Genomic DNA, 72,089 nt, shown 5'->3' with positions numbered 1-72,089 from the left:
GAGAGAAGCCGCCGCGGCTGCATGTATAAGATCTGACATTATGTACGGTTGTGTTAATTTGAGCAGGGTGCATGATAAGTGCACCCACAGGCCAGGCAGCATGAGAAGAGGACAAACTTAACTGGGCTGAGGGGTTTTATTCTGAGTATTTGTCAGAATGTGACTCCGACTTTTTTCAATTCAGATTTTGAACATACAAACTTTATCAAATGTGTTTTGTATGCACTAGCCTACTTAAAGCTGCAGTATGTAAGGTTTTTTTTTTGGCTTCATTTGGTCAAAAATCCATAATCACTTTTGAGCATATTGTGATAATGTGTTCTGATAGGACAGTGCACTTTTACATCTTCAGGTGTGGTGAAGCAACAGTCTTAAGTCCCAAACATACTCACTGAGGTCCGTTTTTGAGTTTGCGCGGATCTCCGGGACTGCGCAGGGTCTGCCCAACTTAATGGTTTCAGAGGAAGAGTGAGAATAGACGCGATAGTCACATGTAAACCTAAGAGAAACATATCCAAGGTGGAGAAAATAATACGTGCATCCATGTCATCAGAAAACTCTCCAATAACACAAATTAATGTCCCTACATTTGTCACTAGTCTCTATTGAGAAAAAAAAGTTGCCAAGAGCTCCACAGTTGTGCTGTTCATGGGGATACCGGTAAAGGGAGATAGGTTTCAAAGTAGGGAGAAGATGGGGGAGGGTGGTTGTTTCTATACAAGCCTCATGATTCTACATACTGCAACTTTAAAGGGGACATATCATGCTAAATCCACTTTGTTAGCCCTTAAATGCATTTTGTTGTATATTTAGAGTGCTTAGAAGTACAGAAAAGTTCAAATTAGTCTCTTCAGGTGCTCCGTAGATATCTTTATCTTCTGTTTTGGTCATATTTTTCAATCTGTTTCGATTTTTCGATTCTCCATTACGTTTTTTGAACAATAACGTCACAGTATTTGCAGCGGAACTGCCAAATTAGGACATCGACTCCAGGCCCAACACTTCGAGCAATCCGCCATTTTTATTTCTCGCTTTTATTTTGTAGTCCAAGCTCCAGGATGCCGAAGTTACGAGAGGATAAGTCAAAATGTTTGGTTGTTAGATGTAGTAACCCACACGCTTCATTACACCGTCTCCCAGAATCAGAACCTTTTCGAAGTGCCTGGTTGAGTTTTATTTTTCACGGAAATGTACCCACATCTGTGGGTAAGGTCATTTTTGTGTGCGCGAAGCACTTTAAGGATGACTGCTTCAGCAACCTCTGCCAGTATAAAGAAGGATTTGCCAAAAGACTTTGTCTGATTGAGGGTTCAATTCCTTCTATTTTTGGAGACGACGAACAGAGCACTTCAGTAAGCTGTAAATAACGCTAAAAAGTGTGATGATAAGACGTCCCTGTCATTGTTTTGTTAGCATTAGCAGTTGCACCGTCTTCATATGTTAGCGCTGTGTGCTCGTTTTAGATCCTTGATGATATGGCCTACGTGATTTAATTTAAGTCTAAAGTTTTCATTAGTCATTTCATTTTGCCGTTTTTGTCTCCGAAAACACTGTATTAACATGTATTTAGTGACGTTAGCTTGGCGCTAGCGTTAGCTCGGTGCTTGTGTTAGCTCACTTGTTAGGGTTCTGCAGGTTCATCATCTTCATTTTCATCTCGCTCCACCGGGTCTGACTCTGGCTCGAACATGTAAGGCTGGATGGACAAGTCTTCTGTTGTTGACATTTTGTAAATAACGTGTGAATAAACATTTTCTGCGCCGCTAGACAATCATATCTCTTCTATCAACATAAATGGCCGAACAGGGTGGAGTTGAACCGAGTGTCACCTCTGCAACCTGGAGAGGGGGCGGGGTATGAAGTGTCTCATTTGCATTTAAAGAGACCGCACCAAAACGAGTTGCTCTCAGAAGCACATCAGAAAAGGGTAGAAAAGGGGCCTGTGGAGCTATAATAATGAGGAATTCAGACCAAAGCATTGCAGTTCCGCTTCATGTAGACCACAACTGTATGGTTTATATGTAAAAAGGAAGGATTTAAAAGCATGATATGTCCCCTTTAATTCGACAAGGACAGCTGGAGACTGTCGCGACGCATTGATGTAATGACAAATATTCTCTTGCAGTTTCTGCTCCAATTTATACAGAAAGTGTTCTATCGGGTGGAGGTGAGGAAACTAAATAAAAATAAAACAAATTACTCCAAAAACACACAAACAAAATCATAGAAAAATGTCAATTTTTTGTTCATACAAATACTGTGTGTAGTTCATGACAAAAAATGAATGTATGGCTGCTTCTGACTCACCACAGTCAGAGGGGAGCTTGTATTGCTCACTCTGAGGCTGAGCAGCAGAAAAAAAAAACCTTTCATTTCATTCATTTAATAACATGGCAGCAGTGTTGTCCATGCCATCAGCGAGAGGAAAAATGGGTTTTCTCTCTGTTGTTCATTTTGTGTCTGAATGACACATTCGCCGATGTTTCATAATGTTATTTTGTAAATGAAACTTGTGTAAGCAAAGAAAATGAGTATTAAAGATTAATCTCCTATCCAAATGTTTCAGTGAGTTTTGGAACACAAACTAAGCGTACGCACACTGACACGTGAAGACAGAAATCGGAGGCTGTCTGTGGCAATCAAAGCACATTCACATTTCTATCTTATCACCAGATTGCCATGGAAACCAGCGCTGTATGTGTGGGGGAAAAAAGGCAGAAACCTTTGATGTGAGTGACCGTCGCTGGTTCCCTGTGAGTCGGCGAGGAAGAGAAAACTGAAAGGGGGGATGAAAGAAAGAGAAGGATGAAAAACAAGGTTTACAGGGATTTGTACAAAGTGTGTTTTCACCTGTTGTATTCATCGTCCTCATTGTGTCTGCTGAAATTTTCAGATGATGTTTTGAAAAATTGTATTGCACTTTTTTTTATTTTTTTTTACTAAACAGTGACTTTGTCCTTTTAAAAATTGTAGCTTCCAACAATTTCTTACCCGAGTCCAGGTTGCGCGGGGAAGATCCTCAGCAGAGAAGCCCAGAAGATGGCAAGCAGTCTTCACATGCTATATTTTCCCACAGGGACTCTGCACTGGGCTTGCCACTCTTTGCTTCCAGCTATTGAGAGAATCCTGGTTAGTTAGTATTTAATCTGCTTAAATCCAGAGTGGGATTTGTTAAAGTCACTGGAGAAGTGTCTGAAAAGTTGCTAATTATAGCCACACGTGTAGAGAACAGCTACAGCTGATCAAACATATGCTCTCACATCACAACCTTTATATAAGATCATTCTCAGAGCGCAAATAAAATAGATAAATAGATAAATAAAAATAGTTAATGTGATGTTAAAATGGACATGATTAAAAATACAAAGAAGAAGCAGTATTTAGGGCACGGGTGTCAAACTCAGGGGCCAAATAGTTTATTTTAAGTAGTTTGATATAAAGTGGGTCGCAGAAAACTATCAATTACAACAATAATTTGATTTTGTGACAAATTTTTATTCAATTTTGGGAAATGACAAATAATTTCAGGAGAATTGAGTCCTTCTAACAATTTCAGATTTGAAATGACTGCAGTCACGTGATAAAAGGATTGGAAACTTTCGATCCTCCAAATATTGTGGAGTTTCATTGAATTAGTGTATTTAGAAAGGCTGATATATCTACAACTGAATTATTAGGTGATTTACACAATATATATATATTTTTTTTTTTTTCTGAATTGGATGGTCTAAAGCATAGACTGTAAAAAAAGAATGGATGAGACAAGCTCCCCTGTGGAGTGAAGCTAGCTTTTATTTTTAGAGCTCCCCCTGCTGATTGGCTGCTGTATAGGTTATAAACCCTGCCTCCTCAATGATAACAGATGGGATGTGGGTCAAACTGTAAAGTTAATAAAAATTTACAAACCTCAACTCTGCTGTGGTGATTATTTATCATCACCCTACATTGTGTTTAAGTGCTCATTTTTCTATAAAGTTGGTTTTAAATAAGTTATTTGAGGTTATAAAAAGGGGTTTTACGTCATATATGATGATGATTGAATCGCAGTACTTTTTTTAACCAGCAGAGGGCGCTATCCGGAAGTGTTGGCAGCGGGCGGAGTCTGCTAATACTTTCTTTCTGGCTGCCTTCTACTCTTAAATATGTTAATAAATGATTCACTACCCCTTTAGCACCGAAAGAATATCTATAATATTACTTGAATATCTGTAAAAGTCACGTTTTTCTATTAGCTCTGTCTGCTAGCATAACTTTTCTTCTTCACTGCAAGATATCTGCATGCCAACCGACCACTGGGTTACCAACGCCCTCTGCTGGTCCAAACAAATATGACGTAAATCAGTGCAATGACGGTTTTTTTTTTAAAGTCCAATTGTTAAGGCACAAAATACATTTTCAGTTACACTTTTAAAAGAAAAAAGAACAATTATGCAGTTTTGCATTGTTTATTATAGAACCAGAATTTAAATTAATAGGCTTCATTTTCATTTGTATAATTCCTTTATTTATTTAATTCAAGATTTATTTTTAGTTAAATTGCATTGTTTTGAATAGTTTATCAAGGAATTATTTTGACAATGAAAAATAAAAGGAAAATAATACAGTATTTTCTAAATAAAATTTGTCTACAGTCCCATTTTGTAAATGAAAAAATTGTGAGAGAATCGTATCGTGAACCCAGTATCGTGAATCGAATCGTATCGGGAGTTGAGTGAATCGTTACATCCCTAGTTGTAATATATGGTGGTTTTGTACAAACCTCTATTATCTGAACAAGCCTTTGGTAGAATTTCCAGAGGAAAAGACACTTGTTCTTGGCGTAGCTGGGCTGCGTAAGTCATCAGGGCAGTACGCTAAATGGACAGGGCATGTTACCAGGGCTCCTCCCACCGGTGCCTACTGCGCAGCCTATGGCTCCAAATGACGTAAAATTTACAAATTTAAGCTCCGTATTTTGGCTTCAAGAATGTTGAGTGGGAACAGCTACAGTGCATGCCCACTGGTCTAAAGGACCAGATTTGGCCCCCGGGCCTCAAGTTTGACACATGTGATTTAGGGTGTGTAGTTTTATTCAGTATCCCAGGTCTGTATATGAGAATGCAAGAAATATAACAATTCAGCATTTTATTGTGGAAACAAAAATATCTGAACTGTTCATTTTTTATTTGTTTCTGTTCACATTGAGCCTCGATCCCCTGACTGCACATCCCCTGCTCTCAATGAGTGTGTATATCTGCCCCTGTGTTTAAGACAAAGTCAACAGAGTTGTTGAAAAGTTATTTCTCCTACATGTCGTCAGCGTTTAGGAGGTGAGGTTGTGATCTGAAGTCACAGTGTGTACTGTCCAGACCATCTGCTGTCAGAGCACTTGTCACACACACACACACACACACACACACACACACACACACACACACACACACACACACACACACACACACACACACACACACACACACACACACACACACACACACACACACACACACACACACACAGGGGCCTCTCCTCACTTCCTCTAGTCCTCTTGTTATCACTCCAGCTGGTGGTTTCACTGAGGGCTTTGTAACGCGCAGGCGGAGTGAGAAGAGGACGAGCGGATGAACAAAACATCACAGGAATACTTTCACCTTTTTTTAAAAAAAAAAAAAAAAAAAAAAAAAAAAGCAAAACTCTCTGACGCACTTGTAGTGAAAAAAAAAAAAAAAAAAAAACCCCACAGTGATATTGATGAATGAGTGCAGTGGATATTTGCTGTCATGGTCCCATCTCACTCAGGACTACACAGTGTTTCTGAATCACGTGGAGGGGAATCTGCCTCCTACAGAAATGCTGTGTGGAGCTAAATGTGTCTTTAATCTGACACACTCTGTTTGACAGCCCTTTAACCACCTACTTTTCTCATGCTGAACATAAAACTAACGTGTCATTGGTTTCCATCGTCTGTGGGAGCCTGTACACCCTGCATGCTTCACCACTCTAGAATGAAAAAGAATGAAAAGACACAACAAGACAACAAACATGCCCAACAATGACCCAAAGGTTCAAAAACCGACTTTTAAAGGGGAAGTATTATGAAAAAAATCACTTAATAATGGTTTTGCTGTACATCCCTTCAGCCTCATTCAGAGGGCCAATGTTGAAAAAGTTCTGTTTGCTCCCTCGCTCGTTATTCCACATTTTGTAAAAAGTCAGCTCTAAACGGGCAAGTAGGATTTTCCCCCCTTCTTGACGTCACCTAGCGGAAACTCCTCTTCCTGAGAATCCTGGCTCCGCCTACCCTATAAGAATGTGAGCTGCTCCCTGTCAAACTAGCTCACAGCTAAAACAAACACTGCGGTTTAATTATTTAATTATACTACATACACAATATGTGTCCTCTGCATTTAACCCCTCCCTGAGGAGCAGTGGGCAGCAAAGGTGTAAAACCCAGGGAGCAGTTCCATTTTTAGTATCTGTTATATCGCCTAGTATCACCTTTAACAAGATCTGACGTGTTTGTGACGCAGCGGTTGGACAAAACAAATGATTATCACCTTAGATGCACTATTCCTGTGGTTAATAGAGATGAGGAGGAGAAGAAAGTGACATAGCTGCTTAACACACCAGTGAGTGTTTGAAGCAGCTGAATGACTCAACTACTGCTGCTGTGATAAACACACAGCCTGAAGCGCTGTGACAAACTCATATTCACAATAGCCGCTTAAATATCCATGTGTTTTACAGTAATGTAATGTTTTTTTGGCTGAAAACAATAACAACATTGTGTAGATAACAAAAAGAAAATCACTTTGGTGATCACTGATCTGTCTTCCAAGAGCGAGTCATGAAGTCTGCGTCTATAGACCCGCCTACTCATGAATATGCATAAGTAGGCCCCCAAAACAACCCGTTTTTAGAACTGCTCAGAAAGTCCCTTTTCAGAGAGCTAAAACTCTGGAAAACAGGCGAGTTTGGGAAAATAAATCTCAAAAACTATGTTGTTGGGGTTCTTAGAACAAATTGAAATGGGTGAAAAATAGCATAATACCCCCCCTTTAAGAAAATACTAAAAACAGAAATACAAAAAACTCAAAACAAAACCTTAGATCTTGTCAGATTCTGTACTCCTGAATGCTTGTGTAGAATCATTATTGGGGGACTAGACATACACACACAGACACAGCATTGTAAAAGAAGTTGACGAGAGGTGAGACACTAGCTGCGTTTCCATTACACTTAGAAATGCGCAAATCTAAATAGTGCAATACAAACTGGTAATGGAAACACCTGAATTTAGAAAAATCACTCAAATATTGCTAAAAAGTTTTCATGCTTTTAGATGTTTTGATATTGAAATGTGTCGCAAAAGTGCTATGGAAGCACATTTTCCGCAAATACACGACACAGAGCGTGACGTACCTGGCACAGATCCAACCATTTCTTTGCATTATACTTTAAAATTATTACTGCCACATTATATGTGAAACAACAAAGGGAAAGGCAGTGTTCTAAGGAATGTTAATCTTTCTTGTGTCTCGTCTTTAGACCGTGGTCAGAAGACACAAGGGGGTCTAACTTCACTTCGGGGGCCGAAGCTATCGTTAGCTTCGGGCTTAACTCCCTTGTTTCACCGCAGCAGTCATTGAGTATGACATAAGACTCGTCGTTTCTTTTGCCAATCATTCAAAACAGAATACAGCTTATAATCGATCTTCTCCGGTCACACACGCTACCTCACTCCGCACACTGGTCGAGTGCCAAGCGCATTCATTCGCAGTTAAAAGGCCATGCACCCACACACACACTCTGACAACAGGAGGTCTGAGCGTTCGTCTTTCTGCAGCGTAGTCTCACAAGGCTCCAACGTTCAATGGAAACATGTTCAAAGCGCAATTATACTTTGTCAAAATTTAGAAATATTGCTTTTATTTAGCAAAAATCTCTAAAGGAAACCCAGCTAATGATTGTTGGAACAGGAACCAGAGGAGATCAAAGACCAAGAAAGTCATGCTGTTGGTTATCACAGGACCACCAAATGGTGAAGAAGTAGGGGGGACTCTGAACTGTAGGTGGAAAAGCACCGCAAGAACAAGTAGTCTGAGAGAAAGATGTCTGACATCCGGATCAGTCTGCTGTGAAGAAAGCAGAGAACCTCGATCGAGCTTGGAGCTTAACATGTATAAGGGTTATTGATTTTGTCAATAAATCTAGTCATCTGCGTGAGGTGAAGAAAGAACGAAATTGAGTGATGTCCAGGTCATTAAAAGTTCTATTCAGAAAATCTGGAATGGATGTGTAGTCTTTCTGAATGCAAGTTTTCCTTTAGTAGGTTACTCAACCATCAACAACAGAATCAACTCTTGGGGAAAAGTGTTCTTAGCGTGCTCTCTAGCACTGATCGTGTAAAAACACAGTGGCGCGACAATGGTGCATGTCCCAATGTATTTAATGAAGTGTGAAATGCAGGCTGGAAAAGTGCATGTGCACGTGCACACTGGGAAAATGCAGTAACGGGAAGATCCAGATGGGAAGATCTTCAGCTGCTGCTCGGAGGAGACGGAGAGAGAAGCGATGAAGTGTGTAAACAAGTGATCCGCCTTCTTACTTTAAGCTATCAAGTTTGTATCACATTTGTTGGCCAAAAAACACAGAAATACTTTGGTTTGAATAAATTGGCTTGGTTTCCTGAGCAGACGTTGCGTTTTGTTCTGTGAGAGTCTCCTTGTTTAACTACGGCTCTCTTGAAGCATCCTGAATTAAGTCCTCTGACGTGTCCCACGCTCTCTAGTCTCCCACTGTTTCTCCCGACCATCAAGAGGCCGGCTCTCTGCCCAAGTATGCACTTAGTCGATATGGTGCTCTGAGCTAATTGAAGTCAATGACACATGCTGAAGGCACGTGAACAAATCTGGTCTCCATGGAAACGCACGTCCATCCAGGAGCCTGCAGTGCAGCGTCGGCATGGCAAGACGATCGCATTTAAAGCTCTTTGCTGAGGAGACGCACACGCACACACACACACTTCAACATTTCTCTCCAAACTGTGTTTTCCATGTTTGGGCTTCGATCCTGTCTCTGTTTGAAAGTGTTCACTCTTCATAATGTCGTCTCGATTGGTTTCTGCAGAGCTTTAGAAGCCTTTATCTTTCTACTGCTCCTTCAGAAAATAACATATCTGATCTTTGGAGATGTTGTGGGCAGAGAATGCAAGAAAAGGGGTTGCCATGGAAACAGTAGCCATCAAGTTACCACTACGCCGCTTACCCATGGAGAGCAGACAGGCTGTGTTGAACTTCTATGATAGATCCGATTCGCTTCCTCCTCCTGTATGTGACTGAGACTAGGGGGCGGGGCTAGTGGGTGGACAGCTGGATGTCAAATGATGACATCAGAGTATCTTATACATGCCTTTATATACAGTATACCGTTCCCCTAAAGAATGCCTAGAAAATCATACTGAACATCAATGAGGTTGTTATTCAGCCCTTTGGAGGACAAAGAAGACCCAATATACAGTATCTGTAGAGGGGACAGTGAACTTTATATCCGTGTTATCAAACTTTTGATAACTTTGATCACTGTAAAGTTTTATAAGCTGGAAAACTGAAATAATAGTTTTTTTTCCCTCACCAATTGTGTCTCGCATTTTAAAGATGCTAAAAAAAAAAAAAAAATAATAATAATAATTGAAAACATTGACATTAAAGTTTTATCTTATTCTTCGTCAACTTAACTTATCCCCTTTTGTCTTGTTGTATTTTGTCCTTTCTCGTCTTGTCTCACTGTTTCTTAACTTTTTTATACTTGGCTTATCTTGACCATTCTTGTCACGACCATATCTTGTCCTTTCATTTCTTGTCTTGACATACCATACCCTTTCATCTCTTGTCGCAACTTTTCCTTTCTCATCTAGTTTCATTGTTTCTTAACTCTTCCAGTCTTGTATCTTTAACATTCTTGTCTCAGCCTACCGTACCTTGTCTTTTTTATTCTAGTATTGTCTTGTCAGGACTTATCATTTCTTCTCTTGTCCATTTTTCTCATAATTCTAAAACGGGATAAAGACAACTGTTCTCCAAAGATTGTTAGTACTTGTCATTTCTCATCTTGTCATATCTCATCCATTCCTCTCATATTTTTTCGCGTCCGTGAACTTTTCTAGTTTTGTCGTATCTTTTTCTTTCTGGTCTTGGCTCATCTTGTCCTTTCTCGTCTTGTCCCATCTTGTCCTTCTTGGTTTGTCTTGCTCTTTTGTTCTCTCATAGCTAAATTTTATTTAGTTGGTCTAAATTCTAAAACAATAGAACAAAAGACAACTGTTCTCCACAGGTTATCTACATTTATGTCTACATTTGGAGTCCCCAAATTGACATTTTTGACTTTGATTTGAATTCAAACTTCAGTAGACGGTGGATAAATATAATCCTCACATGGTAATTAACCATTATCTGATGATGTGTATTTAATTGGCTGTATTCATTCAGCATCATAATAAGCTTCAATTGGGCTCAACTGTAATTGTATTTATTATTGGCTCTGGAGCGACTACAAATCAACCCAACGGACGAATAAGGGTTGAATTACAAAAGGACAAGGTATAAAACAGCATTGAATGATGTATTGGTTTTATTCAATGGAGTGCAGTAGTTACAATGCTCTGTGTTGTCAGAGACTTTAACACTGTGGAACTGTGAAGTGCTATGAATACACATTTAAGGCACTGTACAAGGACAGCCAAGAAAACAGTATCCCATCAGAGAGGATTCCTGCAGAGGGAAGGAGCTCTAACACGGTTTGGAGGGGAATGTGTGGTCGAGCAGCAGCAGGAGGTGAAAATGTAAAACCATGTTAGAAAGAAACACTGTGGGCCGCTGCGCCAACACGAGCTACCATTAACGCTGCAGGAGGGGAGACTGCAACAGACACAGCAGTGCCGAATTCCCTGTACACACCCACACGCGCACAGTGAGAGCCATCATCAATCAGTTATGATAATGCACCATCACGCAGGAACACATTCTGTTTGTGTGTCTGGGTGAAAAAGAAAATCTGCTGGGTTTTGGAGGGAATTGCATTAAATCAACATTGAGAATAACCATGCATGCTTCAAGGCTGCCTTCAGACCAGGACAGTCCAGGACTCACTCAAAAGGGCAGAAAAAAGCTTGGTTTGCATTCAGAGGTTAAAGCTCCAGAGCTGCTGGTTTTAATGGGTGGAGTTTAAGATTCTTGCCAGAAGAAAAAATAGATTTAAATATACAAATCGTCTCGAGATTCGCGCCAACCACAATGTGTGTAACATAAACAATAATGCAAAAATGATTAGTAACATAATCAATAATGTTGACTCCAAAAATTTGAGTCGACACGTCATTTAATGTTGTAAATTCATGATAAAATCAAACCGGCGGGCGCCTTCTGCTTTATTTTTGCTCCAGTCCCATACATGAACAGCTGGGAACAGTGTCGCTTCACCATTTACATTGTGAAGAATTGCACGTCAGAAGAAGAACCTAAAGTCTCAAAAGTTTGGCACTATTTCACTTAAAACTTATGCTTGTATTTATTAAGAACAACAAATGAATTCATACATATTTTGTACAGTCACTTTTTTATGCCATTTAGAATATTTTTATATTATGTACATTATATAAAAAAATTTTTTATTAGAATGAATTTGGTAAAACTGTAATAAAACATGTGACCACTAGGGGGCACATGTAAAAATCTAAAAAATATATGTGAAAATTGTGGATCTATTTATATATTTTTGAGACAAATCTCTCCCCATACGAGCCACGTCACTTCCTGCAGCTAAGTCAAGCAAAATGGCTGCGGCCGTGACTCCCTGGTTTTTTCTCCTCTTGGCTACTCTACAAGGACTTTTAAATAAAATTACACAATTAAACCTCTAATATTATATATGACCTTGGATAGAGCTTTCAAAGTATGCGTTCACACCAGCCCTCCTTAGTTTACTTTAATCACTCAAGAGTTGATTTTCCTGGAGAGTTTGGGTGGTTTGCTCAGCTCAGATAGTCATTGGATAATTATTACAGAAACAACAATCAAGCCTCTAATGGTGTCGATGTGGTCTCTACTGTAGGGGTGGCCAAGTTGGGTCCTAGAGAGCTCCTGTCCTGCATGTTTCAGATCAAACTTTAGTGTCAAACTCAAGGCCTGAGGGCCAAATCGTACCTTTAAAGCATCCAATTTGGCCCACAGGAGATAGTAAAAATGCAGTTATTTTTAATTGCAAATAGTGGAAAGAACTTTCCCCCCCCACAAATCTTGCAGTTTTGCACAAATAAATCCTCTAAATTACATAAAAATAGGTTACAAAAATCACAATGTTTTGAAGTGAAGATCCGGCAGTGACTGATAATAAAAACTATTTTGTAATTGATGTTGTCTCTGGTCTTTGGAGAGAGCAGACGTGTTTTCATTCGCTTCGATAACACGACCTTGGCTACAGCTGGCTACAGCTGAACAGCCTGAAAAATTGGGCCCAAGACTGAAGAAAAATGGTGAAAAAACCGCAGGGAGGCCCTTCAGAACCCAATTCGGGTTTGGAAGAGGTCAAGGAGATGATACGCGAGGGTCTACGAAACCTATCTGCCGAGATAAAGTCATTGGAAAAGACGCTGGAAAACTCACTGGAAAACCTACAAAGCGAAGCAAAGGTACTGAAAGAAAAGAATGAAAGAAATGCTGAAGAGATAAAATTGTTGAACGCCAGGGTTGAACAGCTGGAACAAAAGGAAAGAGAGAAAGATGTCATCATCACAGGCCTAAAGATAAAACCCAGGAGTTACGCGAGTGACGAAGAAACAAAATCGATTGAACAACAGGTCATTGACTACCTGGAGTCGAAGGACATTGTCCTGAACCCTGACAACATCAACTCCTGCCATCTCCTGCCAAAGAAAAATGATAACAGAGCTGTAAAAATAACCTTCGCGAATATGAAATTCAAAGGAGAACTACTGAAGCAAGGAAATAAACTGAAGGGAACGAAGGTGTACATCAATGAAAACCTGACGAAACAAAATGCAAGCATTGCATGGAAGGCATGCCAAATAAAAAAAGGAGGAAAAATTGTGAGGACGTGGACAAGAAACTGCAGGATTTATATCACACCACTGGGAGAAGAGAACGGAAAACCAATCCTCATCAAAACGATGGAAGACTTGGGAAAATATGAAGGATCCACCTAAACAACAACATTACTGATGGTAATCATGGATATGGACCCAGATCTATATAAACACTGGAAACAAAACTCAGACTGTGATTATTTTACGTAGACTGAATTAAATGTGGAAACCAAGAGTAAAAAAGGTCTGTCATTTATTAATTTCAATTGCTAGGTGGTGGGGTGATTAAGGATTACATTAAATTTAAATTCAAAGTGTTTATTGTCATATGTGCAGTTAGAAACACGTTTTCATGTACAATGAAATTACTACCTTGCTTATGAACTAAGATATAATACAATGAAATTACTACCTTGCTTATGAACTAAGACATAATAATGTGTTTATACAAGTTAAATCTAACAGTGGAAAATACAACACTGCCAATAGAACTAACAACAGCTGGATTAACCTTGATGTAGAGACAAAACAAGCTGCAAACTTGTGTGTCCAAAAGAGACATTCCCGAGTGGTGACATTATGGATGAAAAGGGAAAAACCTTCCAAACACCTTCGAAAGAGGAACTATTCTTGAACTGGAAGAATGCTAACAACGTCTGGCAGGGAGCAAGGCCAACACGAACAACGATAGAGAGGAGGAGGAATAAAAACAAGACAACACTGACTACAGATGAGAATACACAAAAAAGGACTGTTCAGAACAACTCAAGAATGTTTGACCAGAGAGACATGTAAACCCATGTAAATTTGCGATGGTAAAACAGGGGACGGGACCCAGATAAGCAAACTGCTTCTCTCGTCTCCTTTTTCGGCATGTACAAAAAAAAAAAAAAAAAATGTAAAAAAAAAAAAAGTGAACGTAACCATGTCGGAAATAAACTGAATAAATAATATATAAATAAAAAAATAAATGTTAACATTGTTCTTTTCCCCAAACTGGTTTATATTTGGCCAATGAACTAAAATGACTTTGACATCCCTGTTTTTTATGCTCCCCTGGTCCAACACAGCTGATTATAAAGGGGAGCTTGTTATCAGGCTTCCTGTCGAGCTGCATGATGTGGTGGAAGTGACTAATACATTTTGTTTGCTTTTTTTTGTGCGGTTAAAATGTAGATTTTTTACCGAACCGCGGCAGGTTGTGTGTTGTTTTTTTTAAGCCGTACATGACCTGTAGTTTCAAAAGCAGTGATTGTTTTCTAAGGAGGCACAGCTTTAGTGTGAGACAAAAGGTGAACACTGACTTATAATGAGAGAAAAGCAACAGGAGAGGACAGGTGTTTAATGTGTGATGTCTGTACATAAATATAGAATGATGCTCCTGTCTCTCACCCCTGTGAACTTCCCCATCACTGGAGAACACATTGCATTCATATTCTAAACACACACACACACACACACACACACACACACACACACACACACACACACACACACACACACACACACACACACACACACACACACACACACACACACACGGGAGCGTGAGGAGCCTGGAAGGAAGGAGGGTTCGGATGTGACACGTTTCACAATGAAATCATTAACCTTGAGCAGAGCGGCACGTACTAAACGTTGCACAAAAACACTAAATACCCACACTTAAGTGTGAGACGAGACAAACGCGGTTGTCCTGTGATGTTGAACGCAGCAGCACTGATCACAACTGGTGACCAAATGCTGGTAAACCCATTCTCCTCCCTCATTAAACCAAAAGAGATGAGGCAATCGCTTCAAATATAAACAAATCATGTCAAAAACAGCTGAATTTTCACTTTTCTCATGAAAATACAGGCACAGAGTCATTATATAGACAATTTACTTGCTCCAAACTCACATATTCAATGAATATCCCTAATATACTGTATGTGAGGGATTGCAATTTCTCTTTCCTTATTATGATCGATAGATAGATAGATAGATAGATAGATAGATAGATAGATAGATAGATAGATAGATAGATAGACAGATAGACAGACAGACAGACAGACAGACAGACAGACAGACAGACAAAAGCATATCTATCTGACTTGTATTCCATATTATAAAACAGACAATATATACTGTACATGAATGCAGCAAACTTTAACAACATCAGAACCAGGGTTGGGGTCAATTACAATTTTGAATTACAATTATCCATGTTCTATTACAATTTAATTGCGATTATTTTTCATCCCCTGAAAGTCAATTACATTCTCAATTTCAAGAGTCTAAATAACCCCATAACACTTGTTTTTCCTCCTGTGTTAATTTTCTTTTAGCATCTCTTTATGATAACGGTTCAGTTTTCACCCATGCCTTAAAATCATCTTCAAAATACACTGAAAACAATTATCTCTCAACTGTTACATGCTTTCCCAGTTTAGCATTTAATTAAATTAGAATTTCCCTGCATATTACAATTACAAAGTCAATTTTTTCTGAATTCAATTACAAATACAACAGCAACAGATTATCAAATACGCGGTTACGACTGCAATTGACCCCAACCCTGATCAGAACTGCACTTGTTGGCAGAAAATCAAATGAAATTCCTGCAGCTGCAGACATGCCACTCTGATTGTTCCTGATATGAAAGAAACAGCGCCGCCTATGGGACACTGAACGCAACACTTTTTTTTTTTTTTATCAATAAATCAACAAATATGAGCAGATTTCTCACACCAACACTATTTATTACCATTGCATGATGTTTAAAAATCTTTCAATGTGTCGTAAATAACAAAGGCTTCACAGACACAGAGGAACAAACGTCCACTCAGAGCGGTCGTTTTACACACAAACTCCCATTAACAAGTTAGAGACGAGACAGCGATTCGTCACAGATATTTTTGGCAATACGTCAACAGAGTATTCATGCTGATACGTCTTCTTTCTGTCCTTTTTCGTCCCTGATGAGAGTTTAAAAGATTCAGTCTGAAAACCAAGTGTGCGAACACTCATGTCAGAAATGTACTTTACCTAAAACAGCAGCAAATGCATCAAACATTTTAACTCTACAAACACGATGTAAAAACATTAAAAGTAAAAAAAAACAATCTACTAAATCTCATCAAACAAATAAATATATAGAACCGGTGAAACTTAAATACAGTCTTGTCTCTAAAGTTGGCAAATTATTATGTCTGTATGTAGCCTTTAAACATGAAATGTTTTTAAAAAAATGCTTTTTAAAAAACAATATTCGGTCTTATGATGTTGAAAAATATGCTTATTTCTGTCGTAGCATTAGCATGCCGTACGGATGTTGGAGACAAATTTGCTGGATGCACTTTATTCCTGAAGGCTCTTATGTTTATAGAATTATGTGCCACTTCCTGTGCCACTTATTTATCTATTTTAAAACAAAATTTTAAAACATTTTATAATGTTAAGACTTTAAAAAGGAGTTTAATTTACAAATGTATCTGTGAAAGGCCTGTATCTGGCCTCGTATTGTGAAATGATTTTGACAGAATTTGACCTTCTCAAGACTCACAATCAACGTGAATAACTTGCAACTAACATGTGACCAACTCACTACAAACTTACAAACTTGCGATTAATGTTTGATTACCATGCAATTGATTTGCAGTTAACTTGCGAATACGTAGCTGTGAAATAGTACGGCAATCATCTTGCAATTTTTAACAATTATCTTGTTATTAACTTGCGATAAACTTTAATTGCTTTGCAATTAACTAGTGATTACCTTGCAATGATTTGCGATTAACTCACGGTTAACTCGCAATTACGCTACACTCAACTCAAAATTAACCTACTTGCGATTAACTCAGAATAAACCCATGATTGACTTACTTGCGATTGACTTCCAAAGTCTTTCTGAAGACATAAATGTCTTTTTTGTAAGACTGTAGTAAGAAAAAAGATACATCTATCATAATTTTGAATACATATACTTTTTTATATATATATTTCCATTTTGAAAAATATAAAAATACCGAGCTATGATCTTTGGCCAGACTGCCCTACTTTTCACGACATAATTTTGTGTAAATATCTGGCCTAATGTTCGACTCAGCTTTAACTGTTAGTTTAGAATCTCTCTGATTTGACCATATAATCAAACGTCTATGTGTAGTGTTCACTATGCATTTACACCCAAGAGGTAAAAGGTAAATATTGTATAAATTATGCATTAACAAGTGCAAGAACAAATTCTAACAACAACGTAACAAAGGAAATCCTCTTGACACTTAAAGGCAACAGTTAGGTTTGTTAGAAATACATTTATGGTGAGTTTCTGTGCTGGTTCTCTTCAAATGAGAAAAACAAAAAGTGAGTTTGAGCAGTTGGAGGTAGCTCCACCTTCAGAGAACTAGGTTTCAATAAATATGTTTAAAAACCCTTTATGTCTGAACATAAACATGTTGATGTCAATGAGGAAAAATCAAACCTTTAGTCCATGAAGCCACAGTAGAAGTAATGAAATGTAACGGTTCTCAGGGATCATGTGATCCACAGGTCAGTGTTACCATGTGTTTCTTCATCAGTTAGCCCAAGCTAACTGACGTTTTACTTCAGACATGAACAGCAGCAGCTCCACGGGGTCGGAGACCACGCCTGAACAAAGTTACGCTGCTCCGTGTTTCCTCCATCAAGGAAGGTCAGTCCCATCGTAAACCACTGGTTTGTCCAGGCTGAGGCGGTACAGGACCTTCTTTGAGATGAACCTGAAAAAAACACACACAGTACATCATGGTTTTTATAGTTTGAAGTTTGTTGAAGCATCTCATTGCACTTTAAGGTTCTGAATATTTCAAGTTCAAAAAGGAAATGGAATTGCACTTTTAGTTGGTGATGGGAAACGTCATCTACCCTTTAACACCTACCGCGTCGTTGGCGACACATCCTGGTACACGCACATTAGAATTACCTTAACCCTGTTAAATCTCGCTCTATTGGAAACATTCCAACTTTTTCTGAAAGCTAACATGTTGCACTTTACTGACAAACCTACAAACATTAAGCTAACTAATCACATTCCCTCCTTCATAGAAAAGCCCGCGAAGGAATCGCCTCGGCTTGCGAGTGTAATAGTTGCCATAAAATTGCCTGTTTTTGCACATTTAGGAACATGGATCTTTTTTTTTACATTCTAAATTTTATATATTTGCTGAAAAAAAACTGTTATTCATGTGAGTTCTATTTCACCCTTCCTGACCGCCAGAGGTGGTGCTTCTCATGAAGACGCCGGTCGAGTGTAATACCAACAAAGTCACGTGTGACCCCGAGGACCCGGTAGTCTATAACTTCTGGTTCCGTCTGAGGTTCTGTCTCTTGAATCTTCTCGCATACGCAGGTTGTGTTTTGAGAGCGCCTGTGGCTTCATTGAAAGGAAGCCCGTGGTTTATCTTGTGGCCGCTCGCAGGTAGCTCCGTGATATATTACGATCGGAGTAGCGGAGTCCCCGCCCTCCAGGAGCTGCAGCGACTGTCCCGGTAAGCTGTATCTCACTCCTTTCCGAGACGATTAAGGACGCATCGGTAAATTGTGAGTACAGCTTGTTTTCTTTCCCCGTTGTCATGTCTCCTCAGGCGGCGCGCGCGCCGCTTCCATGTGGAGGTTGTTTGGTACACACCTTGCAGAGGTGAAGGCAGCGTGTTAGCTTCTCTCTTCCTCTGCGGGTGCTTCCTTAGTTACTCTCTTTACAGCATTGTTTTGTTTGTTACCGTTTAAACCGGTACTTTCAGACAAATATAAGCCCTTATAGGTGAAGGTAGTGTGTTTCCGCTCCCCTCTCCTGTTATTGGCATGGTTTAATTTACTTTAATTAAATTAAGTATTTTTAGGTGAAGGTAGTGTGTGTTCGCTACCCTCTCCTGGTATTTGACAGAGTTGGTTTAAGTTAAGCCTTATAGTGAAGGTAGTGGGTCTTCGCTCCCCTCTCCCAGTACTGCAGAGTTTTAATTTAAGCATTTATAGGTAAAGGTGTGTTTCGCTCCCCTCTCCTGGTATTTGCACAGTTAGCCTAACTGAATTCAATTATAAGCCTGTTTAGGTGAAGAAAGTGTGTTTCGCTCCCCACTCCCAGTATCCTCACGGTTTGATTATAAGCCTTATAGGTACATTAGGATGGCAGGGCTACCTCTTAGTCTGCTGCTCTGCCTGTTTGACCCCTCTGCTTTCTGAGGATGGTCATGACTTCTGTCCCCCCTGCCTCAGTCTAGAGCAACTGCGGGAGGGCCTCTCAAAGGATCCCTGCATGAATTGCAGTTATATGCCTCGAACAGTGCGGACCGCCAGACTGGAGAAGGTGGAACAGCTCATGGATGCTGTCTCCCAACCAGGCGAACTGGCTCCAACCCAGTTTCGCCCAGGCCAGCAACAAGGTGGTTTTCCTCGTAGCAGGCAAAGACGCCACAAGGGGCCAGCAGAGTGCCCATCTGCAAAGAGGAAGACTAAGCACTCTGGCTTAGCATCTAAGATTGATCTGCTCACGGCAGAGCTTGACCAAATGAGGGCTGCTTTTCCGGCCCTACAGGCTGAGTCGGCTGATAGGGGTTCATCCTCCCATAACTTAGCTCAGACAGCATTCGGCAAGGATGACATTATGTCTGTTGCTGCTTCGACTACGGAGTTTGGAGAGACAATGGCGGACTGCTCAAGCGAGACAAACCAGGCAACATCTGGCGGGTCTAAACAGAAGCAGGTCAGAACTCCGGCCAGCAGCGTGCCCCTCCGAGGGGGGGAAAGAGGCCCTGAGGCTTTGGGGCCAGCTGTCGGATGCTTCTCTTAGCAGCAGCTCAATTACTGGGCTGCTTACACCAGGGACCCTTGGGTGATTGCAACCTTGACCCAGGGTTACAGACTGCAATTTTGACGCTGGCCCCCAGTCCATGGCCGGGTCAGACAGACCATCATAAAAGACCCGGCAAAAGCCATTAACCTGAGCGAGGAGCTGTTCGCTCTCCTCAAGAAGGGTGCCATCGAGCGGATAGATCCCCAGGTTCAGCCCGGCGGATTCTATTCCACATATTTCCTCGTCCCAAAAAGGGACGGTGGACTTCGTCCCATGTTGGAACTCAACCATTACTTGAAAGTCATTACATTTCATATGCTAACCATTACAGAGGTCCTGCATGTGGTGACCAGGGGCGAGTGGTTCACATCGATCGACCTACATTCTCATCATACCCTGCCACAAGAAATTCCTTATCTCCTGACTTGGGCTGTGTCCCGCCTGGCCAGTGTGAGAGTGATGTACTTGCCAGGTCGGATGAATCAGGTTGCGGACTTCCTATCCCGCAGCAGCCCTCATTCGGGGGAATGGAGGCTTCACCCAGTGGTAGTACTCCATATCTGGGGCCGGTATGGCAGGGCGGGGGTAGATCTCTTTGCCTCACAGGATACAACACATTGCCTTCTGTGGTTCTCCTTGACAGAGGACACCAGTCCACTGGGGCAGGATGCCCTGGCACACAATTGGCCAGAAGGGCTTCTGTATACTTTCCCGTCCCTACCGCTAATCCCAGCAGTGCTCCAGAGGGCTCTCCAGCAGGGCCACAAGATACTTCTGTTGGCCCTCTACTGGCCAGGCAGGACGTGGTTTCTCCTGCTATGCCAGCTTTGTTGTGCTCCACCCTGGAGTCTACCCACCAGGCCAGACCTCCTGTCCCAACTGAAAAGTTGGATTTGGCATTCCCATCCTTGTCGCCTACAGCTGTGGGTCTGGCCACTACAGGGCCCGAATCGAGTGCTCAGACTCTGTCTTCCATACACTCCTTAATGCCAGCGCTCCTTCTACAAGGATACAAAATGAGAATAGGTGGTGGCTGTTCTCAGCCTGGAGTTTAAAGATTGGGGAGAACCCAACACACTGCTCTGTTTCAGTAATCCTCAGTTTTCTCCAGTCGCTCTTGGAGAAGGGGCGTTCTCCTTCCACACTGAAGGTGTATGTGGCAGCAATATCCTCCCAACAAGTGCGGGTGGAAGGTGCTACCGTGGAGGCTCATGAACTGGTGTCACACTTTCTGAAAGGGGCTTTAAGGATTCGACCTCCAATAGCCTCAAAAGCTCCATCATGGGCTCTGCCCTTAGTCCTGGAGGGATTGTGCTCTTCCCCCTTTGAGCCCTTGCCGCAGGTGGAGTTGGCATGGGTGTCAGAGAAGGCAGCTTTCCTGCTGGTGATCAGCTCTGCTAAGCGTGTGAGTGAGCTCCATGCATTATCAGTCAGTGAGTCATGCTTGAGGTGGAACCCAGATGGGTCTGGGGTTACTGTATGACCTAATACAGCCTTTTTTCCCCAAAGTTCTATCAGGATCCCATAGTAACTAGCCTATTAAACTGGCACGATTTACATCACTCCCTACGTTGAAGTAGGGAGTGAGAAATCTGAGCTACTGTGTCCTGTCCAAGCACTGACTGCCTATATGGCAGCTACAGCTAACTTTTGCTGTTCAATTCAACTGTGTCACAGCGGTTCCAGAAAGGGGTGTGCCTTATCCAAACAAAGGCTTTCCCACTGGGTTATTGATGCCATCACCCATGCATATTGAGCAAAGGGTGATTCTTCGTCACAAGGAGTAAGGAGCCATTCCACTTGGAGCATAGCCACGTCATAGGCTGCTACGAAGGGGGTGCCCCTAGAGGCAATTTGTGCGGTAGCATCATTGACGTCGCCAAACACCTTCGCAAGATTTTATAGGGTGAACGTTGCTCTCCCACATCCCCTGGGCGTGGTTCTCTCCCATTCCTCTACACAATAGGTAGGTGGTTGATGATGATCCCTCATGACTTTGTTGGTAGGGTTCATTCAGTGCTTGAAGCACCGCCTCTGGCGATCAGGAAGGTGGTAACAGTGGTTCTATGAACCCTGGATGACCGCCAGAGCAGTCAGTCTTTCGGAATCTTCAGTTTCGCGAGTAGATTCTGAAAAGACAGAACCACGGACGGAACCGGAAGTTATAGACTTCCGGGTCCTCGGGATCACACGTGACATTGTTGGTATTACAATCGACCTGCGTCTTCACGAGACGATATCATCCAGTGCTTGAAGCACTGCCTCGGGCGGTCATCCAGGGTTCATAGAACCGCAGTTAGTTTTTGTGCTTTTCTTCATTTTAAACTGATAATACACTGGTAGAAAATGTAATGAATTGTAAAAAAAAACAAAAAAAAACAGCCAATTATTGGGAGTCTAAAGTGTAAAAGCACTTCGTCATAGGGCATTTACTGACCATTTTATAGACAAAAAAAGCAAAAAACAAACAAACAAAAAACAGGTGGAGTTGTTAATATTACAGGTGTTAAAGGGGTTAAGTTATAATCTGAAATGTTGCAAGATTTTCAATGATTACCTTGCTCTCCACTTGTAATTAACCTGTAAATAAATTGCCCACAAATACATTTTTAGTAACTTGCATTTAACTCGCAAATAACCACATCATAATTTCTGTGACCTCACTAACGAATATATGTTATTCACGATTGAATCCAGAATAACCTGCAATGAACCCTTGATTAACTCTCAATTAGTTTGCAAATAACTTGCAGTTAAATAGCGCTTAATTTCAGATTACCTCACAAATAAATGATTAATAACTCATGAATAGATTCTGAATAACCGCAATTAACCTGCAATTAGCTGCCAAGTCACTTGTGATACCATTGCGATTAACTCAAGATTTGAAGACTTCTGAATATCATGAAATGACCTCAAATTAACATAAACATTAGGATTAATTGGTATTATATTAAACTGTTAAGCAGCATGGTAATATATAGGCAACAGCTTTTAATCAAGTTGATCACATGATTACTTGTGATTGATTGGAAACTAACTCAATAATTAATTGTATTATTAGTTGTACTTAAAAAAGCAAAATCGATAGTGTTTTTCAGTTTACATGTTGGAAATAAAGACATCAATCAATTAACCGCGTTGTTACCAGCAATATAAAATAAAATAAAAGGAAATTCTAAACTTTTGATCAAAAGATAGTATGATATAGTTTCACTGTAATATATAATTGAATTAGTAGAAGTGAAACATTTTATGAAATCAAACATAAAAACTAGTGAATTACAATCTAATTAGAAAAAATTGTGTTGATCTTATTTTTAGGGATCACAATCCTTTCTTCAGAATAACACTCTCTAAAATCAAGCAGCACTGGTTTGAGGAACACAACAACCAGTCTCTGAATCATGTAATCCAGCATTCAGGACAAACAGTCTGATAGATAGTAGGATTCACTACACAACTGCCATGACTGCAGATACTACAGCACACGTTCAAAAGGTCTGCTGTAACGACGGACAGCAAAGTGTAACTAGTTAAAAGACTGTGTGTGTGTGTGTGTGTGTGTGTGTGTGACCTGGAGAAGGAGTTGTCAAAGATAAGCGTGTATTCTCCTGGGTTTCTGACTTTCAGCTCCCCCTGCATGGTCTCTCTGTGAGCGTTACAGCGAGTCAGCGGAATCAGGACCTGCAGAGGAACAAAACCACCTGAGAGGGAACGACGATGACGACCTGAATCACAACCAAGGCTGCGACCACATGGGAAACTGTGTTAATCATAATATCAATAACTCAATCCTGTGATGTCAGAGGTTTTTGGAAAAACTCTGAAAAAAATAAAAATATATCAATGTTTGCTGACAACAAATTAATACCAGAAGCTTCAATTATATATATAAAAAATTTTTTTATAGTATGTTAAAAAAAACCAAGGGGATGGATTATTCTTAGAAAATGTTAAAATATTTTGAAATAAGTTGGAAAAAAGCTCATTTTTAATATTTAAATATTTATGATTAGAAAAGCCCCTGAATTACATGAGCAAAATTAAATTTATGTTAAGAAAAAGTCTTCAAAAATATTGATTTAAGTCCTAATAATAATAATAATTATCCATACATCCATTTCCTAACCTCCTTTACATTGTCTGCTGCCTATCTCCAGCTGAGCTAAGCAGGGGTACACTCTGGACAGGGCGCCAATCCATCGCAGGGCAAAATAACAGTCATGTTTTTGGATTGTGGGAGGAACCCAGAGTACCTGGAGAACACCACACAGAAAGGACCCAAGTGTCCACCCCAGGGCTTGAACCCAGAACCTGTGTCCAATTATAATCATATTTTCGGGAAAAAGTACTTTTGAAATGTAAACAATTTCAATTTAGTTAAAAAACTAAATAAAGTAAAAACTTGAGTCTCAAGTAAAAGAAAATCAATTTCGGCAAAAATAATAGTTCAAATGAATTCATAAATTTAAAGTTAAGTATTAATTTCAGTTTTAAAATAAACTACTGAACCTAAAAAATATTCATGCAAAACATTTTAAATTCATCCATCCATCCATCCATCCATTTTCATACCCGCTTATTCCCGTTTAACAGGGTCACGGGGGTCTGCCGGTGTCAATCTCCAGCTCTCATAGGGCGCTGGGCTGGGGTACACCCTGGACAGGGCGCCAGTCCATCACAGGGCAACACAGACACAGACAACCATTCACTCTCTCATTCACTCCTATGGGCAATTTAGAGACTCCAATCAACCATACAGTCATGTTTTTGGATTGTGGGAGGAAGCCGGAGTACCCGGGGGAAACCCACGCAGCACGGGGAGAACATGCAAACTCCACATTTTAAATTAAGTAAAAAAAATATATTTCAGTTTAAAAAGAAAATAAAATTCAGCTAAAAAAAATGGTGTGAGAAATTCTATTTTATAAATACTGTAGGTATAAAAAAGTATATACAACAATTATTAAGTTAAGGAAATTTTGTTTGAGTTCTAAAAGTTTTATTGTAAGTAAAATAAATACAATTTAGTAAAAGAAACTACATTTTAAAAAGTTAAATTTAAGTTTAAAAAAAGTGGCTGACCTTGGCCTGCTCTAACGGCGTGTTGGCGTTCTCTCTGTACACCACGCTGAAGGAGATGCTCTTTGGCTCTGAGGTGAAGGTCCAGCACACGTTGGGACCAGCACTGCTCATGGTGATGAGGATGATGCTGTAACAGCTGGACTTGATGAAGAGTTCCCGGGTCCCGTCTCCGAACGCCGAGATCTCTCCCAGTGTGAAGTGAGAGGAGGCACTACGGCACAGGACGCAGAAGGGCCATTATTTAAGGGTTTAATGCAGAAGTCGTGGAAAACATCTGAAAAGAAGTTTGACTGATTAATGTGGAGGTGTGAGGACTGACGTCAGCTCTCCACTCTTCAGCAGACAGATCTCTGCATCCTGCACTGGAGTGGTCACACCCTCAGGGTCCTCTGAATGCAGCTCCGCAGCACTGGGACTGCTCGGCCTGCGGGGGGGCAGAACACACGCGACCTCTGACATCACATGGTAGCAAAAAATCCCATTTATTACTGAGGGTGATGAAATTAATCATTTTCAAAGTTGCGTTGTTATGCAGGTGTGGCTGACTCTGCATCGATGCATAATCGGTTATAGTGTAGTGATGCTTCTTGATTTTATGTCAATGACAGGACAATAAAGTTGTCAAGTTCAAAATTACTTCCAATAAAACTGTGGAAGAACGAGTCCAGCACAGTATGATGAAGGGAGGTGAAAATCAAGTGAATATCTTTTATACCTAGTCTGTGTTGGAAATGGCATACTACCATACGAACTAAGTCTGACATCAAAATGAGCATGTAGTGCGTTCACATTAGATAGTATGGAAAGATTGAGTACACGAGAAAATACCTGGATGTATACTATATCGGGACATTTCTGAAGTATGCTCAGTAGGCACACTAGTCATACTTAACCGCCCCATGATGCATTGTGAGCGGAATGTAGAATGGTCCTGGGACTGGCTTCAAGCTAAAAATCAAACAGCCTCATTTTTAAAAAAAAGCGTCTCTTCTTGTCTTCCATTAATTTGTTAAACCTTTTGTAAAAAGGGCTCTTGTTTTGAAGTTAACCCGAAGTTTTGTCAGTAGCACAATCTCCTGAAATGTGTTTTCTGTATAAACCGAATCAGCGGAGATATTTAGCCCCAGTGTGCTTCAGGTTTTTGTCGTCGTAGGTTGGAAATGCATCTTCGGAAACTTCAAAGTATACTTCAGTGTGAACGGTCATCATCATTATCCTCCTAACCATACTTAGAGTATGTACTGTAACAGACCAGTGGTTCTCACACTTTTTTAGTTGAAGCACCCCCTTTCTCTTACTTATGAACGCAAGTACCCCCTTATGTCCGACGACTGCATTTTGCTCAGAATTCTGTGAAAAAACAACTGCATAATGATGGAATGAATGACACGATAACACACATTTTAAATAATATGGTTTTGTAAATAAAGCAGAATAAAACAGTATTCAGTGCCTCCTGAATATAATCATTTCTATGGTTTTTATCATTTACGGTCATCTCCCTCCTGATGTAGTGATCTTGTGTTTTTTCCTCATTTATTGTGCCTTTGTTGTCGTTTTTTGCGTTGCTGGTAATGGTAAGTACTTTTCTCTCTTAGTGTGTGCGTTGTTGGTGTTATTTTGTGTATTTTGTTGTTTGTTATTTTTATTATTCAGTATGTTTTTCTCTTAGTTTGTGTGTTTTTGTGAGTTGCTGGTACTATTCAGTGTGATTATGATATTCATCCTTTCATTTTCCTCTCTTTCTCTTAAGTACCAACTGTAGTGCCATTGCGTACCCCTGAGTTCATGTACCCCCATTTGAACACTATAGTAGACAGTATACTGTATAATCATTGAGTTTGTTGTACATAATACAGAGTGCCATTTTGAACACAGCCCTAGTGTGTTAAGTAAATATGTGGACAGATGTTGGATTGTATAAATGGCACAGGAGAACGCTACGTTTCATCTCACTTGTGTAACTTCATTGTTGTTTTGTGTATTTTTCTGTCATTTTGTGTATTTAAGGAGTCATTTTGTTTGTTTTAGGTCGTCTTTTGTATTTTCGGTTTTTGTGTGTGTGTGGGTGCTGAGACCAATGTCTTTTTTCAAGGTATTTTGATGGTTTCAGGGGGAAATCATCAGCTGTACCTGGCAGCAGAGGGCAGAAGCTTCATGCAAGATGCAAACGTACATTTGATTTTCTCCCACGATGCACTTGTTCTGCTCCTATGTAGCAGCACTCTGTTCTCATTCTAATTTTTGTTTTGCAGATACAATCACAGAACCAATGAATCTTTACTCACCACTGTACATTTTAGTGCTCACTGTTGCCACCTGTTATTATTCCTGATTAATTGGACGTCAGTAGCTGCCTGTGGGAAACTTACAGCTGTGCTGCCCCCTGCTGTCCATTAGTGAGAGAGCAGTCTGTGGTGAGGGACAGCCCGTCTGTGTCGTGGACCCCAAACAGCTCCTCCTCAGTGATGATGTCAAACACTCCGTCGTCCCGCCCGTCCTCTGCTCCTGCACAATTAGAGTCAGAGGTGACCCTGGAGGCTTTACTCCAGCATCAGGTCATACTGGTCCCAGTTCCCAAACCACTCAGCGGAGAAGAAGCTTCAATGCCATGGCACAATTAGCAGCAATAACATTAGATTCAACATCAAAAATTTCAAGGTAAAGCAAAATCCAGAAAGATGGTATAAAAGTGAATAAATAAAAGAACATAAGAACAAATGTAATAAAATAATAACACAATTAAAGAATGTAAGAATGAGTTTGAAATGCATATAACAAAAATATGTTTAGTGTATTACCAACAAACAAAATATGTATACAACACATTAAAAGTACACTTCCCACAATGTAAACAGACCTGTTATGTCTACCTCCCACAATGCACCATTTCTATAAAGGACAGGCCAGGCAGATCAAGGAGAGTGCGTCATATCCTGACCAAAATGGCGGCTCTCCATGGTTTATGCCCCAAGGTATAAAATCTTTCTAAAAAGTCCTTTCAATGTGTTTTTTTTTTTTTTTTTAAAGGTGCACATATTTTGTTTACTGTTAGTATATTAAACACTTTTTTGTGCTATTCCTTTTCACTACAGTCAGGCACCCTTTAAAAAGAAAAGGTTCAGAACCTGAATTCCAGGGTCAGTTTGTAACTTTGAGTCTATACATTCCCCTGTATTTATTATTATTTATTTGTCATTCTCACTGATTACAAGCGTAGCAGTAAATAACTAAAGATGATTCTACCTTCAAAACAAATTATTTCTTTCTTCTTTCCTTTGTAATTCTTTCTGGTCGTCTAGAGCAGTGATTCTTAACTTGTGGGTCGGGACCCAAAAGGGGGCGCGGACCTGTACTGGGTGGGTACTTTATTCTATATCTATTTTGAAAGAAGCTTTTTATTTGACAGGCATGCTGTGAAATGCATGTTGCACAGGAAAATATATAGATTTAAGTTTTAAATAAGATTATACAGTATGTTTTCAATAGCTATTTTTGAAAAACTGAATTAGGTTGGTAAAATTCTAAAAAAAAAAAAAAAAGTGGGCGGCGATTTAATGACCGTGGCAAAATATGGGTCTCAGGGTGAGACCAGTTGAGAACCCCTGGTCTAGATTATCTCAAACCTTCAGTCACTCCAACACTGACTGAATGCTGACAAGGCACATTACAGCAGTCATGAGGGTCACTGTGTTGTCTCCCTGTGAGCTTCAGGACAGAAATTAAGCTTCTATTACTAGTTTTTAAATATCGTCACGGTCTTGGGCTTATGTTACATATCATAATACATTAAAAAGGCTTGTCTTTAACTATTTATTTATTTATCTACTTTCAAATTTTTCAGTTTAAAAATTTATACATTTTAAGACTTTTTTAATTTTATTTTTATTACCTGATTATCTGGATTTAACTGACATTTTATTCTTTTCAAATTTTACACATTTAGTCCACTTTTTGTGCCGCTTTGTGCCTCTGACCTGAAAAGCCCGTCACGGCTCGGCCGGCCTGCAGCAGGCGGCTGAATGGCGTCACGAGTGCACTGTTGTTTGCCTCCTCTTCCTCCTGCGGGTGGCGCTCCACCACCGCGCTGTGCTGCTCGTAGCAGTTACTGCAGCAGCGCTCTCTGCTGCCGCCCTGCTGGGTGCTCACGGTGTTGCTGCAGCAGTAATAGCAGAAAGGACGCCCGCACAGTCTGAAGACACAGACGGACAGAAGGACAGATGAGACAAAGTAATGGACAAAAAACCAAAATAATTTACCATCACTGCTTGATTCTGGAAAAGTACTGTTTTTTAAGTTGGCCAGATCTTCACAAATTAGCAAATCTGTGCTTGATGTAAAAAGCAACACATAGTTTGGCTCCTGTCCCCCTTGCAGGTCTCATTAGTCAAAGGAACAGTAGTGAGCGAGTCACTAGAGGTGACTGTGTGATCCCTCTGCATGAGAGCACCTTCAGTCAGTCCGCCTGGTCCGTTTGAGGAGCCAAAGAGTGGAACTCACGACCAGAGACTGTTAAACAGCAGAGCACATACAGGGCTTTTTCAAACCACCTGAGGGGATGGCTGGTGAACACCTACACCTGCCATCATTAACTGTGAGCTGTCATGTTTGTATGCTTTGTTTATCCTGTAAATAGTGTTTTTTTTTTCCCCTTAATGTGTCAACTTATTGTAACTGTTGTCTCGATTTGTTTTTTCTATCATATATGTTTGTCATGTTAATGTATTTGAATGTCTTTTATTTGCTTTTTTAACATCATGGCCAGGGGACCACAGATGAAAAATAGCCTCCTTGGATATTTCTGGCTTTTTTACTCATGTTTAATCATGTGTTTTATTAAATTGCACTGTCCCCTATTGAAATAAACTGAACTGAAACTGAAATAATCTGTAGGGAAAGCATGAAATACACAAAATAATAACAATTATGCACAAAATGACTTAAAAAAATACATTAGACAACAGAAAAATACACTGAACAACAGAAAAATATACAAAGCACCTGAAAAATACACTAAACAACTGAAAAATACACAAGGAAACAAGAAAATACGCAAAATAACAACAGAAAAGACAAAAAACAAAAAATCACAAAGCATCAGAAGAGTTATACAAAAACACAAATGAATGACCAAAAGACATAAAATAAAACAAAAGCATGGTAAATTACTTTTAAAAAATACACCACAATACACAGAAATGCACAAAACAAAAACAAACTAATTTGTTGCTTCCTGTATGAAAGATCAGGTTGGTCATTATTCTAAATGCTGACATGAATGTTGATAATGTGGCCTTCAGATCAGTTACAGTACATGTTTGTGGTCTCTGCTGAGGTTCCTTTAATGTGTCCCACCTGCATGAGTACTTGCGTAGCCACCAGCTGAACTGGGAGTGACAGCCCAGGCAGTAGTTGACGTCTCTCTCCGTCTCTTGCTCGCGCAGTTTCTGCTCAAACTCCAGGGCGTCGGACTTCTGCCACAGAACGTCTTTTTCCCTGCAGCCCATAATAATAAACCAGGAGGTCTCACACGCTGAACGTCATCTGCCACACAACGTTTCATACAGGTAAACCTACCAAGGCACGCCTTAACTTCTTCTCACCTGGATTACCCCAAAAACTCTAATGCTACACACAAATGCCAAATTGCATATGTTTTATGTGCTAGCGTACAACTTTTACATTTTCACGTAAAAGTTCTAAGCGAGCATTGAAGTTTCACGCGCTACCGTGAAACAATCGAAAGTATTACATTAAGTTCTGCTCTTGTGCATACAAGTTTTGCATGAGCATGTCATGCGCGCTACAACCACAAAAGCACAAGCACGTAAAAGTTCTATGTAAGTGTGTAAAACATTTACGTGCTTGTAAACGTTTTTTAGGTGTACACGAAAACAATTTCAGGCGAGTTTCAAGTTCTCACTTTTTGGCCAATGTCCACATTAATTTGGTGAAATGTCGCCCCCTGTGGGCACAGAATCTGACGTTCCGTGTAACGCTCTTGCTTAACACTTTTAAGCGCTCTCGTAAAGCTTTTAAGTGCTCAAGTACAATTTTTACATGCATGCGTAAAACATTCAACAAATGTTTAAATGCTTGTGTAAAACTTTTAAGTGCTCACGTAAAACCTTTAAGCTCCTATATGACACCAAAATTCACGTTTATGTCAATATTCGAGACCAAATTCATATAATTGATTGAAATGTATCATTTCTCATTGCGTGGATGCGTTTATGATATAAATCCAAAGTTCGAAACGCTAAAGTCGAAACTTGGCAAACGAGGCTGCGCTTGAAGGAGAAGCTGGAAATGACGTCAGCAACAGGACGCCTCAGCGCAGCCGTTCATCATTTTGTGATATAATTTGACACAGTTTTCAGTGTTCAAACCCCCTCAGAGCTTTATTTTTGGAGATGTGCCGAGTCGAGGAGCAGGATTTAGTTAGCACGCCCCTGAAGACAGTGTTAAGTTTCCCGTTTGCCAGAATGGTCAAAATGGTCAATGCTCCACACATTATCATTTACAATGAAGTATTCTTAATGATGCATCGATACTGTGTAGCAGTTCATTGTAATAGGATTTCTGTGAATGTATTTTCCTCATTTACGCGGAGCCAGTCAGAGCCAGGGAATTCGTCACAACACCTATCTACACCGGTACCAGTGACGTGCTGTCAGGGTAGACAAGGTAGGCAGTGCCTACCCAAGGGTGAATTGATATTTTGATTATTTGTTTTAATTATAATATAAGTATAAATTATTTATTTTTCCATTTCCAATAGCCTATAGTATCTATAAGTTTGAAAGTGTCCGCATTTTGTGCGTTTCATAGCCCAAATTACTAAACAGCGCTATTTCCTGGAACAGCTGCACAGTCTCATTCCGCTGTAAGGCAGAGGGAGGCCACGCCCCCTCCCAAAGGCACGTGGCTCCTCTGCCTCAGTTCCCATTGCATGTTTTTACGTGTTTGCGTATGCGCAGTCAGGTCCCCAAGATGACAACCATTTACGTCCAAAGGCAGCGTAAAGAGCGTCCAAAAGGCCGCACATATGCTAAATGCTATACGTAAGTTCACAGTCCATTAGTGAATCGATGCCATGTGACCGCTGCTGCTACGTTGTCTAGCGAGTGTGCGGGATAACACTACAGGCAGGATGACAGCACTAGAGATGATAGAGAAACTTTTTTTTGAGGAAAAACGACAGCTTTTAAAAAAATGGGAGACCAACACCTGAGTTACCAGAGCTTCAGCAAAGGTAAAGTCAGAAAATGTTTTGTACTTTCTACAGTGAATGGTACAAAAAGAAGGATTGGCTTTGTGGATGCTCCTCACTGAAGCTGTTCCGAGTTGTTGTTGTCATTTTCTCCATGTTTCTGTGTTTCCAACACATGCGCTGCCGTTTCATGAGATATATCTTGTTGGGAGAGTATCGACTATCGGCATGATTTTTTCATTGAATTAGATGGTATTAAAACTTAAGGTGTCAAACTTTAATTACCTCTTTTAACCTCACATCAAATTTAGGCTTCAAAGCACTCGCATTAAACTGTAAAAAATAGTTACTCGACAAAATATTTTAAAACGTCACTTTAGGGACTTCATACATGTTGTTTTAACCTGAAAAGTGTCTTTGAGTTTCCAGAAAAGCGTTTTCAAATAAAAGTTATTATTATTATAATTAATATTATTTATTATACTATTCTAAGTAAAAAGAAGAATGAATAAGTTATTTTCTCATCTCTTCAAATACCCATCTGAGTGAATTCTTCCATCTTGTTATTCTTCTCTCATGTTGTCTTAGTCTGTGTAGCTTTTTGTGGATGAGGACTCCTACCTGATGAGCTCCACCAGTCTCTCCTCTAAATTGATCTTAGTTCGGTACAGGTCATCGAGCTCAGCCGCCGTCTTCATATCAAATCTCTTTTTGTCCTGAGTGACTCTCCGTAGATTCTCTGCCAGCTCCTGATGAGCCTTCTCAGCCACAGCTAGACCCTGCTCAGATCTACAGAACACACACACACGCACGCATGCGCACACACACACACACACACACACACACACACACACACACACACACACACACACACACACACACACACAGATCCAGAGGCTGTCTGAAAAGTTTTTACACTGAACTCACTTTCAGGAAGGGGAGAAGATGTGTACACATTAAAATTCACAGATGGGGCGTAAAAACAAACACAAGCAGAGGATTACAAACTGGATCAAACAGCTTTGGTCTGGTCCAGGACGTGTGAGGATGAATACTGTTTCTCACCTTGATAAATTCTCTTTCACATGGATTAACTCATCAGCTTTCTGCTGGAGGAGCTTTTCATACTCGGCCATCTGGATGTTTATCTCTTCAATCTGTTGGAGATATTTCTGATTCTCCGCCTGCAATCGGTTCAGCAAAGCGACACATTATTCCTGCTACTCTGGGAATTATCCTTCAGACCGTAACATTACGATTACTTCGGTTTGCCAGGAACACAAACTGGAGCTCAGCAGCTTGACACATGACGAGCACAGATGAAGTTTCGCATCCTAGACACCGTGCACCGTGTTCATGAATCAGCTTCATGTGTACTCTTTGGTAGGAAAACGAAAGCTGCATGATAACTATCCAGATACCCAACCACGTAGAATGCACAATATGACAGAATATGACACGGTCACTAACAAGACTGAATAAAAATGTGTTGCAGTTTCCAGCTTTACATGAAACACAAGATGAATACACAATTATTTTTTTTTAAAAGCACAAAAAACAAAAAGAGGACACAAAACAACAACAAAATACACCAAAGAGACTACAAATAGAAAAAAACAACAGGAATACAAAAAATTACTCCAAAACCTCATAAAGACACACAAAAAAAAAAAAGAAAAATACACAAAATGAGGAAAAAAAAAAAAAAATATATAAAATGACACTCCCAGCAGCAGAACCATTGAGGAGCAGCCATTGCAGGCCATGATCAGAGCAAAACAGATTAACAAAACAACGCGCGGGCACGCGCGCGCGCGCGCGCACACGCACACGCACACGCACACACACACACACACACACACACACACACACGGGACTGTGTGTGTGTGTGTGCCTCTGTCTTGCAGAATTAGGTCCTAATTCCTCAACAGATCTCTGGGGGCTGTACGGACGAAAAAGGACCTCATTCATGCTTTTTAAATGTAAATAGTTCCTAAACTTTCAAAAATGTGCTGTAATAATCTGTAATGTGATGAATTATAAGTGAAATAGGCTGAAAGTCATTTTTAAGGCTTTTTCTAAACGTTTTGATCGTTTATTTTAATAGGATATTTGTTGCCTAATGTGTGCGGACTGAGGCTGATACAAACGTCATATCCGTGTGTGTGTGTGTCTCCAGGATCTTTGCTGTGTAGCTGTTCTCAGCGCATACGGGGGGGCCAGACGTCACCTGCTCAGTAGCTGACCCTCTTCTACAGAGCATTTAAATTTGTTTATTTAATTCCAGTTTTCACACTGTCAAAAAGAACATCTTTGTTTTGCTCCACCTCAGATGTGAGGATGCTGATTTCATCTTTAAAAAAGCTTCTTTCTTGTTCGAACCTCAGTGGGTGGGGCCTTCCAAACAGGAGGGCGTAACAGTTTGATAACATTTCTAACTCAGTCACCGGATTTATTTAACACCGGATCATTTGTACGCTGTGATTGGTTAAATATGAATGTTTTGTTGATTGGTCCTGTTGTACGACCAAATATGCAGTTAAATTTGCACCTGTTTTCACACAAGGTTAATGAGGGCCATTGTCTGTAGGTGAAGTTACAAATCGATTATAGATATGCTCGTTTTTTTTTTTTTTTTTTTTTTTTTTTTTAAACCTTCTGTTTTTTTACTAAAATGTGCAGGTAGGTCTTCACAGAAATTTTGTTACTGTTTGTTGAAGGAACCAATATTTTGTTTACAGGAATATTGCACTATAACGCTGTCACTGATAAGAAAGATACTATTTTTTGTTTACAGAAAGCATTATTGGAGATACTAGTGTCACTGTTCATAGGACACTTTTTCAATTTATTGTTTTTCAGAGATATAATATAAAAATTGTGTTTTTTCACTTAATCTTTTTTTCTTCTTGTTATGTCATAGATTATTGCAGATTGATTTCTGACCAATATATCAATAATCGCAGTATCATCATATCGCAAAATAATCATTATCGTGAGCTTTGTATCGCGTATCGTATCGTGAGGTACCCAGAGGTTCCCACCCCGACCATAGATCAGATGTAGCCTGTGAGTGTGAGACGACAGATCTAAAGTGGCTAAATCTTTGAATAGGAACGGAAGGGAGGTGCTAGTCATTAACTAATGCACTTGTCAATGATAAGGTGAACATTTGTCAGACCTTATAACCTTACAGATCATAAATCTATTTACTTGCTCATTTGTTTATGAAAAACCTTTTGCAAAAACACGTTTTGAAAATCGGTTTCTAGTTCAAATATCAAGAAATAAACATTGCATCATCTGCCATCAGAAAAGTTGTAAATGGTCCTTATTTGTGCATCAGCACCACAATCCATACCAAGTCCACAGCACTGTTAATACAACTAAACACAGGACTGATGTAAACAACAACACTGGCTACCACACACTACAGATATATGATGCATAGAACCATCTAGTCTCATTTCTTTTTCTTTAAAGGTAATTCTTGCACATTTTAAATGAAAATAGATCTTTAACTCTGTCTGTGTGTCTCAGTGTCTTTAGGACGCAGGTGGTCTCACCTGGAGCTGTCTCAGTGTGTCCCCCACACGCTTAGCGGTCTCCTGCTCCGTGCTCAGCTGCAGTCTCACTTCCTCCAGCTCCTGAGTCACAACCTGCAGAAAAAGGTCGATCATGGACAGATTAAGACAGATATGGTTTTAATGTAGTCTCAGACTACCAAACCAGTTTCTGGCCCAATCGTAAGATTAAAGGACTGGAAACTCATCCAGGTCGTGCTCAAATGCCCACAACCCCGACAGAACAGGCAGTTAGTGAATGCTTCCTTTGTTTCACTCTCTAACCAAAGTTCTGTTGGTGAATCTGTGGTTATTGAGGCTGCTTAGTAAACGCACTTCTTGTGCAGTGTTGGAAAAGTCATATTCAAGTAATTCTCAGCCAGGAATGATTGTACATTTTGGCCAATAAAAAGTTGAACTTTGAGTGGATTGAGCAGTTTTACGTGTTGGTGTTACGGTTCAATCAGTAAACATTTGATCTTGTGACTGGTTTCTAACAGCACTACAAACTAAAGTGAATAATATTGCCAAATCTATAAATTAAAGGTATTTTGGAGGATGTAACTTTGGCTTCCAATTCCAGGTGGATCACAGTCAAGCAAGACCGAGTCACTCAAAGTTGAAAAATATGAACTTCTTAAGCGACAAAAAGAGACGACTCCCATGGCCATCACTGTCTGTAGAGCTGAGGAAGCAGCCCCTCCCTCCCACTACAGTGAGACGGCTGCAGCGGAGGTCTGCAGCCAGGACCTCTTGAATTTACCGGGGCAAAATTTAACACACACGCAAGCACACACACACATACACACACCTTCCTTCCCTGGTCATCACGTCATTGGAGCGATGAAGTGATGGAGTGACCAAAAAGCGCCACTATGTTCAAGCGACTCATCATGGGCGATTGAAGTGACTGCAGTCGCTACAGTCGCGTTCGGTGTGAACACACCTTTATTTACAGTGTTTATGTGTCTCATGAGCTATGGTTCCAGCCATTTATTGAAGCTCATCGTTCTCACCGGGTAAGTAAGCGAGTATGAGCGATGCCGACACCAACTTGTAAACAGAGCTGTGCACGTGGAAAATTGGGCTTGTGCACGCTCTCTCGCACTCGTTTAATAGGCATTCCCTCTTGGGAAGCAGGTAGAGTGTTGCGCATGTGTATTGTTTCAAAAAGTGGAGATGGAGTTTCTTTTCTAAACTTCGGGAAAATCCTCCTCTATACCCTTAATGAATAGTTGTCACCTGAAGGGTGTTTTTTATCATTGTATTGTAACTTTAATTGCATTAAACAAAGTTTCCCCCATGAACCATCAATATTTGGCTCTGTAAACCTTGCGTCCAAATCAACAGTTCCTGTGAGCAAACACTGATAGTTTTGGGGTAAAGTTACAGTTGTGGAAAAGGCCATATCTTCCAGCCCTACTATGTTCTTCTTTCCACCTCAAGAATAAGGACAAAGTATGTGGAAAAGACTTAGGACTTGTGTCAGTAGATATATCTAGTTTAGTTCATTCTGACCTGCAGTTCCTCGTCCTTTGCTCTCTGCTGCGTGTCGCTCAGCTCATCTCTTTTTCTTGATTTAGTCTCCTCCTCCTCGTCTCTGAGATGTTGCTGGAGCTCCTGGTTCTCCTCGTGCAGGCTCTCCATGCGCAAGTGCAGCCTCTCTGCCTCCTGAGTGGCCTCCTCTTCCAGCTCCTGTAGACGCCCACTCAGACCCTCCCAGCGAAGCCGCGCCTCCTCGTTCTCAGCCGTCAGCATACACACGTGCACACCCAGCTCGGCCGTCTCGGTGTTGGCTCTGTGCAGGGCGTCGCTCAGCTCGCCGTTCTCCACACACGCTGCTTCGTACCGTAGCTTCACAGACTCCAACTCCTCCGTGCAGGCCGTCACTTCCGCGGCCAGGCCGACCCGAGCACGTGCCTCGCAGTCGCGTTCGCGAATCAAAATGTCCTCGCGCTCCCGCGAGCAAAGGATCTCGTCCACGTGCCGGCGGTTCAGCTCCTCCACCTGTGCCTTCAGCTGCTCCACTAACACGCGGAGGTCCTCCCTCGAGGCCTCGGTCACTTCCTGTAGAGCCTGAACTCTGATCCTCTCCTCGGCGGATGTGAGCAGCTGAGCGTGGAGCTGCACCACCTCCTCTCTCAACCTGCTCGCCTCCCTCAGGTTGAGCTCCAGCTGAGCCTCGGCCATCACCAGCTTCAGCGGTGCCTCTTTGGTTTCCGCTGATGGACTCTTCTCGTTGTTCTCGGCCGCTCCTTTCTCGTCGTGAGCGTCTCCCGCTCTCTTCTTCAGCTCCTCACATCTCTCTGTCTGCTCCTGGAGACTCGCCTCTGTTTCCTGCAGCTTCTCCAGCAGCTCCATTTGGTTCTTCATCATCTTTTGGGATTTGGCGGTGAGCATGTCCAGCTCCTGTTGAGTTGTGACGACTTGTTTCTTCAGTACGGCCTGACTGTCCAAAAGCTGCTCATTCTCGTGCTGTAGGCTTTTTAATCGAGCATCAAGTTCTCTTCTTTTTGGAGGCTGCCTTCTGGACCACTTCCTCCAGTGTAGGTTTTCATCTAAAAGCTTCTTCTCTCTCGCTCGTCCACACTCAGCTTGGCAGACTCTACTGCTACTCTGCCTCTGAGCTGCTTCTCTGACGCTCTCACTGAGGCCAGCTGCTCTAACAAAGCCGTCCTGTTCTTCTCCGTCAGCTCTCTGATGCTGGCCTCGCTCTTCTTCACCGCTTGGAGGAGCTCCGTGTTGGCGTCTGTCAGACTGCTGCACTGCCGTCTGAGTTCCTCACAAGCTTTGGGGATTCATCATCGTTAACCTGGGGCGCTAAAATGCTTCTCCAGCTGCTCTTCTAAATGTTTGATTCTCTCAGAGTGTGCAGATTATCTCCGTGTCTTTGTGTATCAGGCTTTTCTTCAGCTCAAGATGATGCTCTCCAGTTCCTCGCTGCAGCGCTGCTCCTCCTCTTCTCTCTCCCCCTGCAGTCTCCTCCTCAGATCCTCCGCCTGTCCTCTCTCTGCATTCCAGTGACGCTTGCAGACCATGAAGCTGAGCTCTTAAGTTGCCCGTTTCCTTCTCCTTTAGAAGTCAGCGCTCCCTGAATGCGTCCCACGGCGCTCTGCAGCTCCTCCAGCCGCGTCAGGCCCTCGGCGCGCTCGTCCTGAGCTCCAGCTTCACCTGAGCTAGCCTTCTCCCTGCTGCATCTGAGCTCCTCCTCGCGCAGCCTGAGCTCCTGCGACAGTCGTTCAGACTGTCTCACCTTCTCCTCTGCTTCTCTTTTGGCCTCCAACTTCTCCTCCTCTGCCATTTTCAGCTTTTTCAGGAGTTTCTCCACCTTCCAGGCCGAGTCGTAGCAGCTGGCCGCTTGCTCTCCCCCTTTTCCTTCATCCGGCCTCATCCAGCTTCGCAAGCAGCTCCATATTTTTGCTCTCGGCAGCGGCAAGTCTGTCGTGAAGCGCACTGCTTATGGGATCTCTGAAGCTAACATTTATCCTTTCCTCATCTTCAGCTTCTTGATCAGAACCGACGCCGCTCTGCGCTGACAGTCGGCCTCGGAGGTCCTGGACAACGCCTCTCAGCTTGGAGGCCTCCTTCTCCAGCTCCTGCACGTGCAGCAGCAGCTCCTGCTGTCGTAGCTCGGACTGGTCGAGCTCAATGCGCAGATCCTCTGCAGCGCTGCATGGAGACGCCTCGCCCAGCTCACCCAGCTCACCAAGGAGGCTGTGACTGAAGTCTGAGACGGGAAGGAACTCCTGAACCTGAGCGGTGAAACAAACCGGAGGGTCGGATCAGCTGATAGAGACGTTTTAGCAGAGGTTGCTAAAACATGAGGTGTTTCTGTGTACCTGAGAGTAGTTGCTGACCAGGCTGTTGATGCTGGAGCAGCGACTCGCAGGCTTCCAAAGGAACGCAGACGAGCCGCTTCCCAACGTTCGCCTTTGAAGAGACAGGAAGTAAAACACAACAAATAAGTTCACACAGTTCTTAAGGTTCAATAATTAATCACAAGAAGCTCATTACCCTCTGATTTATGGTATTTGTGGTTCTTTTGGATTATATTTGTTTTCACCCTAAAAGCTGTTTAAGCTTCAATTTGTTTGGGTTAATTTTAGTACTCTGTATTAACACGTTTGAAAACATAAAACTTGAGTATAAAAAAGTAGATTTTTATAGTGGAAACCCCAAACAGCATTAATTAAATATTTGTATTACTTGGATGAACAAATATTTACCAAACCATATCGTTCCCAACATTTTGTGTATTTTTCTGTAATTTTAAAAAAAAATCTAATTCTTTGCATTTTGGAATCATTTTGTGTATCTTATGTTGTTTTTAGGGATGTCCCGATACAACTTTTTCATATCCGATACGATACCGATATTGCAGCCTTTGGTATTGGTCGATACCAGTATCAATACGATATCTGCACAAATCATACATACTTTTATTACTGAGGTTTCGCGGACCCTAAGGAGGATTATTCCACGAAAAGCTGCAGGTCCCGACCAGATACCAGGTGTGTGCTCAAGGAGTGTGAAGAACAACTGACAGATGTCCTTAAAGAAAAGCTGTTGTGCCATTCTGCAACAAAGCCTCAAATCATCCCGGTTCCTAAAAAGCCCACAATAACAACTTTAAATGACTATCGCCCTGTAGCACTCACACCCATAATCATGAAGTGCTTCAAAAGACTGGTCAATGTTCACATCACCTCCATCTTACCACCTTCACTAGACCCACTTCAATTTACATATCGCCCAAACCTCTCCACCGAGGATGCCATATTCACTGCACTCCACCTGTCTCTGGAACACCTAGAAAATAAGAACGCAATGGTCCGGATGCTGTTTGTGGATTTTAGCTTGGCCTTTAATACCATAATCCCACAGCATCTGATCAACAAACTGGGCCCACTTGGACTGAACACTCCCCTGCAAAAATGGATAGTGCACTTCTTAACTCAAAGGCCTCAATTTGTACAAGGAGGGAATAACAGGTCAAACACTAAAATGCTGAGCACAGGCTCTCCGCAGGTGTTCTTAGCCCCCTACTTTACACCCTGATGACCCACGATTGTTGTGCAAAGTACAACACAAACCACATCATTAAGTATGCGGACGACACAACAGTGGTGGGCCTCATCCAGGACGGCGAGGAGCAGCACTACAGAGAGGAGGTGAAAGTTTTTGCAGACTGGTGCAGCAGTAACAACCTGTTCCTGAATGTGGAGAAAACTAAAGAACTTGTGATCAACTTCAGGAGGAAATGGCCAATGCACACCCCGCTCTTCCTGGGGGTCCACGTAGCCAACAACCTCACCTGGTTGCTGCACACCTCCTCCACTGTCAAAAAGGCTAACCGGCGTCTGCACTTCCTGTGGAGGCTAAAGAGAGCACACCTCAGCCCATCAATTCTCACCACCTTCTACAAAGGCAGTGTGCTAACCAGTAGCATCTCTCTGTGGCATGAGAGCAGCAGTGCCTCAGACAGGAAGGCACTGGGGAGGGCGGTGAGGTCAGCTGGAAAAATTATTGGGGGGACACTGCCACCTGTTGGGGACCTGGCAAAACAACGCCGCCTGTCGAGGGCAACAAGAATCAGCTGGGACCCCACTCACCCCTGTCCTGGACTGATCTCCCTCCTACCCTCAGGCAGAAGTTACCGCAGCCTGTCATGCAAAACGGTGAGGCTGTGTGACAGCTTCTACCCAACTGCCATCAGACTCATGAACACCTGCAAAAACCTCAGATTTTAACAGACCTCAAGATTATTTATTCTATCTAACTTGATCAAGTGATGTTACTCAAACAGAGAACAATAGTCAGCAATAGTAGGTATGAGAAAAACTGACCCATTTATTATTAACCAATTAGTTACATATATTTTAACCTTCAACATAATACCTACAGTATTCTACAATTGAATAAATATAATATAATATATATTGAAGATTTTAGATGCAGTCCAATAAATCTGATTTTCGTTTTCTGGCTGATATTGGATCGACATCTGATATTAATATCAGATCGGGACACCCCTAGTTGTTTTGTTGGTTTTTGGAGTCATTTTGTGTATTTTTCTGTCATTTTGTATATTTTTCTTCAAGGTTTGTGTGTTTTTTGAGACTTTTTGTGTTTGTTTTATGTTGTGGTTTTGCATCTTATAGTCTTTTTCTCTCATTTTGCATTTTGGGGAGTCAATTTGAATAATATAGGTGTAGTCATTTTGTGCATTTAGGGCGCTATTCTCCCAGGCGCGTAAGTCGAAAAAGCGGCGCAGCGGCGCTGTTTTTGGCAGCGTGCTATTCTCCCCCTGTACCTAAGTCAGTCATGGCGCGCCTTCATCCCAGTTACGCACTCTGGGTGGAGCGTCTCTGATATGTTGACGTTCCCATTCAAATCTGGCCTTAAGCACATTCTCCCGTCTGCGTAAGTTCTTTTCCTCGCTTCCAAACCTGGAAGAAGTGCAGCGCCCCAATAAGGCGAAACATTATATTGCACTAAAATTATGGGCTTAGTTACATTTTAAGCCACACGGACTCATTATATTGCAGAAGACACTCCCAGAAATAATCTATCCAAAGTAACGCTGTCACGAGGGTGGTGGAAGTCAAACAAGCCATGCCAAAGGATTGACCATCGGCGTTTCTAATATGTTCACATTTAACAGCTCGAGATGGGACAAAATGTGTTACATTGCATTATGTTTTATCCGTGTCGTCCACTCTTTTTTCTGCAGAGACGGTGGGTTGTGAGTCGTGGAGCTGCAGCTGTGCGCACCCGAGTTGTGCCTCAGCTGCCGCTGCTCGATTAATTAAAACTCTGACAGACGCAGACTTCTATCTACGTTGCCACAGTGATGTCCAACTATTTTCATATTTTTATACTATGTCCAACATAAAGCCACAGTTTGATCCACTACAGAGTGAATAATAAGTGAAGTTGTCATGACATATGATGCTGATGTGTTGATCATTCCTGAATGCAGGAATGTAAGAAATTTATAAAATCAGGATTTTCACACAAAAAGAAGAGAATGCACGTAACTGCAGGCGCGCAAAAAAAACGCCTAAGTTCAGATGAGAGAATAGGGCCCTTAATGTTTTGGGAAATGTTGGAGTTAGTTTATAGGGGTGTCAGTCATTTTGTTTATTTTTCTTAAAAAAAACATGCACAATATTTGAAAAATGTTTACAACACGACAACAAAAATATAACAAATTGCCTCCAAAAATATAGAACAATAATAAAAATACATAAAATGACTGCAAAAACACGTAAATCCTTTATTTATTTTTTTAAACGCTACATTAAGTGGCCCTTGGACCAGATACAGCCTCAGTTTTGTCACCTGATAAAAGCTGCATCTCTGGTTGAAACTATGGATGGGACGATTTCTGTATGATTAACTGAGGACATGACTTATCAAATTGTACCGATTTTCCCCAGTGGGAAGTTTTTGTAGCTGACGGGTGACAAAGAGTTGGGTAACTCTAACCAAGTGCTGCGTTTGTGGGTTGATCCGTGAACTGAATGTTGACTAAATGTTGCAGTCTGACACGTTTCAACGCAGGCGCTGAATCGAGAAACAACAAACTAAGCTCTCACGTTGTCAAACCAGCTGCTTTCCACACCTTTATGCAGCTTGATTCTTACAGAACAGCCCCTGTGAGCGTGCAAGCTGATCAGTGATACACGTAGTAATAATAAAACACTCTTTACACCTATGTGATAATTCATATATCACTGCACTTCCAAACTTTACTGTATAGATTTCAGTACCTTGCAAATGTTGGCCAGTCGGCGTCGAGATCGTAACCCCGGGCCGCCACGTCAAACTGGATCTGGTTGAGCTCGTAAAGGTGGTTGATGATGTCAGCAGTGTGGTGAGCTTTGAGGAAAGGGCTGCGGGCGTAATACCAGTCACTGGATGGAAAAACACACACATGGTGTCACGCTGCTAAATCCTGCTTCTTCTATAATGATTAACATTAAACAGTGATAAAACAATCAAAATTAACACTAACTGTCTCTCTCGTTCCCTCCACAACTCTATGGTTTCACCCTGAAAACATGTGCCACATCACTGTCATCCTCATTCACAACCTTGTTTTCTGTGTCCCTCTAAGGCAGTGGTTCTCAACCTCAGCCCACGACCCCCAAAATAAAGGTGCCAGAAACCGCCACTGTATCTGAAGGTGGTTTTGGGACCCATCCGTAAAGTCAGCAAAATGATATTGTCTATTATTGTCTGTGATAATTACATGTATTTATTTATCTGAATAATATCCACTGTTAACTTGTTTGGGCCACATATACTATATATAGTCATCTTAACATGTAAATCCTTATTTTAATCAGAAATAAAATGGTAACTTAAAAGTGATCAAAAATGATGGAAAAGGTGGTGAAATGGGATTTTAAAAACCACAGAAATTGGTTAAAAGTTGCAAATTAGAGAGGGACAAAAACGGACAAAAAAAGTGGTAAAAAGGCTTCAAAGTGTAATTATTTGGTTAAAAGTGGCAGAAATGGGGGAAGGGGGGTTGGGGTGATGTAATTTAAAAAGTAGGAACAATTAGTTTAAACTGGGCAGAACGTGGGCAGAATGTGATTAAATTGGCAAAAATAAGCATGGTGAAAAGAGGTTAAAAGTGACAATAATGGGTCAACGTATGAGACATTAGGTGGAAAAAGTGGGGGAAAGGGTTCATATACGTGCCAAAAATGTCTTGAAAGTGGAAAAATGTGCAGAAAAAGCATTGAAATTTGATGGAGAACTGGCAGAAATTAGAGTAAGTAATTAGAGTAGCAGAAATCCATTAAAAGGAGCAAAAAATATGGCAAGAAAAAGTGATGAAAATAGGTTAAAATATTACAAGTTACAAGTTTTGTGTAGTTTCAGAATAAGGTAAAAAAAAAAAAATATGGAAAAATTGGCTCAAATTGTTAAAAAATATATATTTCTAGTTTTTTTTTAAAGCATCTGCCGACCCCGTCTCAGTGTCTCTTAACCCCAAATAGGGTCCTACTGACCCCAAGGTTGAGAATCCCAGCTCTAAGGGACAGCACGTGTGAGTGAATTTTGTAGCGTGGCTTATTTCGGGACAGGTTCTTGGACCGACTTCACAGTCTAGATTCACGTGCTTTGCTACCAACCTGTTCCTCCTTATTCACTTCTCATCACTGTTAGACACAGATGCACACACGCTTCACAGATCACATTTCTGACCAATATGACGTATGTGAGAACACTTTGTTCTTTGTTTTCATGAAGCGGAAACGAGATCCTAACCCTTTATTGGGACAGGCTGGTGTTACAGGGATCATCATTGTGTTCTGCTGTGAGAACAAAGCAATGATTACTTCGCTCTACTCATGAACCCTCATACCTCAACCAGCCTGTGACTGTTCAGGGTTAAATTAATCCCGTGTAAGCTTCCCTTTGGGATATTTGTGTTGTTGTAGCTTACAAAACAGAAATACAACAGAAACCTGGAAGTGAGAGACTCAGACCCCTGTTCCTATTGTAGCTCACAGCCACAGATCACTGATATGAAACACAACATACAACCCAACAACTTCTGAAGAACTCTGGGGTACAGTGTGTGTGTGTGTGTGTGTGTGTGTGTGTGTGTTTCCGTGTTCGTCCTCCAACCTTGTGACTTTCTGATTGATCAGGCACTGCTGGAGTGTGTCCGCCAGCCGCTGGTGGACCAATGAGTAACGGACGAAGGCCCGTCCTTTCCCAAGAGAAGTTTTCAGCTGTAGACACGCATAAAATTACCCATCAGGCATTTCAGTATGAGCACAGATCATTAGGAATTTAACGCAATGTTGTGGCATGAAATTTTGCAATATTAAAAAAAAGGGGGCAAAATAAAATTGAATTCTAATTTTATTTCGGAAATCTGACGTCACCTACCAACGTGGGCAAAATCCCTCTGTCCCGTTTGGAGCTGACTTTTTAAATAATGTGGAATAACAAGGGATGGAGGAAACAGAACATTATTAACTTTGTCCCTCGGAATGAGGCTAAAGGGATGTAAATCACTGTAGCAAAACCATTATGAAGTGATTTTTTTCCTCATACCTCCCCTTTAATGCACTTTAGTCTTTTTTTGGAATACATGTTTTGTTTTATTTGAAGGGCTAATATAAATGAAAAACTTTGTTGTGCTTTTTAAGAAAAGCAAAGGCTACTGGAATATTTAAAAAAATTTAATAATATTCAATAAACATTTACTTTCTTTACAAAAAAACATGTCTAAAAATGTATTCTAGGCTATTTATGCACTATTTAAAAAAAAAATTGTGAATAACTTAACAACCGCATTTGATATTCGGTATTCGGCCAAGCGTTTATATTTTATTCGGCCTCAAATTTTCATTTCGGTGCATTATTAATTTGAACCACTTATCCAACAAAATACGATAGAACCAAACTTCAGATGACAACTATGTGATCATTTAGTTTATAAGACATCTGTTGTTATCATCCGTCGCAAAATGACATGATCGCTATTCGAGCCGTAACACGGGCTGGTATGAGCGCTTGATGTGATCAACATGCTGGAATCTGCTAAATGCTTTTCTGAACACCGTACAATGAAAACATAGTTCAGATAACAGCTTTGCATTTCTGAGTTTTTCCAGCACAACATAACATACTATAACACCTTTTTCATTTTCCAGCAGGAGAGGGACGAGGGAAAAACAGTTGTTTTAATGACTGTGTGCATCAGATCACGCGCACACATAACACAGTAACTCAAGTCAATAAGATCAAATAAATAGTAAGAAATAGCACAAAATTGGACAAAAATAAGTAACATTTATGTTCTATGACCGAACAGCTAATACAGACTGAAGGTGTTTAGCCATAAGTGTGTAGACGATAAAAGTCAAACATACCAGTACTCACGACGGAGAATTGTCAGGACACAAAGTGAAGCTGCAAACAGGAAGCTGTAAGTAATTCTGACTGAGCCCGGGATTAGCCACATGGGTACACACTGGTCATTCTCTGTGTGTGCGTGTTTCTGTGTGTGTGCGTGTGTGTGTGGGATTACCTCAGGAATGGACTTAACAAAGCGGATGCCATCGTTAGCGCCCTTGATCTTAATCAGGCAATCACAAAAGTAATCCCAGTAGTCTTTTCTCTGGCCAAGGAAGGTCGCCTTTTCCTTCTGGTCAAACTGGAGAAAAGAATACGTTACGCATGTGAAATTTACATCGTAAAAGTGTGAATTAAAAGTGTGAAGTGTAAAAACAGTGATTGCTGAAAGAATAAGGAGAGTTCATCGTTTTGTCCATCAAGGTGTCTTTAATTTTAAAGGTTTTAAAGGCAAACGTTCGTCTGTAGTTCTCTGTAGATTTTTAACCCCCGTTTAATCAGGAACAAAAAAAGAAGGCAATATTGTAAGTCACCCAGAGATCAAAACCTGGGCCCTTAGCTGATAAAAGTCCTGGATGAATTCGCTAATTTGGCAAATATGAGCACAACAGCCTCAAAGCTGAAAGATCAGTGGTTTTTGTCCAAGTTTTAACACCTTAGTACACTTTCTTCTGAGTTCCTACAATGACCGCATTGATGTCCTCCACAGGATACAAGATAGAGACATGGTAACAAACCTGGAGCAGGTACTCCAGCTTATAGAAGAACTTGTGCAGGACGGTGCTGTCGTCTGTGATGGGTTCAGCACATTCTCTGTGCTCTTTACTCAGCTCCAGCACAGCATCTACAGCCCAGGGACACACAAACACACCAATGGTTCTACAGTACATTTAAGAACCTGCATCCCATCAAGGATACATTTTACTCATCAGTGTGTGCAATGGGATCTGATACACCTTTGTTTATTAGATTTTAGAACACCATGGAATCTACTACTATTCCTAATATGTCCTTTTACACTGTGAATAGAATGATTTCATCTAGAGTCAAACATACAGTCATACATTGAAAGACTGTGGGAACTTCAGATATTACAAAATAGGCCTTTTGTGGTTCCCCACAAATACGCCTTAATAGATTATTTGAATCTACTTTGAACATTCAGTTGTTTATCTTTAACAGAAACAGTTCTATTCTTTATACATCTATAATTAAAATAAAGGCATCTTTAAAATGGGCACGTGATATAATCCCAATTGGCGCATCACTGCAAAAAACCATAGGCTGTGTCCATATCAGCTTAACCGGAAGAAAGAGGTCAGAGCACATTAGTCCAGTTTTAAAATCTTTACACTGGCTCCCAGTTCAGCCTCAGAACAGACTTTAAAGTTCTGCTGCTGGTGTATAAATATGTGAATAGGTTTGGTCCAGAATCCATCAGTGTGTGAGATGTTAGTCAAGTATAAATCCAGCAGGTCTCTCAGATCTATGGACACAGGTCAGATAGTGGAGCCCAGAGTTCACAGTAAACATGGTGATGCTGCTTTTAGTTGTTATGCTGCAAAGAAGTGAAACAAACTGCCAGCAGAGCTGAAGTCAGCATCACATGTGAACATTTTTAAATCAAAGTTAAAGACACTCTTTTTCTCTACCGCGTATGATTGAGAGAGAGATTTTTGTTCATGTTGTTGATGTAATATGTTTGTTGATGATTTTAATTGATTTTACTGATTATTTTAAATGATGTTCTTTTAGATTTTAAGCTGTTGAATGTTTTCTGTTGCACTTTTTGATCATGTAAAACACATTGAGTTGCCTTGTGTATGAAATGCACTATACAAATACAATTGCCTTGCCTTGCCTTGTCCTTATTTAACCGGTTGTCACAGAGACATCAAACACACACTATGTTTGGGAAGTGAAAAGGTTCAATGTTTACCGTACAGATCTTTGATTATCCTCTGCAGCTGTTTGTCTCCAATGGAGGAGGAAGAGGAAGAACAGGCCATGGCAGGAAAAGGTGTAGTGGGATCGGGGAATTTCTTTCAACAAGAAACAAAAAAAAAAAACAAAACAAGACTATGCTTTATTTTACATGCTTTAGACTTACCGTAACAATAATATAATGTGCAAGTATAAAATATAAAATACAATAACAGAAAACACAACAAATAAATAAATAAATAAATGTGCTCACGTCAGATGCTATTTTGACATCATGTTTTCCAAAAACAAGTGACACCTTAGCACAAATATTAATAAAACATGTATCAGATTGCTGAATAAAGGTCTTTAATCTGAGGATACAGCAGATATATGTTAAAACGTCCTCTTCTAGGTCACTTAGGAACAAAAACAGGTTACACCGTGAACAGTCCGCCAGTCCATCACAGTGTCAACACACATTCACTCATTTTCTCCAATTTATGATCAATTCAAAGGTATAATGTTGATCGATGACAATATTAGGGATTTATTGTGACCGTATATACCAATAAATCGAGGTTCAGTCCTATGTTTGTCCCAGTGTGACACATTCAGAAGGGTTAAGTTGGTCATCTGTGATTGTTTACATGTTTACAAGCTGTCAGTGACCACAGCGTTCACACAAACATCCCGACAAACAGCGTACACCTGCCACTTCCTGCTGCCTTTACACGCACATTTCTGACCAAACCCGCAAACGTTCACCAACTACTCTGGAGAAAACATGCTAAAATAACAGTCAGAGCGTATACATTACGTACTTGCTATGTGAAATAGCCCAGAGAGTCCAGTTTTAAGATGATTCGGGTTGAGTACGCTGCCATTATAGGCGGGCTCTAGAGATGATTGACAAGCCAACAGGGCAAAGGGGCTGCCTGCCATTGGCTGAGAGGGGTTCTAGTTTGGTTGAGATGTCGGTGGTGAATAAACAACTGAAACGTGCAGCAAAATTAATATTTACATTTATATTAATCTTTTTTTTTCTTTGATAAATCGGTAAAAAAAAAAAATAAAATAAAACAACTTCAAAAATATTTAAAAAAACCATTGCATCAGAATTAAAAAAAAAAAAAAAACATTAATTATTGACAATTTTCTCATGTTTCACATTTTCTACGTTTATATTTTTTATGTTACTAGCGAAAAATAAATAAACAATAAATGATGATGAGGCAAAGAGGAAAGCTACAGCAGCCTCATGTAAATTATTTTCAATATTCGCGAGTGGTTAAATAACCCAAAATTGAGGTCCAAAATTTAAAATTAAAGGAAGTCGCATAAAGAAAAATTGATTAATATCCCAAGAAAGAGTAATATTTATACTATAAATTAAAACATTACATTCCCACATGCAGTTATGGGCCAGTACAAATAGTTTTAGAATAATTTTTTGGGATTTCAAGAGACTGTCACCCAAGAACCAATGTATATATGTGACAAATCATTAGAGATTTGAACAGTCTATGTGCAAAGCTCAAAGCTGATAAAATAACAGGGAGCTGAGGCATATGCAAAGTTGATTACTCAAGGCCTGATAATGTTCGAGCCTGAAACCCCAACAAGCTTTTTTTCAAATTTGAGGGGCTTGGATGTCCACCAGATAGGATGTATAGCAGATGTATATACAATATATATATATATATATATATATATATATATATATATTTTTTTTTTTGCAAGTTCTATCCAACTTTTATCCTTTCCTAATTTTTTTTTGGCCACTTTTCAACCGAATGAGTGAACTTTTTTGCTATAAATACCAATTGTTTCCTTTTTTCTATACATTTTGCCACTTTTTGTTCCACATTTTGGCCCTTTTTCACTATGGCTTGCCACATTTTGCTCTTTTTCACTATTGTTTGCCACATTTTGCTCAATAAAGCGACCCTTCTACAATACATACCACCTGGTTTCTCCTCATTTGCCCATTTTTTGGCCACTTAACTGCTTACAACCTGCAATTGCACCTAGATACTCTAGTTTGTATAGTCTGTTAATTCCATTTGTATTTATTCTTATTTCCTAATTGTTATAACTACATCCCCTCAAGATGTTTGCTTTTACTTACTGTACATAAGATACCTCTTTTTACTATTTAACTGTCTGCACATTTCTTGTATATTCTGCACACCCTGAGTGATCTTATGCCAAATGTAACAAGTGAATTTCTCCATTGTGAGATCAATAAAGGATTATCTTGTCTTATCTTATCTTATCTTTTGGCTCATTTTAATTACTTTACACCTTTCTTGCCACTTTTGGACCATTTTTAGCCGCCTATTACCATATCTGCCTCCACTCGCTCGTCGAAAAAAAGTAGCGGACCGGACCGGCCCAATTGGGTCGATGGCCCACCAAGACGATGCCCGATATGGCAGATGGCCAGTCCACCCCTGACAGTCAGTTTATATGAGATGTAGTTCCTGAGATTATGGAAGCTGAAAATGGAAGAAAAATGAGGATGCATGAAAATTGGCACATACCCCCCTCACTAAATTGTCCATATCTTAAAAATCTTAAAACAAAAAAATGTACAATGTGACTATTAAAAAACCACGGAAAACAAATGGTAAAGATTTCAGAGTTTTTTTAGACTGCAGTGCATGGGCCATTTGTTGAAATGAATAAGAATCACATACACTTTAACATCAGATAAATAGACAAAATATCCTTAATTATTTTTTTAAATTACGAGCAGTGTACCTCTGCCTTTCATGTTTCAGGTCCTGTTGGAAGGTAAGGTTCGTGCTGTCTTTGCTGTCCTTCTTCCGTCATCTGTGGTTAAAGTTTGGAGGCAGGCGCTTTCTGTTCACCTTTTGCAGCGAACACGTCAGGTCAAGCTCTCACATGAGGAATGCTGAGCATCTCTGTGCAGGAATCTTACATCAGGTTGGAGTAATTTTCCTTCTTTTGCATCAAAATATTTGAACATATTGTTGTTTACAGTTGTTTTTCATCTGTGTTGTTGAATCTCTGAACTGTAAGCTATCACTGCTAAGTGCTAACCTTATCAGAATAAGTTTTATTGCCAAATATAGCTTTTACAAGGAGGAATTTGCTTTGGTGGAATGGTGTAACAATAAATATACTGCATAAAGAGAAAAAAAGACAAGAACAAGGATCAGTGTAGTAGCAAAATGAAATAAAATATAAAGAGCGTTAAGAAAAGAAAAAAGAAAAAACCCATCACAAAAAATGTTATCACAAAAACAGCATGCACAAACGTGTTGAATAAATTATTTGCGATTCAATACATATAAAGGGTTGCCTTAAAAAAAAAAAAAAATACAGTTGGTGCTTCTATGGAAATAAACACTGCATGGGCCAAAAACATGAACGTTAAATGTACAATCTAATGGCAATATCATCTAAATGTATGTCTTCTTTTAATATAATGACCAGTCTTTGCTTCAATACAGGAAAAAACAAATAATTTTGTGTGTTTTTCTGCTGTATTGTGTATTTTTTAAGGTGTTTTCTGTGTTGTTTGAGCCATTTTGTTGCCATATCGGGCCTGTACTACAAAGCTGGATTTCCTCTTATCACGCTAACTTCTGGGATTTATTTTGTGTGGCCTGTAATATGACACTGGTTTACTTCTTACGGGGCTAAATCACCATGGTAACTTATGCTGAACACCTAACCTGGTTGGGAGTCGGTTTTGTTATTGCTCGGATATGAGCGAGTAAGAAAGCTCTGCCTCCTGACCAATCAGTTCTCTTGGAAAACCACTTGCCCAAGAAACAGTGGAGAAAGAGAATATTTAGGGTAATGATGCATTTACCTGATGTTATCCTATAGGAAATATATTGATTTTTATCTGATGCACTGATGATGCGTTGTTGCAATAGTAATCCTGCTCTATTGAGGATTACTATTGACTATTGACTAATGTCAGCTGATAAAGCCTGCGTTGCATCAGGCGCTTTCTGACCAATAAATTATTTATTTAATCATTCATGTAATCTGTGTCAAAGATGAGAGCCTTCGTCCTGTAAGATAATAGAGGCTGTTTAAAAAACAAATAATGTCCATCTTATGATGTTGGCTGAGCTGTATAAATGCAATATCAGAGCCACAGACAAGATCTGTGCCTTAATAAAGTGAAACTGATCAGAGCGCTGTCCATTCATTCTTCCATGGATTCATATTGTATAATCTAACTCATTTAAGCATTAACAGTAATATCAGCAGCTTCCTGCCTGCATTTCTTCCTTCTTGCTTTTTCCAGTGTTGTTTTTGGTCTAAATTAGTGATTGTAATTCTTCATATTTTTGAAGAATTATTCCTCAATTGAGACATGAGTTGCTTTGTATGATTTCTCTGTATTATTCATTTTTATAATTTTTTATGTCTCACTCAAACAAACGTGGTGAGTGGTAGGACGGCGCCCTAGCGCCCTCTATTGGCCAGCCGCCACTGGAAAATATATTGAGGACAGAACGCCCACCATTAACAGTAGAATTATTGAAAACCCCAGTATAAACAATAGCATCAGTGAAAAACCCAGTAAGGAAAGCAGAACGAGAACAGACCCAATATAAACATTAAAAAAAAAAAAACAGTGAAAGACCCCTATAGGCTGTTCATGCTGCCAGTAAGTGTCACTCAAGCTGTAACCATGGCAACTGATGTAACTGTTGACACTTGTTGCGGCACAGACAAACAGACAAGTGTGAAAAAACTGTGAAATCCAGGCTGTGCAAGCCTCCCAACAAATCTCAATTGTGGCTAAACCGTAACAGTTTAAAAAAAAAAACAAAAACAATGTATGAATCCTGATGAATGTCTGTATAAATGTGTGTAATTTCATGTATGTAGGAAAAAAAATCTTGACCACGATAAAGTGAGAAGAAAAAAATATTTTAAGGACTGAAGGGGCGGGCTGTGGATTCTCCCATTCACATCAGTCTGAAAAATTGTGGGGTTAGGTCCACTTTAGGCTTGATATTTAAAAATTGCTTAACTTATGGCTAAACATGTGAGTGAAAAGTACATCTACTACTTTTGAGAAAATTCTGACCCTGGGTTATGTTATGACAATTTGTTCATTTGTTTGTGTTAAAAATTCTGATTATTTTATTTTGAAAAGAATCAGACAGGAAGAGCGTACTTTAGAACTGTCATGTCATTGGCTTTCATGTCAGTGGCGTCATTGGCTTTTATGTCAGCTCAGTTCCCACAGAGTGATTTGCACTGAATCTTTCATAAAGTGAGCAACTGATCTTTGTGATACTTCATCAACAATCTTTTCAAACTCTAACAATAACATGTCAAGGTACAATAGACACTTCTACAACAAGACCTCTGCCAGGCCATACAACAATAGAAAGCATGACCGCTGGACTGACCAGGACTACGAAGGAGAAATACAGAGGCTGAATGAAGTGCTATTGAGGGAAAAGAACTATTTCTTGAATGCACAGTGTCAGTTGGATGAGGTGTCTAGGAAACTGCGGCAAGCTGAAGCAGAGCTTGATCAAGAGAAATCTCTGAAAGAATTCTTCATAAAGAAGACGAAGGAGGCAAAGCAAGAACTGATACAGATGGAGAAAGACACCAACCCAGAAATTCTCAACACCCAAGCAGCCAAACAAATCACTGACACCCACTGGAACAACATGGAATACAAGGAACATATGACAGACTACATCACTAAACTGGAACAGCTAAACAAAAAACCAAAGAGCAGAATTCTGCTGGAAGAAATGGCCTCTACTCATACAGAGCTTAGCAGCCAGCATGAGAGTGAGGTCCTGCAATGTCAGCTGCAGAATCCAAACAAGGCTTACACAGAGAAGATCACTGGTCAATGGGTGATGGAGGAGATTACCCAGGAGCAGCAGAACTTCCAGCAAAAAGTGGAGAGGCTAAATGAAAACACCATCACCAACACCTCCCCTTGTGTCTCTGCAGAGCATCGAACTGAGTCCATCTCACCATTCATGTCCAATTCCAGTGACACAGAGGAAGACTCAGAAGAAGAGGAACAATGTGACAGTGACCTCTCAGACACACCAAAGACATCTTCATGGCGGAAGAGACGTTCACTCCGAAAATGGAAAAAACGGCAAAGAAAGTAAAGCGGGTCAATATTATAGAGACATTCATCAGGATTCATACATAGTTTTTTTGGAAGCTGTCAGTGAGCTGTGAGTGCTGGAACTTCCTCAGCACTCCACAGCGTGTGACCCAAAGCAGCTCTACCTGAGTTGTCCTTTCACCTGTTTGTAACTGTTTATAGATGACATTAAAACATATTTAACCATCCTACGTGTGTGTGTGAAGGTTTGTGTCTGTCTCATTATGTGGACTTTAAGCTCATTGTCACAGATGTTAGTACTATAGTGCCTCATGACGCTTTCACAGACATTTCTCTGTCATGGAGTATCCGGCAGTTGTCCAGCAATCCCCACCATAGACATTATATACGTAGACGCTTCATGACGTACTGGAACGCATGAAACGTTGCCGCTATATTGGACAGGTCTCTTTACTCTACGATTGCACTAGAGAGCAACTATACCGGTGTTTTGTACTGCTTTAATTGCAATAACCGGCACAGTATTCAAACCAGATCCTGTGGGATTAACTTTCACAAGCAAGATTGAACAATACTTTTGGTTTATTTACCATTTATAATATTATGTCATCGCAACAGACGTTATTTACGTGTATAAGAGCGGGAACTTTTACTATCTCTCATTGTCTCTTGCTGTTTTATTCTTCTTCATATTTTGAAGGTTTCCCAGTGATACAGGCTTGAGGAGGCAATGGGAAGTTGTTTTAAGATGGGAGGGTTTTGTTGCTACTAATTAATCAATACTGTGTAGCGAGCATTTCAAACCTGATCATTTTGACAGGATGGGTCAGATTGTCAGGCTTAGAAATGGTGCGACCCCATCTGTCTTCAACTTCCCATGTAATCTACAAAGAGGTGTATTTTGACTCGACATGCTAACAGAGATATATATGATTCATATGGAAAACAAAAGTTAATATCACACTTTGCTAAATATGTTCTTTCTTTCTTTTTTATTTTTTTAATGTTAGTTTTTCCTGCATGTTTAGGATTTAGTGATGTATTGCAGTATTTTTCAACCTTTTTTTCAACCAAGGTATATCTTTTCATTGAAAATGGCACACCATCATTTGAAAATGAAACTTTAAAGCCTATATTAACAATATACAGTTATTCTTATCAAAGTGGCTTGAATTGGAATCAAATAAACACAAAATAAGTGTTTTTAATGGGAATCAAATGAACAACAACAAAATCTATTATTATTTTTCACATTTCGTTTTTCAAATAAAAAGTGCAGTAATTCTCATGAAAGTGTATTGAAAACAAATCAAACTAAAAATGTATCATCTTTCATATTTTGCATATTGGGATAAAAGTAATTAAAAAACCTAAAACATAAAATTTGATTAATACAGTTCTGTTAAATTTTGTTTTGTTTTATATAATGTATTTGTAAATCATATAATTTTATATCATATTTATAAAATATAGAAGTATATTATTATTAATAAAAAATATTCAATCTATAATACATTTTGTGTCTTTGTTGGAGCATAATACAAAGTATTTTAGCATGAAAGCATGTCTTTTTCAATGTTGACAGCGTCCTGTATCATAACTAAATCTCTGCCGCTTGTAACAAACAAAATCGTGTGAAAATCGGGTAAAAATACGGGGAGTTTTTATGATTATTGTAATTGGGGCAACACCTTCCTCAGTAGAAATAAATGCAGGCCGGGCGCACACTTGTCCAACATGGCAGCTGCGCTGATCGTCAACTCCAATAGGCAGCGTCAGTCCATGAGGCGTCTATGTATATACAGTATAATGTCTATGGAAGTTTCTCAATTCTAAGTATGCATACTCTACTTGTGAACTCCTGGGTACAGACTCGTGGGAGCAAACTGAGTGTGCAACTTCGCATACTCGTGGTTTTAGGACAAAGCAAACTTCCTGACATCGTTGTGAGCAACAGTGTGTAGTATGTGCGCTCCACTGTAAACATCAAAGAAAATAATATGCATCATTGAGTAGATGTCGTTGTTGTAGATATTAATTATTTTGTAAACCAATAAAACATTTGGTGATGAATAAAATAATTCTAAACAGATTTTATGAAAATGTTGTGTATAACAACAATAATAAAATATTTTATATCAAAATGAGGTCTTTGAATTGTTACTTAATAATTAGATTTTTTTAGGTATTGAAATCATGTTAATTGTTTAGAAAAATAATAACAAAAAAATAATCTAAAAAACTAACAAATAATTAATTCAGGATAGATTTTGGAAATACTTTAGGCCCACAAACAGCAAGAATAATATTAATAATAATATTGATAGTAATGATAATAAAAATAATTCTCCTTTTTGAGTAAGGTATTTTAATTATCAAAAATTACATGTAATAACATGTTTTAGGTATTACATTTCTAAAGAAAAACAAAATTCGGTACTAAAAATTTTTTCTTTAGGATAAAACAGAATCTGCACCACTTCAGGGATGAAATGAAACTCCTAATCTAATGCAATATTATTATTGTTGTTGTTGTTGTTGTTAAATGAAGTGTTTTTTAAGTAGTGAATTACAATGACATATACAATAATAAAGTGCAGCAGTATTCACAAACAAGTACAGATATGGATGGGCATGTATGCTGTTAATAGATCCAGGGAAATAGATTGAATGACATTTATAATTGGAAAAAAGTTTAACAGATAGAGAAAAGAGAGGAAACAAATTAATAAAGATAAATAACAACAAAGGAGTGACAGGGAAACAGATTAACCCTTTTCAGACATTTATGTCTATATTACATTATTTAGTTTCACAGCTTTTTTGTTTGTTACATGTTTTAAGATAATCAAATATAAAGTTAACCTTTTGTTGTTGTTGCCCTAGCTACAGCCAATAGAGAAGAGATAATATGATGAAATATTTATTTTGAAAAGTAACCGGTAATGCAGTGAAACTTCCTGTTTCACTGCATTTGCTCTGTGCTGAATTGTTGGGTCGTGCTTGGGCATTCGCCAGAAATAAAAATCCCAACTGCGACATTCCAGAGCCCACCGGCAGAGATACGCAGCGCACCGGACTCGGTGGAAATTAACACATATACTAAAGTGGAAAACTATCAGCTTCGGTGGCGTGGTGGAGACGTAACGCAGTGGACCCGCATCCAGTGGAAATTGGGGTTTACTTTCTCTTTGGACCTCTGCTAAAGGAGATGTCCCAGTTGGCATGCCGGCTATACTGTACCGTCCGTACAGACCAGGAAAGGCAGCACCGGACAACCCAACGCAGACGAGGATGGAGGGGAGGTGTACGTTGGAGATTCAAGCACATGAGCCTGGACAACGCCGTTGGCTTCCTCCGCTGCCTTCTTCTTCTTTTGTATATCATCAGATTGCCAACTTAATGTCATGTAGCCATGCCCTCGTCTCTGGTCCTAAATGGAAAAGGCCAGCTTCTGAGGGCGGGCTGTATAAGGGGCAGCCAGTGATTATGTGCTCAGCAGTCTGCTCAGGCTCGCCACACTCGCATGCCGCACTGCCTGAAAAGCCCCATTTCTTCAAAGATGACTTGAGGCGTCCGACACCAGTGGGCATGCGGTTCAGTGAGGTCCATTGGTGGCATAGAAAGTCTTCTCCTTTTACACCACCTCCTGGGTCCTGGATGTGTTGTTGGATGCGGGAGGGCTCAGCCGTCTCCCATGACTGTTTCCAGGATGCTGCCAGCTATGTGTCTCTGGACAGGTCCTCAGGGATCGACTGTAGCATCTCTTGTGCTGCGTTGTTGTAGGGATGGCGAGACTTCAGCCTGCATTGGGGTGCTGGTGTTATTGTGTCTTTGTGCAGGATGTGCCAGTCATATTTTTGTGCTTTCCTTGCCAGGGAGAGGGTAGCTGCATCCAGCTGTTGGTGGGGGCTTGTACTGTATATATTCACAACAAATGTTTCTTGGATTTTTTTGACCAGCCAATCAATTTTGCTGCAAGATGGAAATTGACAGGCTGACCAGTTCAATCCATCCTGGACAATACTATTTTAGAGTAACCGCTGCAGGTTCACTGTGAAATGATCAGAACTGACTGAGTTATCTGCTGATATATATTCTTTGCTAACGCGAGGTTCTGCAACCGCAGCGGGCAGGGTGCCGCTATCTTTCTCTCAGACAAATCCAGTAAGATTTATTCATTCTATGCAAACATCAACATTATCAATATTGTCTATTAGCCCATCCTGAAACATCAATAAACACCATTTACTTGAATTTATATAGGTTTATGAATGAATGAAACTACTATTCTGAACTAATATTATTTTTAATGCTTCTATCCAGGAAAAAAGGAGGAAGATGTTAACGCAGATTTTCTTCCATGGAGCAGTCGGGGACACAGTTAATTGAACAGAACCAGCAACCTCCAGCTCATGATGAACTCCACAGTAAATGTTCATATATATTGAGTTAATTTCTAAATCTATTTTTTCTTTGTGTAAAAAAAGTTATTTATTCTGTATGCTACAAGGACAAAGACGTTTATTTTTGTTCAGATCTTTACATCCACACATTCTGAGTTTCAAACATCAGCATGTGTTATTTTTTTTATATATATTTATGGGAATGAAAAGTTCATGCAATACTCACCTAAGGAGTCGGACATTTAAATAGAATAATGCAATTTAAATCTCCTCAAATTTATTGAAACCAATCAAACAGCAGCGGATATCAGACATATGTGGGAGTCATTAAGGTGCCATGTGTCCTTGATCATTAATAATACCAAGACAAGTTGAACAGCACGATGAAGAGGACACAAACATATGTTTATTTAAATACAAAAGCATCCCTTCAGTTACACACTCAGTAGGTCCTCGGTCCAAATGCAAATTGAATGGAAAAACATCTGGACACGTATGTTTGACACAAACTTGCGCTGATATTTTGGTCCTATTGAATCCCACCAGCAGCGAGATCATAGACGTGCACAGAGAGTCAGCCTTAAAGCTGCTATTCGGAGTTTCTGAGAGAACATCTCAATGGCCCGCCCTCAACAGCTCTACTTCCTCCCCTGCCTCTGCCAATCTACCAGAAGCTACGCCTCTACATTTGGGCACGCGCATTACGAAACAAAACAAAGTTGCATAACTGCAAAAACTACACATTTTTTGTTAGAGTGCCAAAACTTTTGATTAAAACATGTTTATTACCTGTCCATGAGAAATGTCGCCAAATCCTGGGCCGTTCAAAATTCTTTTAAAAGCAACAAGTCCCTCCATCTTTGAAAAGCAGCTCTGAGATAAATTCTGTTGAGATGTTTATCCACAAGCTTTGTACCCGTACTTTTCTTTTCTTTTTTAGTAGAAGCTTTATACGTTGGCAATCGTGGAATGGGTTGCTGGAGTTTCGTAGCGCTCCTCCATGATGCTGCTCAGAGTGATACCTGTTTGTTGTTGTGACGGTGCACACGCATTCACTTTGATTGGCAGTGGCCCGCTCAAGGAAGTCAAAGCATATTGGTAGGAGAAGTCAGCGCTTTCTTGCATTTGTATAGGAGTGTATAGGACGAAGGCAGGACTTATATGCATTAATGTATATGAATGACCACCGGCAGTAGACCATCGTAAAAAAAAAAACTAGTTAGGTATTTTTTCACATTTCAAAAGAATGATACATAAACACAGATTTCTCAGAAACTCTGGATATCAGCTTTAAGAGCATTTACAATGAGTATTTTATTTTGAAAATGAACTGAATATTTTATTTTGTGTTTGTGCTCTACTTCCTGTCCCGAACAGAATCATCTTTGCCGAATTTTCTCAGCATTGCTACGGTGTCCGGGACAAATAGAAGGGCTGAATATCTGTTGGCATGATGGAAGTCATTACACAGCTGTGACGGACCTCATATGCATGCTATGTGTCATTATGCATGGGAATTGACAAATTGACTTTAATGGAAATGTATGAACTGCGTTGGTGTTACACAGCAGTTACACATTGAGTAGAAATTGGGGGTAAAGGGGGCCCTTGTGTACGGAGCAGCTTGGGTCCTTTCTGTGTGGTGTTTGCATGTTCTCCCTGGGCTTTTGTGGGTTTTCTGTTGGTACTCTGGTTTCCTCCTATCCTACCAAAACATGTATTTTAGGTTAATTGGAGTCTCTTGATTACCTATATGAGTGAATGGGGGTCTGAGTTGTCGATGATCGGTTTACCTTGTGATGGTCGGTGCCCTGTCCACAGTGTACCCATTGAGAGCTGGAGATACACAAATTAGACACCAGCAGACCACACTCACACAGTATTCATAATATGCACTTTTTTCTTCCAGAAGGAAAATGGCATCGACCACGTTCTCCATGGATCCAGATACTCCAACCACTGCAGCGACCATTGACTCGACTGCTTTGTATGATTATAACTACGAAGATGAAATCTGCAACAAAGAAAACATCCAGATGTTTGGTGCCATCTTCACTCCACTGTTCTTCTCAGCCATAGTGATCCTCAGCCTGTTTGGAAATATTCTCGTCCTTGTAATTTTGGTCAAATACGAGAACCTCAAGTTGCTCACCAACACGCTCCTCCTAAACCTTGTGGTGTCGGATCTCCTCTTCACTGCTGGGCTGCCATTCTGGGCCTACGCTCATGTGCACAGGTGGACATTTGGCGAGCATGCCTGCAAAGTTGTAAACTTCATCTTTAACACTGGATACTACAGTAGCGGCTTCCTCCTCATCATAATGACCGCCCACCGCTACATGGCCGTCATGTACCCTCTGTCTGATGTCGTGTCCACCGCTGGTTTCTACAGTGTCGTAGCTTCTGTTGTCCTTTGGGTGGGGAGTGTCTTAGCAGCTAGCCCGAACATGATTTTCATCACAGTTCATGACAATGACTTCTGTGGATATGACAGTTCTTCCTGGAACTTATTTGATATCTACATGCAAAATCTTCTTTTCCTTCTGACTTCATGGGTGTTCATCTCCTGTTATGCCCAGATTATTTGCAGGTTGTTGCGTTCGAATGCCAAACGGAGAGGAAAGAAAACCTTGAAGCTCATTTTCACCCTACTGCTGGTTTTCTTTGTTGGCTGGGCTCCTTACAATGTCATAATATTCCAGAAGTCTTGTGAATACTGGAAACAAAAGGTAAAAAATCCAGATTCTATGAAGGAGGACTGTGACCGCAGCAAAAGGCTGGACTACAGTTTGTATGTTGGTCGGCTTTTTGCTTTCTCGCAGTGCTGCCTCAACCCCGTGTTATACGTGTTTGTGGGCGTGAAGTTTAAAAGCCACCTGAGGAAATTGCTCAGCTTCAAGCACCCCAACAACAGCGTCATCCGGAATCGACAAAGTCGGCTCACAATTACATCGATAACAAGCGGCGAGGAGGTCTAAAAATAACTCCTAGCAAAAAGATAGCAAGCTAGCCTTTCCTGTTCCCCTAGTTCCAGATGCTATATTTGTTGCTAATGCTAAAGCTAACACTGGCTCAGTTGATTGCTCCCTTCCATTTTACTTCATTTCCTAATTAGGCTCCCTCACTATTTAGCACAGGGATCCAGCACCAGAATGGTTGCTGGATCAATGTCTTCTATCTACAAATAGTCGGTCAGTAAGTCCCATCCCGTGGTCAGTCAGTCAGTTTGTTTTGTGCTTTGAGATTTTGAGTTTGATTGTTAAATGAACTTTAATTTCAAATCTATGCCTCCTCCAATCTCTGCATGTGGGTCCAACACTTCATCCTTAATTGTAACTGTGAAAGATCTAAGACACAGAACTGACTCATTATTCTATAAGCTTTTTAATGTCCTCAAACATGTGAGCTTACAAAATTAAAAATGAGGCTGTTTCCTTGTTAGCATCTCTCTATGTTCTTAATCTTGCATGGGCTTATACTTTAGCCCAAACAGAAAAAAATACATCAAAATTAGATTAAAAATAACCTTTGGACTACATGGTCAGAGGAGGTAGACTCAATGTATTAAAAACCAACAAATCCTAGAAATTCCAATGTACAGCAAATCAGGCGGTTTACATGCTTTGTGCATCTTGCTGTCATTTTGTATATTTTTCTATAATTTTGGCATTGAGTGTTTCTCTGTGGTTTTGTATCATTTTTTTCTACCTGTTTTGTTTTTCGACTCATTTTTCCGACATTCTTCTTTCATATTGTGTTTTCTTCATGTATTTTTGCTGTGATTTTGTGTTATTTCTTTCATTTGTGTTTTCTGAGTATTTTTTTTATATTCTGTGCAATTCCTGAGATTTTCTGTATTTCTGTTGAAAATAAAAGTGTGTTTGGTTTCTTCTCTTTGAGTCTGTAACTAACCAGCAATAGCCTTTTGATTCTTTTCTTTTTTATATCAAGCATGTTCGATTAATCATTGGGAGGTCTTTCCCGACTTTACTGCCCATAATGTGTTTCTGTAACGTGACACAAAGCGTACTTTAGCTCCACAGGGGGTCCAGAGAGGGGCCACAGCTCGGTGCGCCTCTGTAACTGTGCTCGTATCTGTCTCTGGGGCTGAATTAAGCTTAATTAACTCAGTTATCCAGTGCATTTGGATGAATAAATACAAGTCAAGGGCAGAGCAGTCACCCTCCCTGGTCGGCACCAGGAGTGTGAGGAGGAATTTGCTGTTATGTGTAACAGGGTAAAGGGAATGTGTGCAAATGGAGCAAATCCCAGAATCCTGCATCTGTTTCTGTGTAATGTAATGATTAAAAAGCACCTTGTATAATGAAAAAGAAGAGAACAAATGTAAAATCTTTCCTTTAGGCTTCATTAGTAGGAAATTATATATTTTCGAATACATTCTTTAAAGCAAATAAAGCATTTCAAAGAATACAAATCTACTTATTCCTGAAACTGCTACTTTATTTATGGCAGCAAGTTCCTGTGTGACAAACAGGTTCTATGTCAAATTCACACAGAACACTAACTTCCTGTCATGGTCTTTCGCAATAAAAGCCCGAGCTATGAACGTTCAATGTTTTTTACTGTTATACCCTTGTAAAAATTCATCAAGAATCATTAATTAAACCACTTTAGAAAAAATACATAATTGGAAATCATCATTGCTACCTCTTCTCTCATACAAAAAGCACCCCCAGGAATAATGTGGAGAACAGCCGACATGACATAACATTACTCAAACCAATACTGAACCAAAATTCTCATAGATTGCATTCTAGAAATTGTATTTTAGCTGTTGTTGAAATATCTCAATGTTCTGAGTGAGTTCCATTCAGACCTTTTGCTTTGGTGCAACCTGCTATTCTCTTTTGACTGAACCTGCATCAATTAGGGCTTAATTACATGATACTGTTTCATGACATCTCCATCTTCTCTAGAAAATTCTAAAATAAATAAATAAATTAGTATTTAAGTTTTGTTTCAGTTTTCTGCCAACTTAAAATTATAATTTTAGTGAATAAGTAAAGTAAAATGTCATTTTTAAAGTTACTAAAAAAATTAATTTTTATTCAACTATAGTATCAGGTTAGATGGAATGGTAGCGGAAGCTGACTTGTAAGGGGAGAGTTGCTGGTTTAACCCCATTGTGGGTCATCATTGCTGTGGGCCCTTGAGCAAGGCCTTTTATCATAACAGCTCCTATGTGCTGCAGCCTCAAGGATGCAGAGGAAAGAAAAGAAGAATCAGGTTAGAAAGGAGAAATATTTTACTTATGGGTTATACAATTTATTGGGTTGGAAAATATTAAAACTTTCAGTTGACTTGCCTTGATTTTAAGTTAAACTAATGCAAAACATTGATTTGAGAACAATGAAATTATTATTATTAAGTCAACATTAATTAAATTGTGTTAATCTAACTTATTAACCTAATTTCAAAAGAATTTTACTCATTTAGGTGTTACCAATTGAAACCACTAAATTGATGCAGAGAAATCCTGAATATACTTATCCAGCTTCATAGTACAGACCCATCATGCAAATCAAAAGTCATTTTGTCTGATTTTGTTGAATTTTTGTGTTTTTAAGAGTGAAGTTTCCACTCATTTTCTGTGAATTTTTTTGTGTATTGTGTTGTGTTTTGAAATTTTCACATGTAAAAAACATTTTTAACAAACTGAACTCACTTTATAGGAACAGTGACCAAAGTCAAACTATGATGATAGTTTTGGGAACAATACAAAATCCTTCTAATACCGGATTTCAACTGGATGCGTAACTGCTCTGTAACATCTCCGCTTCATAACTGCTGCGTAATCCGTTGTCCGTCAGTCCCCACTGCCTCCATCTGTGACGTGTATTGTTGCAGCGAGGACTTGGAGATCTCGCAAATTCACGGGTAATCGCGCAATATAGTGAGTTATAGTCAATGCAAAAAAACCCACAAACCCATACAAACTGTTTGTTGCGTCGTAGAGGAGTAGAAGGAAATCGACTCTGTCCTTCCCTGTAGAGCTTCTACTTTTGTGGAGAAAATTATGATTCAACCACGGATAAGTGCAATATTTATATGTGAAATATGATCCACTGCTGCACTGTCCAGGGTGTACCCCTGCCTAGTGTAGGAAGAAAGCAGAACTGGTAAAAACCCAGTATAACCAGAAAAAAAAAAAAAAACGTAAAAAAGCTAGTATTAAGAGTAGTTCCAGTGAAAGTCCCAATATGAGAAGCAAAACCATCCATCCATCCGTCCATTTTCAAACCCACTTGCTCCAGTCTCACAGGGTCGCAGGGGTCTGTCGGCGCCAATCTCCGGCTCTCATTGGGCGCTGGGCGGGGGTACACCCTGGACAGGGCGCCAGTAGAAGCAAATCCAGTATAAACCAATTACTACCAGTTGATTATTTTTAGAAAGAAATATTTATTTTGTAAAGTTTGTTGTCATGTTGGTTTAAGATGCCTATCGTTCATTAGTTTAACATGAATAGCCAGCAGGGGTACACAGATATGTATAGAGATAGATCCTTTAGTTCATTGTAATAAATAAGAATAAAAGCTGATTTAATTTATGCGTAATGGGAGCATACATTTAATTAATGCCTTTTTGTGTGTTTTAGTTTCACAGCTTCCAATGGCTTCCATAAACCTGTGGACAAGCTAACAAGGTCTTCAGAGTCTTGTAGTTAAGAAAAAGTTTAGTTGTCTGTCAAAGTACAGTATATATGGAACATACACTGTGTTGAGGACAGAATACCCACCATTAACAGTAGAATTATTGAAAACCCCAGTATAAACAATAGCACCAGTGAAAAACCCAGTAAGGAAAGCAGAACAAATACAAACCCAATATAAACATTAAAAAAAAACAGTGAAAGACCCCTATAGGCTGTACAACCAGTGTTCTTGCAGCCAGTGTCACTCAAGCCGTAACCATGGCAACTGATGTAACCGCTGACACTTGTTGTGGCACTGACAAACAGACAAGTGTGAAATCAAGGCAATGCAACAAATCTCAATTGTGGCTAAACTGTAACAGTTTCCAAAAAAACTCAAACAATGTATGAATCCTGATGAATGTCTATATAAACGTGTGTAAATTCATGTATGTAGGAAAAAAAATTGTGACCACGATTACGTAAGAAGAAAAATAATCATATTTTAAGGACTGAAGGGGCGGGCTGAGGATTCTCCCATTCACATGAGCCTGAAAAATTGTAGGGTTAGGTCCACTCCAGGCTTGATATTTCAAAAACTACTTAACTTATGGCTAAAAATGTGGTATTGCGAGTAACAAGTATATCTATTACTTTTGAGAAAATTCTGACCCTGGGTTTGAATTTTATTTAAAATTATGACAATGACCACGGTTACATGATTTTTATTTTTATTTGGAATTAGTTATTCCGAATGAAATCACTCGGAATTAAAGTGTTCTGCTTTGTGTTTACATGGAAATAGCAATTCCCGAATTGAGGTTTACATGGAAAACTGGTTTCATTTCAATTAAATTAGCATTAGGAATTAAGTGTTTAAAAGGTAAGTTTAAAGAGGAATTAACTTATTTTCTGCTTTAAAAAGAATTTAAAGCCCCCATGTAAACGTGACCAACTCGTTAATTTGTTTGTGTTAAAAATTCTAATTATTTTATTTTGAAAAGAGTTAGACAGGAAGGGTGGTACTTTAGAACTGGCTTTCATGTCAGTGGCTTTCATGTCATTGGCTTTCATGTCATTGGCTTTTATGTCAGCTCAGTTCCCACAGAGTGATTTGCACTGAATCTTTCATAAAGTGAGCAACTGATCTTTGTGATACTTCATCAACAATATTTTCAAACTCTAACAGTAACATGTCAAGGTACAATACACACTTCTACAACAAGACCTCTGCCAGGCCATACAACAATAGAAAGCATGACCGCTGGACTGACCAGGACTACGAAGGAGAAATACAGAGGCTGAATGAAGTGATATTGAGGGAAAAGAACTATTTCTTGAATGCACAGTATCAGTTGGATGAGGTGTCTAGGAAACTGCGGCAAACTGAAGCAGAGCTTGATCAAGAGAAATCTCTGAAAGTATTCTTCATAAAGGAGGCGAAGGAGGCAAAGCAAGAACTGATACAGATGGAATACAAGGAACATATGACAGACTACATCACTAAACTGGAACAGCTAAACAAAAAACCAAAGAGCAGAATTCTGCTGGAAGAAATGGCCTCTACTCATACAGAGTTTAGCAGCCAGCATGAGAGTGAGGTTCTACAATGTCAGCTGCAGAATCCAAACAAGGCTTACACAGAGATCGCTGGTAAACGAGTGATGGAGGAGATTACCCAGGAGCAGCAGAACTTCCAGCAAAAAGTGGAGAAGCTGAATAAAAACACCATCACCAACACCTCCCCTTGTGTCTCTGCAGAGCTTCGAACTGAGTCCATCTCACCATTCACGTCCAATTCCAGTGACACAGAGGAAGACTCAGAAGAAGAGGAACAATGTGACAGTGACCTCTCAGACACACCAAAGACATCTTCATGGCGGAAGAGACGTTCACTCCGAAAATGGAAAAAACGGCAAAGAAAGTAAAGCGGGTCAATATTATAGAGACATTCATCAGGATTCATACATAGTTTTTTTGGAAGCTGTCAGTGAGCTGTGAGTGCTGGAACTTCCTCAGCACTCCACAGCGTGTGACCCAAAGCAGCTCTACCTGAGTTGTCCTTTCACCTGTTTGTAACTGTTTTTAGATGACATTAAAACATATTTAACATCCTACGTGTGTGTGAAGGTTTGTGTCTGTCTCATTATGTGGACTTTAAGCTCATTGTCACAGATGTTAGTACTATAGTGCCTCATGACGCTTTCACAGACATTTCTCTGTCATGGAGTATCTGTGCACCTCTGCGGCCCTGGGAGCCACATCACTCTGATCATGTTTTCTGTCTTCAACCAGGACACGTCTTATGGCTGGGAGCTGCTTCAGCACCATTTCTACCATCTTCTGCTTAGTGCCCCATCTTGTGGCAACATCATGTGGGAAAGATCATACATTTCTTTGTTTTTAGTTGGTTTACATCAGTGGTTTCCAATCTTTTTTGTCCCATGTACCCCCTTCACATTTTTGTCAAATCATGTGTACACCCCCTCTTCACTACATAAGTACCCTCTCCATAATTTCACATGCTTTATTGTTGTGGAACAGTGGGCTCTCCTAAACCCCTAAATGTTTCTCTTAATCTACAAATTCAAAACATAAAATTAAACAAAATAAAATTACATGACACAGTTTAAAGTGGATTTATTAAAAACAGTAAGTAAATGCAGTCTTCTATTTAAAATGTTGCTAATTATTGTCTCCTATAATCAGAAGTGTAATAAAATGGCCTAGAGCATTAAATAATCCTGTTTGAATATATTATTGGAAAATATAGTATTTCATTGAGCAATAGTACTGCAAAAAATAGCCTAAAAAGGCATAGGAACATTTCCCAATTATTATTAATTTTTTTGGCAAATCATTTCAAGTACTCACTGCAATGTGCTCTTGTACCCCTAGGGGTACACGTACCCCTGTTTGTGAACCACTGGTCTACATCAAGAATCGGACTGTCTAAAACAAATGTAATTTTTTATATTTCCATTATTTATCATAATTAATTTGAATATTATATTGTTTAAATATGAGTTAAGATGCAACACTATAATATAAATCTAGTGTTGCATATTAACAAAACTATTCATTTAATTAAATATTATATTAAATTATATTGTCACTCACCACTACTCACAATTTGAATTAATTTAAGTTAATGTCAAGCACAGACACACACAAAAAAAAATCACATCACGATTATTTCTTTGTAAAATCACGATCACAATACAATTTTTTTCATTCAAACATTTAGACTATTGTAAAGAAATGGAAAAAAGGAATAAAACAATTTAAAACAAGATAACTTAAAAAAAAAAAATTCATTGTGTGTAAGCAATTTATCAAAATGGTTCCTCGTACAATTAACATCAAACAAAAAGGCTGAGAAGTTATTATAGTCACACAGTCTTTTTACTTTGTTGGTGTAGCATTAGCATTAGCATCACTTGCTACATAAGGCAGCATATCAGTCTAGTGATTTCTATTTGTTATTGAGGTACCACACTCATGTTAATAAAATCCTACTTTAAGCAGTGTTTGAACGCCTCATTTCACAGAGTTTGTACAATAATATCCTTTACAAGATTAAACGTTACAGCTTTGGTTACATTAGGCCTGGGTGACATGGACCAATACTCATATCTCTATATTTTTCCTCAAAATGGCAATAGGCGATAAAAACCCTTTATTTTAGTGATTAATGTCTGTACAAACGTGTGTAATTTCTTGTTTGTAGGAAAAAAATTGTGAACACGATTACGTAAGAAGAAAAAAAATCATATTTTAAGGACTGAAGGGGTGGGCTGAGGATTCTCCTATTCACATGAGCCTGAAAAATTGTGGGGTTAGGTCCACTCCAGGCTTGATATTTCAAAAACTACTTAACCTATGGCTAAAAATGTGGTATTGCGAGTAACAAGTATATCTACTACTTTTGAGAAAATTCTGACCCTGGGTTTTAATTTTATTTAAAGTTATGACAATGACCACGGTTACATGATGTTTTTTTAATTTAGAATTAGTTATTCCGAATGAAATCATTCGGAATTAAAGTGTTCTGCTTTGTGTTTACATGGAAATAGCAATTCCCGAATTGAGGTTTACATGGAAAACCGGTTTACCTTAATTTAATTACGCTTTAGGTCTGGGGGTTAGGAAGGGCTCTGATTGGACAGTGAGCGATTGTGAAGTATCAATTCTATCAGGAAAAACACACAACAAACCTTTTATTGTCGGCTATAAAAACAGACGACCACACACAACTGTTTTCTCTTTTATTTTGATTGTAGTTTTGAAGCAGCAGCTCGACAATAACACATGATTTCAGTTTGGACCGCGGAGCGGAAGAAAGATAAGAACTAATCACTGGTAAAAAGTCCAGTAAACCTCTGGAAAACAATTACCAGTGTCGTGGTTTCCCCAGGTAGTGATGTGGACGATGAAAAAGGTGGTGGAAAAAAGGATCTTTATTGAAACGTACTTGCAAAAAAATACAAAGTTTATTAACACAAGCAGAATCAAAAGAGCAGGGCCGGGATAGGGACCCTGGGAGAACAAACGATGTCAAATCATGTTCTCAGGCCACTAACAGGAGAAAGGCAGGACTCCTGTGAGAGCACGAGTGGCCAAAATGTACTCTGAAGCAAGAACAGGAGAGAAGCGCTTATATCTTTCACAAAGTTCTCAGATATCACATGATTACTGAACCACCCTTCTCTGGGACACAAATAAAGGAAGCAACATTTGTCCATTAAGGTGGTAAGACCCTCACATGGCAATGAACAAAGGCCAGAGTTAGATAGTTTATGGCCTGAATTTACAATTTAAGGAAGAGCAGGAAATGGGGATAGGATGCCCCCTTAATCACAAGGCAATGTCACATGCAAACAGCAGGAATACAGAGACAAATGCTAGGATAGTAAATCCCATATGCTTAAATCCCAGTTGAAGCCTATACTCAACTTTTAAATGAAAAGGTATATAGCATAAATGAATATCATGTTGAGCAGTTAATACACCTCATTCCCCCCTTTTTTGAGGCAAACAAGTCTCGAAAAAACAAAGAAAACAAAGCATGTTATAAATTGTCTTAAAAGTTATGGCAACCCCTTATCATGTTTAGCCTTATTCATACTGTAAAATTTCCAAATGTGAAAAGGATCCTTTCAAATATCATCCTCTGCCAATTTTAATAAATCTCTAATTAATCAAAATGAGAAAACTAGTATTTTTTAATTAATGCCTTATTTTATCTTATGTTTATGTTGCAACCTAGAATAAATGTTCATTGTTATTATCATTATTATTATTATTATTATTATTTGATTTGCATTTTTTATAGGGGAAATTACACTGAAACGGTTAAAAAAGAAAAGTGAAAATGTGTTCTTAATTTCCATGTTAATTAAGCTTATATTTTATGTTCGGGCAGAGTTCGGGTGACGTCATCAGCGGGCGCCGGTGGTGTTTTCCGGCAGTGGTTAGCAGTGTGCAGCTAGTCCGTGTATGTGTTGAAAACTACACAAAAAGTACTTGAACTGGGAAGAATAAAGTTGCCGAATGATGAGACGGAGTCATGTCTGCTTGAGGGTGCAACATAAATTTGGTGTTTCCGCCCGGTTCTAGTTTCTAGCGATCAACACGGACGGAGCAGGAGCTAGCGCTGGTAGCTGCTAACGGACGCAACCGGACGTCTAACACCACAAACGGTGAGGTGAACTCGTAAATTCTACCATGTCGGAACTGCAAGAGATGCCGTCTGAGTGGGAAAGTATTGTGGTAGAGATAGAAAAAAAACTATTAACCCTGAAAGCAGCGGAGTTGAATGATCTCTGCATAACACTAGACATCACGGTGGATGAACATGACAAAGGTTTACCTCGCATGTTGAGAAGACTTATCATCCAGTATATAGAAGGAGAAGAAATTACCTCAAGGGAGGATGAAGGGCTGTCTGTTTTGCTGGAACTAAATGATAAACTTGATGAATTAAAAGAGAAATTAGAAAACAACAATGACGTCCTGCCTCAAAACACAGCTCAAGAGCGCCAAGAATGAAACTGCATCCAATACTACAACAGAGCAAAAAGATGATTCAACCCTGAATACAACAGCCGCTGTAGCGAGTCAGAGTGTGTCTTTAGTCCATCCACTGTATCGGAGAGAGTTGAAAATAACTGGACAAATTGGAGAACCAAATCAAAAGGACAAATTAACGTACTCAAGTTTGGAGAGACAAATTCAAAAGGCATTAAAGAAAGGGTATGATGAGGGAGAAGATGTCGAAGCGGTTATTCAAGCAATAGCTCCGGGAACAAAACTGAAGAGTTATTTGGAAAGTAGGATGGATTTGACACTGCAGGCCCTCAGAC

The 72,089-nt window shown here is 39.8% G+C and overlaps 1 protein-coding gene and 1 pseudogene across 2 annotated transcripts; one reads left to right on the top strand and one right to left on the bottom strand.

Annotated features, from left to right (window-relative positions):
- Positions 1–15,795: 15,795 nt before the first annotated feature.
- LOC114479185 (FYVE and coiled-coil domain-containing protein 1-like) lies at positions 15,796–49,482 on the bottom strand (annotated as a pseudogene).
- Positions 49,483–51,446: 1,964 nt separating this feature from the next.
- Positions 51,447–62,617, top strand: LOC114479413 (chemokine XC receptor 1). 2 transcript variants are annotated; one of them, XM_028473078.1, is made up of 3 exons: positions 51,480–51,512; positions 58,993–59,096; positions 60,982–62,617. In XM_028473078.1, exon 3 carries the CDS (start codon positions 60,989–60,991, stop codon positions 62,048–62,050), a length of 1,062 nt encoding a protein of 353 aa, XP_028328879.1. In that variant the 5' UTR covers positions 51,480–51,512; positions 58,993–59,096; positions 60,982–60,988; the 3' UTR covers positions 62,051–62,617. The 2 variants fall into 2 exon arrangements, with proteins under 2 accessions (XP_028328878.1, XP_028328879.1); XM_028473077.1 differs by lacking the exon at positions 58,993–59,096 and having other exon boundaries at positions 51,447–51,512.
- Positions 62,618–72,089: the final 9,472 nt, after the last annotated feature.

Source organism: Gouania willdenowi, chromosome 17 (assembly GCF_900634775.1).
Source record: "Gouania willdenowi chromosome 17, fGouWil2.1, whole genome shotgun sequence".
NCBI lineage: Eukaryota > Metazoa > Chordata > Actinopteri > Blenniiformes > Gobiesocidae > Gouania > Gouania willdenowi.
The sequence above is the reverse complement of the archived record's forward strand: the minus strand, read 5'-3'. Positions and strand labels throughout refer to the sequence as shown.

Bases quoted from the DNA above. Each gene is read 5' to 3' on its own strand.
- LOC114479413 (XM_028473077.1), top strand. From the start codon at position 51,478: ATGCTGAGCATCTCTGTGCAGGAATCTTACATCAG. The intron at 51,513-60,981 runs GTTGGAGTAATT...TTTTTCTTCCAG, and splicing joins GTGCAGGAATCTTACATCAG to AAGGAAAATGGCATCGACCA.